This window comes from Nelumbo nucifera, chromosome 2 (genome assembly GCF_055504915.1).
Source record: "Nelumbo nucifera cultivar China Antique chromosome 2, China Antique-T2T, whole genome shotgun sequence".
Taxonomy (NCBI): domain Eukaryota; kingdom Viridiplantae; phylum Streptophyta; class Magnoliopsida; order Proteales; family Nelumbonaceae; genus Nelumbo; species Nelumbo nucifera.
In genome coordinates, this window is record NC_142650.1 from 52,988,717 (window position 1) to 53,060,805 (window position 72,089).

At 39.5% G+C, this 72,089-nt stretch overlaps 2 protein-coding genes, 2 long non-coding RNA genes and 1 other non-coding gene across 6 annotated transcripts in view; 2 read left to right on the forward strand and 3 right to left on the reverse strand.

The window, feature by feature from the left end:
• Positions 1–5,971: 5,971 nt before the first annotated feature.
• Positions 5,972–6,044, reverse strand: TRNAR-CCU (transfer RNA arginine (anticodon CCU)). Its single transcript has one exon. It is a non-coding gene; the product is annotated as a tRNA-Arg (tRNA).
• Positions 6,045–16,799: 10,755 nt separating this feature from the next.
• Positions 16,800–20,013, forward strand: LOC104601206 (transcription factor DIVARICATA-like). The gene is made up of 2 exons (XM_010264470.3): positions 16,800–18,272; positions 18,753–20,013. The coding sequence occupies exons 1-2, from the start codon at positions 17,836–17,838 to the stop codon at positions 19,219–19,221; spliced, it is 906 nt and encodes a 301-aa protein (XP_010262772.1). The 5' UTR covers positions 16,800–17,835; the 3' UTR covers positions 19,222–20,013.
• Positions 20,014–21,736: 1,723 nt separating this feature from the next.
• LOC104601207 (uncharacterized) lies at positions 21,737–53,663 on the reverse strand. Of its 2 annotated transcripts, XR_016082593.1 has the most exons (4): positions 53,268–53,663; positions 25,020–25,209; positions 23,038–24,516; positions 21,737–22,848 (listed from the first exon to the last, which is right to left on the reverse strand). It is a non-coding gene; the product is annotated as an uncharacterized LOC104601207 (long non-coding RNA). The 2 variants fall into 2 exon arrangements; XR_735835.3 differs by lacking the exon at positions 23,038–24,516 and having other exon boundaries at positions 21,764–22,848.
• Positions 53,664–59,351: 5,688 nt separating this feature from the next.
• LOC104601209 (coronatine-insensitive protein 1-like) overlaps positions 59,352–72,089 on the reverse strand; it is a 24,099-nt gene continuing 11,361 nt past the window's right edge. The window contains exons 2-3 of the mRNA XM_010264472.3: positions 60,926–61,397; positions 59,352–60,823 (exon numbers count right to left, since the gene is read on the reverse strand). Of these exons, the coding sequence (XP_010262774.1) occupies positions 60,011–60,823; positions 60,926–61,397 (1,285 nt within the window). The 3' untranslated portion in view covers positions 59,352–60,010. The remainder of the gene's footprint in view (positions 60,824–60,925; positions 61,398–72,089) is intronic.
• LOC148802221 (uncharacterized) lies at positions 61,404–68,370 on the forward strand. The gene is made up of 2 exons (XR_016082364.1): positions 61,404–64,176; positions 65,945–68,370. It is a non-coding gene; the product is annotated as an uncharacterized LOC148802221 (long non-coding RNA).

Below are 72,089 nucleotides of genomic sequence, written 5' to 3' on the forward strand. Positions count from 1 at the left end.
CCAAATTTTAATAATCAATTTTACCATTTAATGACAAACATCCACTAAGAAGAGAAAATTTACTTGAAGCAAAATGCATATAATAATGACAAACAAATAAAGTATGTTGTAGTGATGGACTTATGGTTCTTACAAACTAATTATAGGGGTTATTGAATTATTGTGTGTGTGTAAAATATATAGGAGTTGTTATAAAGAGTGGGAGGGGGGCTATAATATTAAAAATTATAATTTATCAGCTGATACACATATAGTATCGATCCAGGCCTATATTGGCCGATATAGATTCGAGACTACCTGATATGAGCCTTTAATACATACAAAAGGAATGAAACATTGTATTTCTATGCACTCCATGTATTGGATTGGACCCTCATTGAAACATTATGATGAATATTATCTGATACGTTGCAAAATTTTAAACCTTACATAAATAATCAGAAGGGAAAAGGCTTACTTAAACTATACTTGAAAGGCAAGCATAGATATTTGGGAACTTGATGGCAGTTCAAAGTAGGTCAATCTGATGAAGCTTTTATTGGGAAGAGTGGTTGTTGGGTCCCAGGGAACATGTAGCGAACTATATTTCTTTTGGCTGTTCAAACTACCATTGATCATACATGAAGTGAGGTCCAAACAATATTTCCAGCCAAGAACCAACCACTGAAAACCTCCAATGAAACTTCAATTGAGAGAGGGAAACAACATGATGAAAGGCCAAAGGCAGGGAAAAGGGAAGCAAAGATCAGATTTTCCTTTTAGCCTGTAAGGGATTTCGACTTTTCGAGTATTTCTCACGATGGGCCAACAATCCGGTTAATACTATGGACCTACAAATATCTACAAGCCCAAGTTAAAAGAAGTATTTGAGTTTTGAGAGAAGGCCCAATGGAGTTGGGCCTCATCCAGTAACCCAACAACAAATTAGTTTCCAATTCAAGTGTACCACAAATGATAATTTTGATAATTTGGTTCAAGGATCCTTATATCTATTTAGGCTGTGTTTGGTTTGAAGAAAAAAGTAGGAAAACCTTTACAAACCATATAGATTTCCTTACCTTTCCCTTTCTTTCCCTATCTATTCCTTCAAACCAAACATAGCCTTAGTTTCTTTTTCAACTGCACATTCCTAAATTTAGTTTAATGATGAAGAAAATGAAAATATAGCAAATTTAAAAAGATGAAGTGATCATGTAATTGGTGCTGATGTCAAGCACGTTAAAGCGCTTTAGAGAAAACTAGTGGATTTTTTATTCCATAATTCCATTAAGCTTTATTCTTTGTTTCATGAAAAAGTATTTTAATTATTAACTGAATTTTGATTTGCTGGTTCTCTGTTACTAATTCAAGTATAACTTCTATTCCCCCCACTTCTCTTCTTTCTATCTATCTTTTTCTACTATTCTGCCACTAAGCCACTGCAGCTATATAAGTCCCGTTTTCTTTGTTTCTGTTGATTTTTTTGCAATTTTCCAAATTTTGTCCAGTCGGTTACTTGTTACGTTTAAACACATTCATGTATACACACTGAACGGCTAATATTTGTTTGGGGAAATTAGCAATACAACCTGCTGGCCGGGGACACAAGGTTGACATGGACAAGAGGTTGAACACTTAGCCAATCCAAAGGGTTCCCTGGGCAATGAAGAGTTTCAATCTGTTATATCATCCCTATGGGTGTTTATAGGTCGATTTGGTCCGGTTGCAGGTTATTTGATCAACGGAATGACCTGGTCGAGGGTTGGGGAATTAGTCATCTGGAACCAATTAACCATTAGAAAAAAAAAAAAAACTGGCGAATTTGAGCTATATCAGTTTGAGTCAGTTATCAGTTTGGTTGGCCAGTTTAAAAGATTTAAATTTAAATAAAAATCCACAGCAGTTATTAAATTTACAATATAAAATATTTTAAACTAAGAAATATGGAAAATTTTTCACTTTCCCACGTCCAAACAAAAACTGACTCGACCTCTTGGGCTGCATAATGGCTGAATCAAAGTTGACCAAAAATGCTAGAAAATTGACCAACTCAAGTCGAGTTGGGTCAAGTTGGTCAGTTTCATCAGTTTGACGAACTGCCCTAATCACAAGAGTCGGAGTCTGATTCATGTCTAGGAGGCCTAACTTGACAAAATGAATAAACAAAGACTCATAGAATGAATAACCGATGAATTTTGTTTTTTGTTGTTTGCTTTTTAGGCCTCATTCATCTACCGGTAAATAGGGGGGAAGTTGGTCAAACGGTATCTCTTTTCCACTGACCAACTTTAAAATGTTACATTTGCATTAAATACCAGGTCCCATGGTAAAATTAGCTTCACTTATTGGGTAAAACTTACCCATCTCCCAAGTGGGTAGATAACTTTCCCACATAGGGGGAAAATTTATAACACATAATGGAACAAGTTTGCCCATTTTAATATTGATTTTTTATGGGTAAAAAAGTCATTCTATTATTTACCTGAGAATAAAAAAAAAGAAGCATGGGTAAGTGAATGTACCTGGGTAAGTGTTACCGAGGAAACATTTATCTGGGTAAGTGCACTTAACCAGATAAGTTACAAAATTCTAAACAAACAATGCCTTAAAAGAAAACACAATTCAAGAATGTTGTCTTGCTTTTCACTTATGTTTCGAAAACATCTTTTCGTGAAAATAGACCTTTTAAAATTGAATGAACGAAAAGTAAGTAGAGGGTGGATTTGAGCCTAGCTGAGCCAAATACTTGGCTATTCGAGCTCGGCTCGCTAAAACTGTGTCAGGCTCGAGCTCGATTCGAGCTAGAAACTTGAGCTCGAGCTCGACTGCAAGCCAAGTTTTTTTCTAAAAAATAAAAAATATACATATAGAAATATTTTTTTTATTTTAAATACAAAAAATTAAGAATTATAAAAATTATTTATTATTATATATATATAAAATAAAAAATATACATATAAAAATGTTTTTATTTTACATACAAAAAATAAGAATTATAAAAAAAATTATTTACTATTATACATAAAAAGTAAAAATATTATATATAAAACATTGTTATATAAAATAAAAAGTATTTATTATATATATATATATATATATATATATGTGTGTGTATAATGTATGTATGTATGTATGTATGTATGTATGTGTGTGTATATAATAAAAAATTATTTATTTATTATACTAAGCTCACGAGCCTCACGAGCCAAGCTTCACTAGGCTCGAGATCGACTCGATTAGCAAATGAGCCTATATATCATGCTCGAGCTTGACACGAAGCTCAGTTTAAACTGACCCAAGCTAAGCTCAAATAGCTCGTGAGAAGCTCGGCTCATGGCCACCCCTAATGACATTCATGACTGCAATTAGAGTCACATTGATGTTGTATAACACCCCAAAAAGGGGTAGAGAAGCTAATATATTATTATGGATTAGTTTGTCCATTTCTAGGTAAGGATTGTCTGTTTAACTACAAGTGTACTGATGAGAAATTAATTTTGATTTTGTGATAATTAGTATACTTTATTCCCCCACCCTCCATTCTGCAACAAATATTTGGTTAGCTGCATAAGAGATTGTTTATTTGGAGCAATTCGCCAAATTTTAAAACATTTAGGCTATGTTTGGTTTGAAGGAAAATGTAGGAAAAGGAAGGGAAAGGTAGGGAAACCCATACAAGATTTGTAAAGGTTTCCCTACCTTTCCCTTCCTTTCCCTACTTTTTCCTTCAAACCAAACATAGCCTTAAAGATTATAGTTTGAGATCATATGTCTGCATTAGAGATTGAGAGGCCATGCATAAGCTGGTTTATAGGGGTGCAACTTGGCCGGATAGCCCAAACAAGTTGGGCCTTGAGCAACTTGGTTGAAGCCTTGAGAAACTTGATTGGACTTGGAATCCAACATGTTTCCTGTATGTATGTGTAAATGCATCCATGAATATATGCATGATTATATACGCATAATAATTTTAAATTTTTTCAAAGAGTCATTCAATTTAAAAGTTTAAGCTGTTAGGTGAGGTCCCTTAATAGGTTTATATTCTTTAATATGCCCCTCAGGTGAAAAGCCATTGGGCTTGAAGCGTGTAGAAGCACAGACCCACCCATACCTTTTACTGAAATTTAATTAATTAAAATGGGTCAATAACAATCAAACACTAGACGACCACTTAATAAAACAGGCTCTGATACCATTACTAAGAACTTAAACCTAAAACCTAGGCTATGTTTGGTTTGAAGGAAAAGGTAGAGAAAGGAAGGAAAAGATATAAAAATCTATACAAAGTTTGTAAAGATTTCCTGCCTTTCCCTTATTTTCCCTACTTTTTCCTTCAAACCAAACATAGTCTAAGTTATTAGGTGAAGTTGCTCAATAGGTTTTTATTCTCCCACAAGTTTAAAGTTGGAACATTTTTTTTTATATAAAAGAAGCCAACATGAACCCAACCCAATAAAATGCCATCGAATTAGGGTTGATGTCAACCTGCCCTAACCCGACCCGGATTACACCCCTAATGGTGTAGGGCCCCTAATGGTGTAGGGCATCAAAACCGAAAACCAATACCAACGAAATTCGAAACCATTGATGGTCTCTTTGGAAGGAATTCTAAGGTCCCCTTGCCATGGTTGTCCCTTTCTGTTGTATGATTGGATGTTTGATCCCCACTTGGAATGATGGCAAATGTTCCCACTCAGATGCGGACATGCGCACAACTATGGAACAAACCCAACTCTGATGGAACTCATCAGCTGTGGGAACCCCCCCACCCCCACCCCACAGTGAGAGGCATCAGGCATGCGCCTCACCAACTTTCTCAACAGGAGATTGGTGGTCATAGTTGAAATCAAAACCACTGGGTTCTTTCAACAAACAGATTCCGCACCCACAACAACCCTGGACGTCCTGGTGTCCACACATCCTGCAATATCATTGTTAAAAGTAGTACAAACCAAAGTTGGTCACTCTGATGATGATAGTGGTAAAAGAAAAGGGAAGAGCTGTTCAATCATTCAAAAGCAAAGCTAGCTCTTTGCAAGTGCAGCAGGTCCATCAACCTCTCTCTCTCTCTCTGCTCAAGGAAAAGATGATAGCCACCTCGAAATGATTTGGGTTTGAAACTCTTTTCTTGAGGCGCACCCACTTCCATATGGTCAAAGCCCATCTTCTCTCAAGTCAAGGAGAGCTTTTCCCTCTTCCTTATTAAAGAAAACTTCATTGAATCTTGCCCTAGTTTACGTGAACATAACTTGTAAGCATCCCCTATTTCGAGTTCATCTAACTTTTACTCACAAAGGGAATTGATCTTTGCTGGGTTTTGTTGTTATGAATCTTAATTTATTGTTCCAACCACTTTCATTGAGGAGAGCAATCTTTATACGGTGGGAGATGAACGCTGAGAGGCCAAATGGGTGGATAGGGGCCAATGGGCTACATTGCTTGGACTTGGTGGAATGATAATAGAGTCTCTGACTGATTAGACTGAAAACGTGGGTGGGTTTGAATCTGAGAGTGACTCTAATTGGTTCCAAAATTAGGTCATTGTCGGCTTGTTCAGTCCATCAAGCCCAGGAGACGGGACCAGCCTTGGGTAATGGCCCTTTGTTAGGCCAGAGGGGTGGTCCTTGCAGTACGGGTGGACAAGGGCGAATATGGGTGGTTGGTGGAATGATGAAATCTCGGGGTGATTAGCGTTAAATCGTCGGGGTTAAATAATTAGGTCATTGTCTGCTTGTCCAGACCATCCAGCCCAAGAGACGGGACCAGCCTTGTGTGATGGGCCTTTATTAGGCCGAATGGGTGGGCCTGGAAATTTTAGTGGCTCATTGATATGGTTCTGTACGAATGAAGACCAAAGACTGAAAAAGGGTAAAAGATGTGGATGACATTCCTCAATTTCTCATTTCTCAAACCGTGAGAACAAAATAAATTTACCAAAAATAATAGTAAAACGTGGGAATAAGAAATCGTTTCAACTTTGAAGCAATAAAAACGCGCCAGGTAGGGATCGAACCTACGACTTTCTGCTTAGGAAACAGATGCTCTATCCACTGAGCTACAGGCGCCAATGAGAATAAATTCTAAATTTGACTATGATAATAGGAATATATGATATATCTGAAAAATGTCTGACAACTCAACTGGATTCATAAAGATTGGTAACTAATCAAGTGTTATTTATCGGAATTTTGATTGGTCAAAACTCTTTTAATACCATATCTTTGCCGCATCATAAATTTTCCCCTATTATTATGTTGCCGGTTGATTGGTTGTAATTTTTTCAGGCATCAAAATGAAACCCAATTATCTCACTCTGAATCTTTTACTTTTGATTTCCTACATAAATAGTGTTTTTGATTATTGGAACCATTTTGGAGCTACTACCCCTATAACCCTGAGGGCTCCTATAAATTAAAACGGCTCTCTTTTTCAGTTATACAAGGGAATAAATTTATTGGGTCAAGAAGCTCTGTATGTGCTATCTTACTGCAATATTATCTTTAGAGTGAACCCATAAAAAGAAAATTATCTTTATGTACTTTTTACTATTCATTTCTGTTTTTTTCTAATCATCAAACATATGGTGCTAAGTGTTAGATCTGGATCCAGTCTACCCCTCCTAGAGGGGACCGTTATTGGGCAACTAATGGCCCTTTTTAAGCATTCAACATGATTCTAATTTACAGTCATGCGTCCTTAATGCTGCTTTTAATTTGTTTCTTCCTACAATGGATGTAAGGTTTTCAACTATAAAATATTTCAGATATTATTATCTGTGTTTTGAATGTGGAAGGGACATCAAACCAAAAGAGCCAACATAAATAAGTCATTTAAATCTTAGAAGTTGGAAATAAAAATGTGAGAGGTTTCTGATTCAACTGAAAAGTTCACACCTTAGACAAAAAATCCAATAATTTGCAAAAGGTAAATATGAAAAAGCCAAGTTACTGATTTTTCATCCATATTCCCTGTGAATATTCACCCATTCATGTTTTTTCTTGGAAAATTTACAAGGCAGTACCCTATAAATTGGGGGTAGCACACTTAAAGACCTCAGTTTTCACCTTTCACTTGCCACAACTACCTATCTTCTACTTTCTTCAGAAATCAGCACTAACTCCAACAGTTGGCATTTCATCAGTTGTCTTGACCATGTGATGTCACGTGCACCTTGAAAATTTTTAAAATCTCAAAACTATCCTATACATATTTTATGAGATTGTTTTGCCCTCTCCAAAACCCTACTTCTTAACCCTTTCTTCAAAGTTAAACAGCAACACAACGATTATACCACACCAAATACTGCTTAGATCATTTGTATACCCCAGTCACAGCTGATTACTGTACTACTGTACTTATTTGTCTTCTTGGACCACACACACAACACAAGACAAAGATTGGACCATTTGGTGGTCCGGACTCTGGACCATACTAACAGCTCTCCCTCGTATTCTTCCTCCATGTAAATCAACAATCGTTTTCAAGCTCATAGTCAATGTTTTAGAAATTGGACCGATCCAACAAATTCAAACCCATCCCACTACTTCTATTTCTCATATATATATATATATATATATATATATAAAAGATATTAGAATAGCTTTGATCAATTAAAATCCACCGATAAATTTTGATAAATACCATTTGATTAGTTAATAGAGTTACGATATCGGTACAAGTGTTTCAGACTGAGCGGAGAGATTTTTTTTAAATGAAATGTTTTTGAGAAGGATTTGATTTGATTGATATACAAACTGTTATTTTTACTTAAAATATCAAATTTGAGGATTCAGTCATAAATAACAATGATGAAGTAAAACACAAGAGGTGGTATGCTAGCTGATTCATTTCAGCAGTCATGGGAATTTGAATCCCACTACAACCAAATTTGGAGAGTGGTGGTTTAGTTTGAATAGTCCCAGATGAGTTGCGAATTCGAGTCCCACTATCTTGGAGAGTTATTACTTACTAGTGTGTTGTATTTATATACCAAATAATGCCAAAGAAAAATTAAACACATACATTTTAAGTTGAAATTACATTTAAATATGATATGAAAGCGCATTCAACTATGATATAGAAAAGATATAATATCTGAAAAATGTTTAACCAATCAATTAGAATCATAAACGTGATAGTTAATAAGGTTTTATTTATCAAAATTCATGAGTAGATTTTGATTGGCCAAAACTCTTTCAGTACCGTAATACCTTTTTTAAATCATAGATTTTCCCTATGAAAACACATATTTCCTACAAATTTGTATTTATCAACACAAGATGTAACGGCAACCCTAACACCACTACTGCATCAAACGCCCCATGAATCTCAAGGTTTCAGGCAAGGCCGTAAAGATTCTCAATCCAGTGTGCTGAAGTTTGACCAACAGAAAGTGGGCCCTACCTAAAGAAATACAAGAACCGAATTAATTAGGGTTACTGTTCCACTTCTACCACCAGGGCTCGGAACTCGTACGGTGTCTTGGTTTGGACCTTTGAGAGTTCATTCATTGTACATGGTCCATTCACTTGCAATATAAGTGGCCCACTGGGGCACTAAATAGTAAATGCCCTTTCCCTATAAAGCAAGGCCGTGATCCACTGTATACCACATGTACTGCCCCTAGGCCCTAGGCCCTAGGCCCTATCGAATCGGATGATCTTCCGCGTTTGTCAGATCATATCACTGTTTGCTAGTTACGAGACGGGACCCACCCTCAATCAAGGAGATTTTTACATTAACAACTCTACTGTTGTTTTACACCGTAGCAAGATGAGCTTTGTGACTTGTGTTTTTGCAAGTTGCAGGGACGCACATGATGTGATGATGCACACGCACATCGGAGTGCCCTTAAATCTCAATCAAACAGGTCTGACTTTTTGACTTTTGGGATGATAGATCATGGAATAGAATCTTCCCATTTATGGAAAGCAAAAGGACCTTTACTCTCTCTGCCAAGAGCCAGCCCTACATCCCGCATATTTTAAGTTATATTATTCAAGAAGTCACCATCATTTCCAACCATAGGATACTACCTCCTCAATGGGGCCATTCGGTCGTGGTCAGAGTCAGACAAAGGAATCACCAAAAATTATTATAAAAAATTATGTGTCATAAAAAAACTAAAATTAGTTTTATAGCCTTAATCCCATATTAATTGTAATCTGATCTTGGTTAAGAATTTTTTTAATACTAAAAAAGGGTTTTCTTTTCCCTCATCTGTGGACTAATTAAGAGATTTTTTTTTGTGGGCTTCTTTACAAGTGGGCCCAAAGTCCAAACCACTTTTTTGTATATATTTTTTGGGATACAGCACAGGGTTTTAATTTTTAATTCTTTATTTTTTTAATTACTAAAAAACAAATCCTGTTTTAAAGTTAAAAGATAACCTTGTTTTTAGACTAAAAAATAAATAAAAATATGGATTGGGAGTAAGACAAAAAGCAACAACTTCGAAAGCTCTTGTCTTTTGTACAAAAAAGAATAGTAAAATAAATAAGCTACAATGATGTGTATGCACTAATACCTTATTATATGTTTGTGTGGTACCAAACCCAGAAACTCCCGCATTGGATTACACGTGCCGTATTAGTATAGTAGTATTAGTCTCTTAATTATAATCTTATTGTACCTTAGGAACCTTCTCTTTTAATTTTCTAATTAATTACTTCTTTCTTGGGTCAATTTCTTTTTTCACCCGAAATACCCACAAAATTGTTGGCTTCATTTACATTGAAGTAGGAACATGTAGAAGGATCTAAGGGATGATATTGTCATTTTAGCAGAAGAAATGTTGGGCCGAAATCGAGAGGATCCATTGAATTGATGGCCCCCCCCAATGGAGTAACATGTGAAGCAGCGGAATCTTGGTACGAGTAATTGAGTATACTATGGGCCAAGATTCGGATATTGTGGAGGGCTCCGGCCCACGTCCAAAAGGAGTAGCCCCACCCCACCCTGGCACAAAACTAACATGTGGAACGTGTGTGGACGCAGGCTGCTGCAACCGAGAGTTGGGGATTGGTCTTCACGTGTTGCCTTTTGTTTTTCTCTATTTTGTTTCTTTCCTACTCACACACCAAAAGCACAAATGCCAACTTCTCTACTTCAATTATATAGAAAAGAACTGTTAAAGAAGAAAACGGCATTGAAAATGTTGTCCTTAATCTTGTATAACTAGGACAAGCCTCCACTGAGCGTACAACTCTGAATTCTTTCTTTCAATTGTTTATAGCTTTGAAGAACCAATCAAACCCATTACCCAATACAAATATCAAAAAAAAAAAAGCTTTTACAGTGTTAGAAGTAAAAGCTATAAAGAATGCTTGGGAGAAAAGTTCATCAAAGGGCACATAGCCAGACAATTAGACCAATATAGGGCTGTAAACAGATCAGATATAGGTATATAAGCATTTGAATATTCATTTATACTTGAAATGGGATCTTATTCGTCCAATTTGAATTGCAATCGGATATTAAACAAGTATATTAGAGATTGTCAAAATATTATATGTAAAATGAACTAAAAATGACTTCCATATTATATTTCATGAACAAGATGAATTGAAATTTACTTCTATGAAACTAAAACCTATGATAATTTAGTAAAAATACAACATTGAAACCAATTTAGATCAAATTATAAACAGATCAAATTCGAATAACCATTGGCCAGGTTGCATTCGAAGTTAAATTCGGACAATTGGAAAGCATATGAAGCTGTAAAAAGGTCAGAGAGTGCCAAAGTTGACATGAAACCCGGAAATAGCTTCATTGTCAGGGCGGGATGGTCCTATCGAAGGCCTCCCCCACAGTGTTGTGGGGCGTCCTAGATGCGTAGGTGGGACTGGGAGCAGTTGGATCACATGAGACAGGGGACCGCTTTGTTGAATATAGAGAAGGCTCCTCCCACGAATTCAGGAATAAAGGGACTAGTTTCCAATTTCAAATCCAATATGAACTAGAATCTCTTATCTTCTTCCTTAAATATTTACTTACTTTGCTGTACTTTTACCATTACTTTTTGTTCAATCCAACGGTTTGTCAATGATCCTTTGCGGGCTATAGATTCCCTATTAGTTTATACGGGTGGGAGATTCATCAAACAACACGTGTCAACTGATATAGGGTGATTTGGCCCGACCTAATAATAGAGGGACACATGGACACGATTTAGCTGACGGAATGACAGTTTATCCCAAATGTACCAAAGTCTGCGACGGACCAAGCTCGGATATCCGAACCACATCGGGACAGGCCCACCTTGGGGGCGAATCCACCTCGGGACAGGTTCACTTCAGGGCACGGTTGCATTAAGATCACCTCGGTTACTAGGTACCTCAGCGTTTGTAATAGGTCAGACCCGGGGGGCATCAGTTCGGATAATATTGACCGGCCTCCACATGATAACCTCGAAGATCTCATCACCGGATTCCACGTTTCACGGGATCACGCCTCGTAACAGCTGGCCTTATCTCCTTCGACCGATTAGAATGGCAACGATATGCCTTATGAGCTGGCGACGTTATTTCCTATTAATTCGGTATCAGGCCATATCACGACAAGGATCCAGGAACCACTCCAAAAAACCCGCAAGGACTCCAGTATATAAAGACCCCAACCCTTTGGGGGCAGAGGTACGCGCAATTACTGCTTACTAGCTCTCTTGCTTTCTGATCACTTTCAACTCGCACATACTGACTTAAGCATCGGAGCGACCTCGCTGGGTAAGCACCCTCGAGTTCTCTAATTCTCTCTGTGCAGATCTTCCGTATTCGTCGTTTACTGGAAGTCAAATCACCTCCAACTAGGAGCAGCCAAATTGCGCAACATCATCAACCATTGGATTGGAATTAGATGGTCCTACCCACCAATTAATTGTTTCAATATAAGAATGGGCTCCCTTTGTTTTTTATTGGGAGGGGGCTGTTGAGGGGTTATGAAGTTGAAGATACACTAACACAACAACAAAGTGGTGGGAACGATACATCAAAGAATAAGAAGGTGCAAACAAAAATATGTACACAGGAGAGAAGAAGAAGAAGAAGAAGAAGCTATTAGTGCTACATTTTTTTAAGATAAAGTCAAAAATTCCACTTTAGTATTTACCACCCTGAACTTTGGGGATAGTGTCAAGTTAGTATCCGAATTTTTAAACGTGTCACTACAGTAATTAAACTTTCAAAAAGTCTCAAGTTGGTCCCTACTGTTAATCGATCGTCAATTATCTGTTGAAAATGTCAAAACTATCCCTTCACCTACTGGCTTCCGTATTTTAAATTGCTCTTTTTATAATAATGAATTGAATTGAATGCAGTTGTCTTCTTTTGAGAGTTCAGACATGAACCACCATTTGGTCCATTTCATTGATCCTTATCCATTCCGTGTTGTTCTTGAACAAGAGAGAACTGAGGAAGTTGAGATTGACAAGCAATCCAACTGAGGAAGTCCAATTTCAAGGTAGAAGATAACAAACAATGTTTTATTTTGAAGGATAATTTTGACATTTTCAACAAATAATTGATGATCGATTAATGGCAGGGACTAACTTAACACTTTTTGAAAATTTAGATACTGTAGTGACACATTTAAAAGTTTGGATACTAACTTGATACTACCCACAAAGTTGAGGGTACTATGGGTGAAGATTTTTTTCATGTTGAAATGTTTGAGCTATATTTATTTATTTATTTTATGATGAAAGCTAATGTCATCTAATTCTGTTATACTTGGACTGGAAGTGAAAGCCAAAGGCAGATCCTGGGGATTTTCAGGCCCATATACATTGTTTTAGCATCCTTTTATAGTGAGAAAAAACCCTATAAGGACCTATTTGGATGGCTTTTAATTGAGCAGCTGCTTAGCCCAGAATCCACTCAACATTTTGGATATATAAGTACCACTAACATCAGAAAATTAGCTTTCCCTGCATTCAGGAAAGCCAGAAGGCAGTCACAAGAAAGCCCTCCACTACAATTTTGGATCTTCTACAAACAATATGTGCAACATGATGGGCGGTGAAACCCAATCAGAAGTAAACACGTTGGTAATTTATAATTTTGGCAGATGTATCACCAACTAATGACCTTATTTCTGATTGGGTTTCGCAGCACATCTTACATGTCTTGTTTGTGGTTAGATCTGCGTCCCCTCCTCCAATGTAGGTACTGATTTGATTCTATATGTTTTTTTTCACCTACACTAATATCAGAATTTAGATACATCATTATTTACTTTAAGAAAGAATTATGTGTATACTTTTAAAAAAGCAATATCTATGATAGTGACTCCAATGGTTGTCTACTTTTGTTTGGGTATTTGTAGATATTAGGTTTATGTTTGGATTCATAGTTTGTGGTTATGAGAGTGTTAAAATCTAATATAAAATGAATTAAAAATGTTATATAATCATACATTTTAATATTAATTGTGCTGACTCTGTGGGTGGATTCCACTCCCAACCCCATCAATCTGTGCCAAAAAATCTGAATTGGTCCTGGCTAATATTAAAGGACAAGATTGGTCTTGGGAGGGTTGGATCTGATACAGACCGAACTATCTCAGACTTGAGCTTGCATTCTCACTCATGTTTTATTAGCCTAATATTTTACTATTGCATCAAGTAATGACTCCTATTTTGTGGGATATGATACCAGAAACACATGATAATAGTAGAAAGACTCTTAACCAATCAACTGATATTATAAAAGAGATATCCAATCGGGGGGTTTTAATTGGTCAAAGCCCTTCTAATATCATCATGTCTTTCCGGCAGCATAAATTTTTCCAAGCCTCTGCTGAAATGGATGATAAAAACTTTCTAAAAATAGAATAATAGAAAGTAGTGTAGAACCTTTTAGATAACTGCACGCAAAGCCACCCAACCAAACATCAAATCCTAACAAAACCTTGCATTTGTACTATTGAATAAATAATGCAAGGATACACATCAATAGAGAGGAAAGATGTGGAATCATTAGGGTTAAATATCGGATGTCTTGGAGCTTGATGTAATTGCTACCCTTTTGCTTTGTCCTTCTCAAGTGGCCTGCACTATTCGTCCACAATCTTATATATATATATATATAATACCTGGTTGTAGAAGTTGTTCTTTTTATCCTACCAATATAAATAACATAAAGCAGTTACATATTCAAAATTATCCTATAATCTCTTCGGTGGGACCCATCCAGTAATAGGTCCATTCATAGTTCAAAGTATCGGTATTTTCCTTAGTTTCTAATATATAATACTCTTTTTATTTTTTATTTTTTTAGCTTTTTATATTTATAAATAAATATATTACCACAAAAATAGTGTTTTAGTGGGTTGAAAAACTGATACATTACAAAATTTTGAACCTTGAGTGCAATTGCAGTATATGACAAGTTATACTAGCCCTATAATGTTCCTTCACACCATCTAAGACCTGTTTGGATAAGTAGTTGTGCCTTTGTCATTTGCCGTTATAACACAATAGAAAAAATAGCATAAAATTGCATCTTTTAAGACTTTGAAATTAGTGATAACAGGCAAATGAAACAAGTGTCTCTGTTAGAAGTATTTTCCTTTTTGCTTCATTAAAAGTAAAAGTGTTTCTTTTTATATGAACTTTGGCAACCTTTTCCAACGGTTTGAACTTTTGCTTTTGACATAAAAAAGGAGATAAATCTTAAAAAGTAAGTTCCTCCAACTTTCTTTCCTTTCATTTCATTGTCCATGCAAGAACCTATATCAATGGGAAACAATCTCATAAATGCACAACAGGTTAACACTAACATTCCTTTTTTTTTTCGCAAATTTTGAACTTTCTTTAAAGGCTTGAACTTTTGGCAATTAATAAAACTTTTCCCTTTTTGAATGTTTACTAAAGCCTCCATTAGTAATTTTTTTGATAGGTAAAACTTCCACTAGTAAGGCTGCATTTGGTCCTTATTGGACTTATCTCCTTTTTGCAGTTGAAATGCCCCTATGAACACTGAGTTTTTAACTGTATAAAGGAGATAAGTCCTTAAAATAAGGAATGCCAAATGCAGCCTAATTAACATTACATTATTTTAGTGTTTTTTTTTTTTTCTTTCTGTAGGAGAATGATTAGAAATGCAGCTATAAATGGCCCCTCGTCAGTTAAAAGTGGTCATTTTTAAATGAAATTCTTTCCATGTTACTATTGTAATTTTGTCACCTCCTTTCTTTCCATCTTTGTTTTTTAATGAAATTCTTGACATGTTTAATTTATTCACAAAAGAAGAAGATTCTAAGTCCATAATACAGAAATAAAAGGCATGCTGATTCTCTATCTCAACAATGTTAGAGAAATCACATAAATTCTACAATCTCAAGTCATCTTCTAAACAAAGCTCAAAAGCTTGATTGCAAGATGAGAGCTTGGCTGAGCTGACACTCTCTAAACATAAATTAGGGCTGCAATTAGTGCCTAGTTGAGTTAGGGTTGAGGTCTTGGCCAATCTGACTTAACTTCATATTTATATTTATAAATACTATATAAACATTTATTTGTATAGATAGTTAATATATATATATAACATATGTATTTATGTATACATATATTATATATCCATCATTTTAAATTTAAAAGCCAATGTTTTCAAGAACATGATAAATATGTCCTACACATTTAATAAAGTTAAAATTAAATTGATTTCAACCCTTAAATTCAAAAAATAAGAACATTAGACGAAAGAATAGAGAAAGTCAGGCCCACTCAAACCCAAGTATCCAACCCAAGGGGTTGGGTCATGCTTACATGTGTAAATCTGGCCGTGTCGCCCACAGCCCGACACGACCTATATATATATATATATTATACATATTATATATATATTTATATAATATTGTATAAATTATAATTATATAATAATATATAGTATATAGTATATAATATATAATATATTAATAAAATAAATAATTTTTTAAATTTTATTATACTCTTTTATTTAATTATTGTATATAAGTAATTATATACACAAAATTTATATAAAATTAAAATTTTAAATTTTTTTAAATAAATAGCTTTGACTCGATACACGGTCCGATCTAGCCCAAGGTTCGGCATGAGCCCGCACAAGCCTAGACTGACCCCAAAATTTTGGCACAACCCGCGGACCAGCATGACACTACCCGCAATTTGTGCGAGCCGCCCACGGGACACTTTACACCTCTAGCCCTCTAGGACTCGTGCTCAGGGCTGGGGGTTCCACAGCCCGGTTTGGGTAAAGGTTGACCACAACCTGATGACTAACCTTCCGACTTGCACACCTACTAAAATTCTTGTTATAGGTAGGAGTAGTTGGAAAACAAATAAGTTTACAAAACAAGTGAGGGTATTTCGGTCTTTATGGCTATATCGTTTGAGTGAAAGGTGATTTTAATTTTTAAACATTTTGCAAGTCAAATGCTTCATCAAAAATAACATTAATAAAGGGAGGTATTAGTAAAGTCGACATCAAAACTAAGAGGAGATGTTTTAGACTTTTTGTAAATAAATATAATTAAATATTAAAAAAATGAGGGAAGTTTTAGTAATTGTCGGATAATGATGGGAGGTTTAAATAAATCCCATTTCTTTTAAAGAATCTCGTCACTCAAAACCATACAATAATAAAACGTTTCCCAAAAAAAATATTTAACCAATTTTGAAACAGGAGAGCGGTCACGCTGGATGAGCGGTGAGAGCCTTGACGTGGTTATCAGTGATTGGTATAAAGGTTTAAAAACTTAGAAAATTTTTTAAATGCTCGGAAATGATTGACACGCTAGGGATTAACACGGTTTATCCAGCGTGATCGATCCCGCGTGATCATTTCTCGTTTATTTTAATACACGACCGAGAACTTTTTCTTCAGTTGCACTACCATAAACACCATGGCCTCCAATCAGTGCCAACTACTTTTGGCTCCCTCCCTCTAAAATCCTCTCTCCTCTGTAATCTCCTTAGTCTGGGTTTCTCTTCCAACGAGGAGGCTGGAACCTGGAGCTGGCCAATTTATATTCATTCTTCATGCTTGCTTGATTGCTGGTTTCCTTTTCTTCTTCTTCTTCTTCTTCTTCTTCATTCCTTGGTTGCTCGAGACTCAAGGGAAAGGAAGGAAGAGATGACCCCCCCACTTTTTCTGTTTGGGTTCTTCTGATTCCCTCTCTGTTCTTAGTTCTCACAGTTATCTCAAGTTGGGTTGATGCGTATTCGGCTTTCTGGGTTGGCCTTGCGCTCTTGACATCTAGACTTGTTTCGGTAGTATTTCTTTTTTTTCTTGGTTTGGTGAGAGGATTATATTGGAGTTGCCGAGAGAAGTATAAAAAGCTCTGTCTTAAGTTTGTTGTCTTCAATTTTCTTGAGCCTCTGTAATTCACTTTTCAAAATATCTTTCCTTTTATTTGACTCTTTCGGATCTGATAGGTGAGCTTAGGGTTTATGTATGACCAGCAAGATCTGTCCTTTTCTTTTCCAAATATAATTTTCTTTGAGAGCTTCTCGTGGATTTCAGAAAGTGGGTCTTTTCTAGATTCTTCGGGTTATGCTTGTATAAAAAGGTATTCGGATTCCCTGCAAATGCTTATCGATTTAACGCCTGTTTTCTCTTCATGAAACCTCCACCTCTGCATTTCCTCTCTGGGTTATCCGTCCTTTGCTCGGTATTTCTTCTGTTCCATCGAAATTGAAATCCCGAACCTATTCTTCAGAATCGCGTCTTCAAACCGTCTCAAACTCGGGGATTTTTCTATATTTGAGAGGAAGAGGAGAAGGGAGAGAGAGTGGCCCGCGAATTGTAAGATTTTTTTTTTTTTTTTCATTTTTATCAAACTGGTATGACCTGTAATTCTGCTCTGTAATTCGAAATGATGAGATTTGGAATGGAGGTTCTCTCTCCGGCAAACTATCATTTTACCAACTCGAATTGGTTTGTTCAAGAGAGCAAGAGCTCTGGATGGACCCATGAAGAGAACAAAATGTTCGAGAATGCTCTTGCGGTGTTTGATAAGGACACTCCTGATAGATGGTATAAGGTAGCGTCGATGATTCCAGGCAAGACTGTGGAGGACGTGGTGAAGCAGTACAAGGAATTGGTAGCCGATGTTGGCCATATAGAAGCAGGGAGAATTCCGATTCCTGGGTATCGTACCTCCCCCTTCACGCTAGAGTGGGTTAACAATCGTGGGTTCGATGGGTTGAAGCAATCCTTTGTCTCCGGTGGAAGGAGAGGTGGAGGTGCCTCAGGTCGGCCATCTGATCAGGAAAGGAAGAAAGGGGTCCCCTGGACAGAAGAAGAGCACAAGTAAGTTCATCTCCCTTGATTTTACTGTTTCACAGTTATCTTTGGGAAGTATCAAGTGTGCCTTAGAATTCCATTTAGTGCTCCAGTTGAGCCAGTTCTTCACAGTGTCTAGTTTGTTCTTCCATGCATGATTTTTAAGCCTCACATTGTCAAGTGAGTTTGCTTTTTGATAAACCAGAGTTAGAATTTGTTATCCTATATTCTTATGTGAGGTTCAAATTAATAAAAAAAATCAATTTCTGTGGTGTCTTCTCTATTTCCCAGAGGTTACAACATAGAACAATTGGACAAACATTAAGCTTGTTACTGTTCTCATTTGCATCTGCCCTTGTTGACCTGCAACATGAAATCTTGTATATTAGTACTTTAAGTTAAATTTCTATGTTGTCTACCTCAAGTTGTTGTCCTATCTTTTTCCAGATTCCTAGCCTCTGCATTTCACTGACATTGGTTTTACGGGTTTTGAATGATAAACCACAGGTTGTTTCTGTTGGGTCTTAAGAAGTATGGTAAGGGGGACTGGAGAAATATCTCGCGGAATTTTGTAGTCACTAGAACACCAACACAGGTGGCTAGCCATGCTCAGAAATACTTCATCAGGCAACAACTTTCGGGAGGGAAAGATAAGAGAAGATCCAGCATCCATGATATCACTACTGTCAATCTCACAGACATTAGATCTCCTTCACCAGACAATAATAGAGTTCCTTCACCAGATCATTCTGCAGTGCTTCCCCAGCAGCCAAAACCCAAAGTACAGTTTGATTGGAGCCAGCCTAACCATGGAGGACATGACATTTTTTTCAATCAGACAAATGGTAACATGTTCGTGTCACCTCCTTATGGGGTAACTTCTTATGGGCAAAAAATGCATGGATTAAATCAGCAACAAGAAGCTTTTTGTGGATCTCAAATCAGACCTCAGCATATAGCATTTCAGATGCAATAATCACTACATGACCACCGTGGATAGCATGGGCATCTTAATGGTTTGAATTGCCTAAACTTTTCTGTTTGCTGAGGGTGCTCTCTCTATCCATGCTTTGTCATGGCGTTTATGTGAATATGTTGACGGAGACTTTGAGGTAGTTCATGGTATTGGAATTCTAAGAGATAAGATCATATATTTTTCTTTTAGAGTTTCAAATTCTGAACTTCAAAACTGAAATGGAAGGTTCTCAAGCTTTTGTTCCTCTATATCAAATATTTAATGCAAAATCTGAGGTTTCTTCCTTGGATCAGATATTCTAGCATGTGCATGAAGGAAAGCATAAGAATATGGTGACGCATTTACAACCATGCCTGATTATTTTGTAAGAATGAGATTTCAGGGAATGGCCTCCAAGCAGAAGATTTGATTAGATAACCAACCGTCCACTAATCCAGTTATACGGTCCCTCGTGGGATGGTTTGCTCAAGAAGATTTACACACGCAGATCTGCAGCAGCAAGCCAATACGCAGTTGAGTTACACTGAAGAACGAAATGCTGGAATCATTGAGATTAACCTCTTAGGGTTACCTAGTAAAGGTTTCAGATGCTTCAGGGAAGATATATTTAGAGTTGTTGATAGGTAGACAGACTAGAAATTCGATGGCCTTATGTTGAGCTGTTAATATTATTAGTTCTAAAAATATCATTGTTAATATATTTGATTCCAAAGTAGCATCAATCCTTAGCAGATATTTGTACCACTTGTCTACGTTCCTTTATGAAATCTATTTTTTTTTTTTTTTGATAAATAGTTCCTTTATGAAATCTATTACTACTTGCTTGTTTTCTATTCCCTTTGTAATCAAAACCGGTGGGTCTTTTCACATCCATTTTGTAAACACTTAGTTTTGGAGACCGAATCCAAAGCTTGCACATTTTTTGCAGACAGAAATGAAACCAGTAGCAAGTAGTTGGTAGGTTTAGTTTGTGACCCGGTTTCTGCATTTGGGCAAATAGATGGTTCACCATGAACATGTGAAATTATTTTATGCACTTTATGGGCATTTGGTTAGGACCCATGTCACTTAAGTTCAGTTCAATTTGGCCTAGTCACACAGCACTCACTTTGATTTGTGTATTAGCATCCAATTGCTTACTTTAATTGGGGTCATTTGAGCCAATTACTCGAAGATCTATACTTGCATTATGGCCTAGCTGACTGAGTTTTCCCACCAAACCTTAATAGAGACTGAGTCATACATTCCACTAACTTGAGCTTCTTATGCTTCAACACTATCTCCTTGTCTTGTTTGCTACTTTTTCTTCACAAAGTAAGATCATCCTAAGTAGGTATAGTTTCTAATTTTCTAATGAAATAAACCAACAGGTGATAATCTCTGTCCTTTTTTTTTCATCTTATAGACAATTAGACAAGGTTAATCATTTACTAATAACTACTCTCAGAAGGCATCATCATGGGTTTGTGATTCCCAAAGGTACGGTATCAACCAACTAAACAAAAAATGGTCGTACTGTCTTAGTGATCTCCAGATCTTGAACTCATATTATGGCTTTGCTGTTCACCAAGTAGAATTAAGTCTTGGACCGTTTTCTTTAATCAAGGTAATTATCTTGGAGCAGGATTGAAGATTCTCTCTTTGTGTTGGATATATTATGTATCCTTCGAGTTTTCATCAAGTTATTTTTCATAAAAAGAAATATCCTTCCTAATTAAGCATTCAACCAAACTAATAATTTCATGTTCTGACAAGACAAATGTTGGGACGGTGAATGCTTTTTTTTTGTCTAACTACAGTGAATGCTTGTTTTTAACAATTTGTAGTAGAATACTAATATAATATCTAGTTGACTCAGGAATCTTCCACGTGGTAGTCTACTAGCCTAGATGACTGCCCAATAGAGCTTCATATGTTCCCCACCATCTCCATTTATTATTATTTTTTTGTCAATGCCACCATCTCCATTTATGGTAAGTTTCAACCATAAAGCCCTTATAACAAGATTTTTAAATAATCAGCTAGCTTGATTTTTGTTTTTTTTTTTTTTTAAGGTGAAGAATTGAATTACCATAATCTCAAATGAGAGAACAAGAGTCAAAATGATAAACCCCCACCCCCTTTAGAGAGAAAAAAAGCAAACTATATATGGTTTATCTAAACAGGGAATCACTGAATCAAAGTACCAAAAAAAAAAAAGAAAAGGGGTGTTTGGATGAATTCTTTGACTCCTTTCTTATGGCAAACCAAGAGTGGAGCGCCTCTCTAACTCTTCTTAAATGGTGGGGCATAAAGCTGACATAGACAACTTAAACATGGAAACCAAGAGGGTGCCCTCGCTGATGGATAATCTGAATTTACCACATCCTCAAGGTGAAAATAGGAGTCTGAAATTGTAAAACAGCAGCCATAGGGGCAAAACTAGCTATTATTGCCCTGCAAAACACCATGCACCAAAAGTAAATTAGATCTGTTTTGGTTAATCGGTGTTTAGGATGTTGCATACCCATTAATTTAATTACTCTTGTCATTTTTCCTTTAGACAAATTTGATTAAGGAATAAGAATATTACACGTGGCAACTTATGTTGCAGGTGCATGTGGCATTACGTGTTGCCCCCGCATCTCTATACCACCTCTCTTTAAAATTTCAGTCAGTACCAGTAGCTTTTGTTTTCTAGGCAATTTAAAAAGGAAACATGGAAACTAAAATAGGGTACAGAATTGATGCGGTCAGAAATTCAACACAGCCAAATGCATACAAACGGAAGCAAAGAATTTCAATCACCTCTTCAAGCTGATTTTCCCAGTAAATGGTGATCGCCGATCCTCTGACTGCACGAAACAAGGTACAGACAGGGGACCCAGGAAAATTTGCAAATATCATGATCATAGCCCCAACTAAAAAAGATATTTCACAAGCTAGCTTTCCCTTGATTGGATATTTAATTTCACAAATGCCAAATGCAATGAACAAATTACATTGCTTATTGCGTAGTTGGTTGCTTTTGTTCGCTTCTTTTTTTTTTCCTTCTCTTGTTAATTGTTATTGGTTTTGATTTGTATTGCTCTTCTGCTTGCAACTATCATGAATAGCGTAGTACTAGTGCCCACTCATGGCACTTGCATATATTATTTAGACCCCACCAAATGAGCAAAAGAATGAAGGCAACATGAGCTAGCAATACCACCGTTTCAACCAACTTTTTTTTTAAGGTAAATGACAAAACTACCAACTTTCTTTTTGAAAGGAGCCGCCTTTTCCAAGTTGCATAAGAAAGCACTTTGGCCACTTTATTCTAATTTCGATCAACTCCTTGGATTGATTAAGACCACATACATAGCCTCACAACTTTATACTTTTGGTCGTATTGATCTCATCTCTCTCTCTCTCTGTATATATATTTATGACAATATTCTGATTCTTCAAATTTATTTCAATAACCCCATGCACTAGCATTTTATAAACCAAGCCTACCATGTACGGAAGCAAAACCAAAATAATCAAAAGGGAAAGCTTAGTGAGTGGCTCACGTGGATTGAGGTCTTTTTTTTCTTTCTCTGCAGTTCACCTTTGGCCCAAAAAGATCTGAGATCATAACCTCCAATGGAGCTCTTGTATAATGCACTGCACGGAAAGAGGAAGACACATTAAATCTTTATGCAATCTATTAGTATATAACCACAACTTGACAGACAAATTAAGTAATCATACACGTGAAAAGAAGAGACATAGACTGCTAGAAAAACTGTATAAATATACCACAATGGGAGGAGAGAGTACAACAACAAAGCATCAAGTAAGGAGATGTCTAACCGTGCCAAAAATGTAAAGATTCAAATATCTGCTTAGGTAATGTAGTAGGAACACTGAGCTTGAATAGAGGACAAGAAACAATGACATCTCAACGACCTTTGCTCTGTAGAAATGCGGGTACATTCCATTTCATGCCCCGCCAAAGAGATCCAATACACAGAACCCAAATAAGACCACCAAGTCCGCAACCATCACATCATCATTTTGAGCTTTACACAGTGCTTAGGTACATAATATCTCTCTTTGAAGCCGCTTAGTTACATAATCTTGTTATGCCATTCTCCTCCAAGATAATATATTTACAAGAAAGAATGATGTATTTTCGAATCTTCTTCCCCCACTACATCAATCTACAAAACCTTCAACGTCTACTAAACCACTTCTTCCTAGTGATATCATTGGTCTTTGTTGCACATAAACTGACCATATAGTTAGGTCTCCCTTATTTACATCACCTGTTCCGTTACAATTGATTTCCTTTAGAAGCACCACCACTTTGAATTTATCCTAAATGATCTTGCCTTCATCATTTGGGCATTCTTATTCCAACCATGGTCTAATATACTAATATTTCTTGGTTTTCTGGGATCATGCTTCACAAAAATTCCAGTAGATTATATGCCTACCACCCCTTGATTTGTATCACATGTAAAATACGAAGATGGTCTATTCCCATCTTGAGAGCCTAATGATTCCTGATAATGTCACGTTTTCCAAATTTTATACATACTGTGAAGTGTATCTCTGCACACCATTGGTCAACTAAGACACTATGTTAAATTGCCTTTACTAGTTTACTATCAGTCTGAGACAACATGATTACATGAGGCACTTGTGGACATAGATTATGGTTAAAATAAAGTAATGTGAGGTAGCAGCTGCAAATAGATTGACAACAAATGTTCATAAATTTCCTTCTCCAAAATTTTCTTCTTTTCTATTTTCTACTCCTTTTTCCCTCCATGTCAAATTAGCTAAGAAGCTAATAATTATCATTAGAAATCAAATGACAATGTTTACTGCTACTTGGTTCTGAGTCCAAAACCACTAGACTGATCCCCATTATTCATAGGCATCTGATCCACTGCTGAATCACATGATGGGGAGAAGACCCTAAAATTCATAAATCTCAAAAGGTAACATGTACTACTCCCCTTACCTCACTCCCTGTCAACCAAGAATCAACCAAACTCTCCACTTTCTCCAACATTCATGGCTCTCAGGAACTAGGAGCCTTCAAGATAACAGAATCATTGATGTGGAACTCTGTCAGTGACCAAGTTCTATCATGCTGGTGCCATTGAAGGGGATGATGACTTCAGAGTTGTCACCCATGGTCTCCAGACATGGTGCTTGCCATACAACACCAATGGAAAAGGAGATGTTGACGTAAAATGGTGTCTGGTGATGAACACCACTCATAAATGACTTGTGTTTCATCTCCTACTGCTACTTTAATGGCATCCAAGATGGTTGTGCCTACGAGACAAGACAAAGGATTTCAAATGTCATGATGGCAAGCATTCAGTAAAAGTTTCTAAATATGAGCTTCCTATTAGCCTTAACACTGCTTTAAAAAATTCCATATTCCAATTTCTGGATGCTTCACTAATATCCAGAGATCACATACCTGATCAGCATTGTGTTATATGTCTAAAGGTACCAATCAGAATCAAGTAACAGAAATAATTAAGCCTTGCTGCAATTTATAATGAAAGGACTGAATGATATTATTGGGTCTCAAAGTTTATCTAGACCAGTTTCAAACAGATTCCTACAATCTTGTGACCATTAACTAAGCCATTTTTTTTACAGAGACAGTTCAGATAGAGGATATCATTGAACCAAGGAAAACATATTATTCCATCATAATTAGCATGGTCAATTTTTGTTATTACCTGATACTTCAACTAATAACTGTGATTTGTATTTTCTTCATTTAAAGGAATTAACAGAAGTTCCATAAAGCTTGTAGTACATACCAGTTCTAATTCTGCCACTACTCTCCCATGCCATGTGTCTATCCCCCACGCTATAATCCAAGATGATCAGCATGTTTTCCTATGACGAGTCCTTTGGGCATTTCTATCTAGGGGAACAAGTGGTGTTGTAGGATCTTTTCCACTGTTAGAAGAACCAATTAACTTGTGTACTGCTTCCAGTGCCAGTTCTCTATGCATCATTATACAAAAAAGAAAACCAAAATTAGATAGTCCTTCACAAGAAAAAAAGTTTACACTATTAAAAATCACAATCAAGAGAGCAAATTAAAAAGTATTCAAATGAATCAAGAGAGCAAATTAAAAAGTATTCAAATGCAAGTTTTGGTCATTTGGACAAAGTTGGAATGAACTAAGAAAGTCTTATCCCTCAATTATGTAGAAGCTTCTTGTCACAATAATGATACAGATAAAGACGTTGGCTTTTTACCATGAAAGGTCAACTGATGCCATATTTCCTGGGAAAGATACTAACACAGACATATTATAACAACTTCAAAATCACCTTAAAGTAAGCTCGGTCTAAGCTGTGGAAAATGATCTTTGTCATAAATGTCTGAAGATTCTAAAACACAAACTTTTGGAAGTAGTCTCATTACATCTCATTTCAATGTTTTACAGAAGCATGAAGGACACAGTGTGGAAGGAGAAAGTACATGGACAAAATCAATATTTTTCTTTTTTGTGCATGTGCCATCCTGTCAGGGGGAGAGGGGAAACAAACCCAAAATGGAAACATTTTTACAGAGTTTATTACAAGTTCTGATTCTCTTTATGGCAACATTTGGGGTTGGCAACATAAGTTCTGATTCTCCTTATGGCCATATCTGCGATACTAGAATGATTTTGCAAACCCCCTCCCCCACACCAGAAAAAAAGGCACACACACATCATGATCATCCATGCATATACACACAGATATGCATGTATGTATCTCTCATCCCCTAGTCCTCATAGAGTCTTAAACTTACATTTTATAAATAATACATAAGAGTCATAAAAATGGTATATAAATGATTGTTGAAGACAGGAGACATGATAAGCCAGTAGTAGAATGTCAACATTTCTTTGAAGCATAGGTCAAGGGCCAGGAGCCTAAATTCAGAAACCAGACGGTCCTTTGCACACAGACCAATCATAGCAATTTGAAGATCAATATGGATTTTCTGCATAAACATTACAACTTGCAGGCTTACTAGAAAGCAGCAGAAATGTAGAGAGGACTAAGGGGAAGGACTATGTGGAGAGGACTAAGGGCTGCAGTATGTTGGACACTTTGGGAAGAAAGAAACTCCAGGATATTCTCAGAAGCTGAGAGAGGAGCAGCAGATCTGAGGGTTATCATACATATTAGGGCTGTACAGTGGCTGAAATCTTTGGAGCTATTCACAGATTACACTGTGGATGACATGTTGAGAAAGTGGGGTGAAATTGCAAATTGCACACAGACCAAGTCAGTAATGAGTGTGTCTTGGACCCCTCCACCTGATGGATTCTTGAAATTAAACTTTGATGGGTGTAGTAGGGGAAATCCGGGACAATCAGGGATTGGGGGTGTTTTTAGGGATGAGAATGGGGTCATTTCTGCCATGTTCTCGAGCCCAATTGGAGTGGGTGACTCCCTTAGAGCTGAGATCTTTGCAGTTATGGAAGGAGTCTAGAAAGCTAAGGAGTTGAACATCAGGAAACTCATAGTTGAAGGGGATTCAGAGGTGGTGATAGGGTGGCTGATTAAAGATAACAATGGCTTATGAAAGTACAAAAATGAGAGGAGGAAATTCAAGTGGCTGGTGTGAGAGATGGAAGTTAAGATATGTTGGGTTAAAAGATCGGCTAATTCCCTAGCTGACGGTTTAGCTAAACAAGGGGCAGAAAGGGATTCACTGTTTGGGGCTAAGCTGTAACTTTACAATCAGGGATTGGGGGTGTTTTTAGGGATGATAATAGGGTCATTCAAGTGGCTGGTGTGAGAGATGGAAGTTAAGATATGTTGGGTTAAAAGATCGGCTAATTCCCTAGCTGACGGTTTAGCTAAACAAGGGGCAGAAAGGGATTCACTGTTTGGGGCTAAGCTGTAACTTTACAATCAGGGATTGGGGGTGTTTTTAGGGATGAGAATAGGGTCATTTCTGCCATGTTCTCAAGCCCAATTGGAGTGGGTGACTCCCTTAGAGCTGAGATCTTTGCAGTTATGGAAGGAGTCTAAAAAGCTAAGGAGTTGAACATCAGGAAACTCATAATTGAAGGGGATTCAGAGGTGGTGATAGGGTGGCTGATTAAAGATAACAATGGCTTATGGAAGTACAACAATGAGAGGAGGAAATTCAAGTGGCTGGTGTGAGAGATGGAAGTTAAGATATGTTGGGTTAAAAGATCGGCTAATTCCCTAGCTGACGGTTTAGCTAAACAAGGGGCAGAAAGGGATTCACTATTTGGGGCTAAGCTGTAACTTTAGTGTTTTTTCCGTTTTTTTCTTTTTTTTCCTTTTCTTGAGGTTCTTTGTTGCTCTTGGAAGATAAGTGTGTTTGTCTTCCTCTTGTAAATCTTCTATTGATGATTTAATGAAAGTGTTATTGATCAAAAAAAAAAAAAAAGAAAGCAGCAGAAATGGTACAGACAGAAAACATGCATGGATCACAGTATATGGTATTACAAGTCCATATACAACATGCTTCCATGGGCACAACTCTAGAAAAATCCATGTTGATGAGGCACTCGGTGCCCCAAGTCAGTTTTTCTTTTTTTCTTTGGAAATGGTACAGACAAAACATGCATGGATCACAGGATATGGTATTACAAGTTCATATACACCATACTTCCATGGGAAGACTGGAAGAACTCTCCAGAAAAATCCATGTTGAGGAGGCACTGGGTGCCCCAAGCTAGCTTTTTTCTTCTTTTCTTTTTTCTCTTCTATATTATATGAATTTTCTTTATGATAACTTAGGAAAAGAATCTCAGTTATAGCTTCTTTTTCTCCTTCCAGCAACGTAAGGGCAACCCTTCAAGTGCCCTCCAGGAGGCTATCTCTGCAAGTTGACTACAGATGGAAATTGTTTTCGTAACAATTTCAGTGTTCTCATTGAAATTATCCTAGCATCTTCCCCATCTAGGTCATTGTAGACCCATCTCAACCAATGAAGCCTGATGCTAAATGAAAACAACTTCCAACATAATAAAGGAATACAAACATCAAGGTAAAAACATAAAAGAGAGAACTTTCACGTTGTTGAAAGAGAGAACAAAATACACCATCAAATGTTGTGGATGCTTTTACAGCTGCTAACAGCAGTAGTGATGGACAGCAGCAGTAATGGGCGATTAACTCAGTGTTCTCATCTTATCTAATTCAGTGTTCTCATCTTATCTAATTCAGTGTACTCATCTTATCTAGCTAGATACAGTTCTATCTTATCTAGTAGGGAGTCTTATCTGTTCAGTGTTCTTATCTAAATTCAGTAGTATAGATCAGTAAGGAGTCCTCCTAAAAGTGGGATTCTTATCTTCTTGTAATCTCCTATTTAAAGGAGCTAATGATGTTCAATAGAGGCATCGAAATTCTCAGTCAAGACAGAGTAGAGGAGAGTTGGTGATCTCTTGAACAAATCACCATTAAGGCGCCAAGATAGGTTCCTCAAGAAAAGGGAGGAAGAAGGGAAAATGGGAGGTTTTCCCCGTGGACCGACCCGTGACGAGATCCTATTCGCGGGCCTGTAACAATTTGGTATCAGAGCAAGGCGTCATGGGTGACCTTGAGCAGTTGACGACTAGAATTCATGAACTGGAGCACAAGCTCGTGGAAAACAGCACGGAGGTGCACGAGATCAAGGAAGACGTCTGAGAATTAAGGCGCATGATGGAGCTCTATTTTTCTAGCAAGGAGAGGAATCCAGAAGGGGCTGCAACCACAAACAGCCGCCGTCCAGACACGGCAGAATCGTCCGGCAAGCGGCAGGTCGTCGCCCAGGGAGCCGCGATCGTTCCCAAATACAGCAGGCTGGAGTTCCCTTCCTATAACGGTGCGGGAGATCCGTTGGGATGGCTGTACAGATGTGAGCATTTCTTCCGCAACCAACGGACAAAGGACAGAGACAAGGTAAGCTTAGCCGCATTCCACATGATGGAGGAGGCGCAGCTCTGGTTTTATAGATTAGAGTAGGAGGAACCCGGGCTCAGTTGGACCCAATTCAAATCCTAGTGCCTTCTCAGATTTGGGCCCCCATTAACAAGCAACCCATTAGGCGAACTAATCAACCTCAAACAGACGGGAACGGTAGCTGAATATCAGCGTCAGTTTCAGACCCTCCTTGCAAGAGCATCATCGGTACGACCAGACCAGCAAGTCAACATGTTCACCACGGGGTTAGCAGAAACTTTGAGGGTGGATGTGGAGATGCAAAATCCCCCCAATCTGGTTACTGCTATGAATTTGGCTCGCGCTTTTGAATGCAAGCTGCAACTCAACCGCGGAAGTATCAGTATGGGGAGGCCTCAAACAGCATGGGCACCCCCGAAACCACTCGACATGTTCCCATCTTCTGCAGCCAGCCAGGAACAGAAACCATAGCTGAGCCACGATTTCAGATCGGCATCCAGTTTGGGAAGCAGTGTGGTGACACCCCCTATTAAGCACTTATCTAGGGCTGAGATGGCGGAATGCAAAGCGAGGGGACAATGTTTTAATTGTGATGAACTTTATTCAGCAGGGCACAAGTGCAAGAGACTTTTCTGCCTCCTGGTGGAATAAGAGGAAGATGAGGATGAACCCTCTTCATTGGAACCCGATCCAAGAGGGCAAAATCATTCCACCTATCCTGGATTCCTTTGACTGTGTTTCAAGACACCCATCCTGAATTCGAGCTTGAGGACAAGCTCTTAGTCCAGGAGGGGAGTAATGCTGTGGATGCTTTTACAGCCACTAACAGCAGTAGTGATGGACAGCAGCAATAATGGGCGATTAACTCAGTGTTCTCATCTTATCTAATTCAGTGTTCTCATCTTAGTGTTCTCATTTTATCTAATTCAGTGTACTCATCTTATCTAGCTAGATATAGTTCTATCTTATCTAGTAGGCAGTCTTATCTTATCTAGTAGGGAGTCTTATCTGTTCAGTGTTCTTATCTAAATTCAGTAGTATAGATCAGTAGGGAGTCCTCCTAAGTGGGATTCTTATCTTCTTGTAATCTCCTATTTAAAGGAGCTAATGATTTTCAATAGAGGCATCGGAATTCTCAGTCAAGACAGAGTAGAGGAGAGTTGGTGATCTCTTGAACAAATCACCATTAAGGCGCCAAGATAGGTTCCTCAAGAAAAGGGAGGAAGAAGGGAAAACAGGAGGTTTTCCCCGTGGACCGACTCGTGACGAGATCCTATTCGCGGGCCTGTAACATCAAACCTCCTATATAAATGTATACTCAGTTCATCCATAACTAGTTCAAAAAGATATGGACTAAGCACTGCTCATTGATGCAAATCCACCATGACAAGAAACTCACTTACCCCTCCCTTAAGGCATTTTTCACACTGGTTACAGATCCCTCGTAGATGTATCCGGTGAATCTACTTTATTTCCATAAACCCACCAGATGACCCATCTAGGGACCCTATCATCTATGTTATCTGGGTATGGCAAGGATAGGGATGGACAAAGTACCACATATGGAATTTACACTAAAAATTAAAGCATTTGGCATGATATTTGACATTCTTGTATAGGTATTTGGGTATCATACCTTGTATAGCCAGAGGGACTCCTGAATCTGGCAGAGAGAGTATTCAACTTCTTTCTCCACTAAATCTTGCTACAAGATTCTGATTGGAGAGTTTCAAGCTATTCTCTGGAGCTGGATTTGGAGAGTTCAGGTCCCATCCAAGGTTATCTTTTCTGTTTGGGCCGCTGGATGGAATAGGATTCACACCGCGGATTTGTTACTGAGGAAGGGGATGAACATCAATCATGTGCATTGCCTTTGTGGGGCATCACCTGAGTCTGTTGATCACTTGATAATTCATTGCCCTTCTACCCTTTTAGTTTGGAGTCATTTCCTTAAGCTCTTTTGTAGGCAATGGGTTTGTCCTTGATCAGTGGCGGATTTACTATCTTCTTGGGGAGTGGGGGGCTTCTCTATCAAAGGAAGAATCTTTTGGAATCATAGTTTTCAAGGCGTCTAGGAGATTCTGGGCAACACTGGGGCGCCTAGTCGCCTAGGCAGGCGCCCAGGCGATAAAAATTTTATAATATGAAAAACTGACTTTTGGCTAATTTCCTAGTTTTATATATCATTCAGCATGTATGTTAATTGAAAAATAGAAATTCTCTTTATTAAGAACATTAAATTTCCTCTAAAAATGTGGCAAATCATCACATCTAAAAGATAAAAATATTTTACATATATTAATTTCATTATTTTCAAAAATAAAACTACTATAATAAGTATTTAATAGAGCAAATTCATATTAATTAGCAGCTAAAGAAGGTTATTAACTTTATATGATAAATATTCAAGATTGAAAGTAAAATAGAAAAAAAAAACAAGGATGGAGTTTCTGTTTTATTTCCCCTTTCTTTTCTTTTCTTTCTTTCTTTTTTTCTTTCTTTTTCTCTTCTCAAAACCCTTTGAACTTTTAAATTTCAATAGTAAAACATTAAAACAAAATATAATTGATATATATATAGCATATAATAAAATGTATTAACACATACATTGATAAGATACAACAATATAAATGATATTATAAAAGGCGTCCGGCTTGTCAATTTTGTCGCCTAGGCGGGCACCTAGTCACCTAGAAGGGTGCCTAGTTGCTAAAAGTCAAGGCGTTTGGGCGAGGCACCCAACCAAGGGCGCCTAGTCGCCTAGGCGACACCTTGACAACTATGTTTGGAATCTTTTTCCACTTATAGTATGTTGGGGGGTTTGGAAAGAGAGGAATAACAAGGTATTTGAAGGGAAGGTTTCCTCTCTGGAGGTTCTGGTTTCCAAGATTTGAAGGGCAACCTAGTGCATGAGTCTCCCACCAATGTGGGGTCCAGTTTCCAAGAATGAATGGTCTTCAATTTGGTGGGCTTCAGTCCACCAATTTTTTGGGAGTAAAGTTGACTCTTTTAAGGAAGATTGGTTTTCTACCATTTTTTATGTTTTTTGAGGATATATTGTATATGCTACAGTGCTTCATGTATAGCATCTTGTACATCCCATTTTCTAAGGGTGTCCTGCCCTCGTCATAGTAATACAATACAATACTTTTTGCTGCTTTTGAAAAAATCATATCCGGACTTATGCTTTTCTAAATTAATAAATACCATGTGGAGATATCTCTTACAAACTTCTTTATGAATCTCTTAGGTTAAAAGGTAGCCTCAATTGTTGATCTTCCTATTGTAATGCCAAATTGGTTTTACGGTACACTAGCTTAATTTCTGAGTGATTGCTTGGTCACCCTCTCCAAAAGTTTCATAGCATGGATCATAATCTTAATCCCATGATAATTAGTGCAATTTTGTATATCCCCTTTTGTTTTTATAAATAGGGACCATTTTACTTTTTCTCCACTCATAATGCATTTTCTCAACAAATGACCAATCTGGAAGACCAAGATCCCGAGGACTAACAAGGGGAGCAGGAGAAGACTACAGTATCACAATTATGGACAAGATACTTTTTCCCTTCTTCTTCCCTTGTTAGGGGTGTTGGAGAGATTTTCCTTCAAAGTCTGCTTGCACCTCTCATCTCAAACACATGACATAACAACATGATCTACTCTCTTTCAGAAAACCTGCCCATTACACCCTAGTGACATGCCCACATTGACAATGCCTATATTGACACAGAACTATAACAATCAAGGGGCAACTGACCAGGAAACTTCCACGAACATGATTGTAGGCCTTCTCTAAGTCGGCTTTGCAAACCAAGCCTATTTGGAGATCTACAGCTCCATCAAAAGTTAAGTTCTTTGCTTGAGTAGTAACTTGGGAGAAGTGCCTAACCAAAGAATTGCTTTTGAGACTTCAGTTCATTTGTTTCTATAGTGCTGCTTCAGTTCAGTTGTTTGGAACTACTTCTTCAGGAAGTTGGTGCTTTTCAAGCACTGTGGAAGCTCTTTTGGAAGAATGGCAGATTTCAGGAATGGTCTAAGAAAGGGAAACTATGCTGGTCAACCATCTCTTTGGCAATTCTGTGGGTTATTTGGTTCAAGAGAAATAGCAGAATCTTTCAGCAGAAATCATCTTCAGAAGCAGGAGTAATAAATTTGGTAGTTGAGGAACTTAGAAATTGGCTATCTATACACAATGTATTTAAAGAAGATACCCTTTTTGCTTCTTTTTTGAGGGTAGACTTTTTTGAGATCCTAAAAGTTTGCTTGTACAGCATCTCATTGTACAGAGGACCATACACTTTTTTTTTTAATTCTATATACTGTACCTTTCTTCAAAAGAAAAAGAAAGAATATCTAGTAAAGGACGGACCGATAGGCTCTAGACTCCAAATCACATGATTGAACTTAAAATGAAAGCGAACAACATAACTGATATGAAAGAGAAACATATCTGATCGATCTTAAGAAGGATATGACTTCCTCAACATCATCCCCCTTAGGTTCCAGTAAACTATATAACATCCAATAAAAACATTAGGATGCATAAAATGAAACCGGCCACTAGGTTAAAGAGGAACCAGAACTTGATCCTATGACCAATACAAGGTGATAAGAAGTATTCATGGAGTGGCAACAAATGGATGGGATGCTGGAATCAACCCTAGGGCTTCATGCTTTTCCCCGTGGAAAGACATTGCTGGTATATTGCCCGTCTTCTCTCCTTTCATCAGGTATGATGCTTGCTTGGGTAATAAGGTTCTTTTTTGGGAGGATTTGTGGCTTGGGGAATCTCCCCTTAAGGATAGACTCCCAAACTTATATTCCCTTTCTTTGAAAATTTTTCAAGTTATTTCTTCTTTTCGTGTTTCTGGGGATTCTTGGGATCTAGGTCCTAAGGAGAGGTTTGAGGGACTCAAAAGTCGGTTTGGCAAGTGATCTTTTCTCTCTTCTAAGCTCAGTTTTTCTGGACCAGTCTTGTCCCGATAGTAGAATTTGGACTGAATCTTCTTCAGGTTGCTTTTCTTGTTCTTCCTTTTTCAATGCTTTGGTGTTCCTTTCTAACCTGGTTACCTCCTTTCTTGTTAAAGAAGTCTGGAACGCTCCGGTACCTCCAAAGGTAAGAGCTTTTTGTTGGGAAGTGGTTCTCCAAAAAATTAATACTTGCAAGTGCTTCAAAGAAAAAGACCAAATTGGTGCTTGTCCCCACACGTTTTTGAGGAATAGTGAGACGGTGAATCACCTATTATTTTCTTGCCCTTTTAGTACTCTTATATGGGATTGGTTCTCTTCTCTCTTTGGCTGCAGGTAGATTCCCCCCTCAAGTGTAGTGGATTGATCTGACCCTAGGTTTTTTTGACAACCAAAAAAGAAGGGAAGGGTGATGTGGAGAACAACGAGAGCAGCTACCTTGTGGGCAGTGTGGTAAGAGAGAAACAGCAGGATTTTCCAAGGGAAAGAAAAATCAGTGCCTGAACTCATAGAAGGGATCATCGTCAAGACAGTACATTGGTTGAAAACTCTTGATCTGTTCAAGGATGTCTCTATAGACGACTTGATTAGAGGCTGGAGTATTATAGCAAGCTCTTATTCTTCATCACCTAGACACCTACCATACAAACAGTTTGGTCCCCTCCAGTGGTATAAATTAAAGCTAAACTTTGATGGCAGCTCTAGGGGACTCGCTTAGAGCTGAAGTGTTGGCCCTCCTCCAGGGGCTCAGATTGGCTAAGCAATTGCGCTTTCAACAGCTAGAAGTGGAAGGGGACTCAAAATTGGTAGTAGGTTGGCTGCAATCAAACAGCTTGGGAACTTGGTCCCTTGGACAACCTGTAAGGGAATTGTTGAGCCTTAATAGAGAGTTGGATGCTCAAGTTGTTTGATAACCTAGCAAAGCAAGGGGTGAATCGGGAGTTTTTGTTTTGGGCAGTTTTATAATTTGAATTATGTTCAGGGGTCACCTTACACTAGTAGGTGACAGTTGTATTTCTGGTTTTTTAGTTAATGAAAGTTACTGTTTTCTATCAAAGAAAAGGAAAAAAAGAGGAAAAAAAAAGGGCAAAAAACGTTAAGAACTCTCCATGAGCTAGTAATGGACAAATGGTAGAACAATGTAGTTGAATATTTCTGTCCCATCCATTATTCATCAAATATTCAAACACTTGTTTTGAATGACAGTGGCCCAAAAAGAAGAGGCTTTGAGAAGGAACCTCAATGACCACTTTTAATGGGTGGCTGAATTCAAACTTGATGAAAGTAGTAGCATGGACTTAAGAACCCAGTGATGTTCTTCAAATTGGACATTGGAAGTATAATTACTAAATGGGCCCCAATAAACCATATTAACAAATAGAAAATTTTCTAACAATGCCAATCAGTATGAAATAATGCTGTCACCAACTTGTATATGATATTTACAGTTTTATGCCTACATTGAAGTTTCTATTTTTAGTTTTATGCAGTTTTATGCCATTTTGAGTATTTTTAGTTTTATGCCAATCAGTATATGATAAGCAGCCATTTTGAGGCATCTGGAATCATAGTTTCTTAGAAAAAAATAGTAAATAGACTAATTTTAGTTTCCATTGCAGTCCAAGTCTATATTTTCGTTTAATTTGTTAGAATTGTTTTCCAAAAGCATATAATAGAAAAGTTTCTGGTTGAAGTTAACTACTAAAACGTGAACTAGAAGATTTGATGAATTGAATAGGAAAAGAAAATAGATAAGTGCATTCACTTTGTATATTTATGTTAGGTATCTGCCTAACTCAGGGACTTTTCGAGGAAGTCTGCCTCCTGAATGAGAGAGAGAGAGAGAGAGAGAGAGAGGGAGAGACTGAATTCCCAAAATCAATACCTCCTCTTCTGGCTTCCTTTCCTTATTTATAACACTTCCGTTACAATTCTGTTATATCAGCCTCTCCACTTGTCCAGTTTGTTTATTTAGTTTGTTCTAGTGGTTGGCTGTCAGTTACATTACTTAAAGGCTGGCATGGCCTTTTCTTGTACACTTGTCCCTCTATTCCCTTTATTTGTGTCTTAACAGTCCCTCCTCCCTTGAAAGCGACCTTGCCCTCAAGGTCAAGATGTGGAAATCTATTCTGTAAGTCCAAGTAAGGTTCCCAAGTTGCATCTTCAAGTGGGAGACCTGACCATACCACCAATGCCTCTGGTTCGATGTGATTCCCTTTGCGTATCCACCTGAAATCTGTTATCTGGGTGGGCTCAGTTTGAACTTGGCCATCTTCTGAGAATGATGGGAGGGTGGTTGTTGTTATTGCTCCTGTTTTTGGCCATTTCTTTAATAGAGATATGTTGAAGTTCGGCCTGCCCTAGAAGTCTGTTTTGTTTGTTAGCTGAAAAGTAAAGTAAACAGCAAGAAGGAAGAGAGGAAAGAAAAAGGAAGAAAGAGGAAGAAGAAGAGAAAAGGTCTGGTTCGAATTAGGAAAAAGTCAACCCAAGTTTCGGCCAGACCTGTTATTATATTATTAATATAATTGAAAAAGACATAAGTGCCCTTATTTAAGTAAGAAGCACTCGAACTAACATAATAGTACACATCAGCATTCTCAACAGGTACAAAGACCGAAATACCCCTTCACTAACACTCCCCCTCAAGCTGGTGAGTATATATCATATAATCCCAGCTTGTTACATATGTAGTCCACTCTCCCCCGACTCAAACCTTTTGTAAACAAGTATGCCCACTGGTTTCCCGTATTAACATATGTAGTCTCTATCACTCCATTCAGCACCTTCTCTCTCACAAAATGACAGTCAACTTCGATGTGCTTGGTTCTTTCATGAAACACCAGATTGGAAGAGATATGAACTGCTGCCTGATTGTCATAATAGAGCTTCATTGGAGTACTGATGTCATATCCTATCTCCTGTAGAAGGTTCCTTAGCCACACTAATTCACAAGCAGTATGTGCCATGGCCCTATATTCTACTTCTGCACTGCTTCTTGCCACAACTGTTTGCTTCTTACTTTTCCATGTTACCAGGTTACCCCCCAGAAAGGTGCAATAGCCTGTGGTAGACCGTCTATCAAACATAGAACCTGCCCAATCAGCATCGGTGTATCCTTCTACTTCTAGTTTTTCGCCACTTTTGTATAGCAAACCACGGCCAGGAGCTCCTTTCAAGTACCTCACAATCCTTAGCATTGTATTCCAATGTGGGACCAAAGGTTTCTGCATGAACTGACTCACCACACTAACCGCAAATGAAATATCTGGCTGAGTAATGGTTAGGTAGTTTAGTTTGCCTACAAGTCGTCGGTATCTGCCAGGGCCTTCAAATACTTCACCTATATCACTGCTCAGCCTCGTATTTGTTTCCATAGGTGTCTCAGTCGGTTTAGTACCCAACAAACCTGTTTCTTCCAGAAAATCAAGCACATATTTCCTCTGACACAAATTAATGCCATGCTTAGATCTTGCTACCTCTATGCCCAAAAAGTATTTCAATTTACCAAGGTCCTTTGTCTGAAAGTGTTCCTGTAGGAATGCCTTCAATCTGTCAATGCCCATTTTATCATTCCCAGTCACAACGATATCATCTACATACACCACCAGTAGTATTTTGTCTGTCGAAGAGTCATGACTGAAGACAGAGTGATCAACTTGGCACTGTTTCATACCAAACTTCTTAACCACCTCACTAAATCTACCAAACCATGCTCGAGGGGACTATTTAAGTCCATATATAGCCTTCTTAAGTCTGCATACCTTATCATCCTCCCCCTAAGCAACAAACCCTGGTGGTTGCTCCATGTAGACCTCCTCGAGCAAATCACCATGCAAAAAGACATTTTTTATATCTAGCTGATATAGAGGCCAATCATACATAGCTGCAAGGGAGATGACAACACGAACTGACCCTATCTTAGCAACCGGGGGGAACGTCTCTGTGTAGTCAATGCCATAGGTTTGGGAGTACCCTTTTGCAACCAGCTGCGCCTTCAGGCGCTCAACACGACCATCTGGCAAGTACTTAACGGTATACACCCACTTACAACCGACAGCCTGCTTCCTAGGAGGAAGAGCGGTGAGGTCCCAAGTGTGATTATGATGGAGGGCAGAGAGCTCTTCTTCCATAGCACGGCACCACTCTGGAGAGGTAAGGGCTTCCTGGACATCCTTAGGAACAACCACTGAGGATAACAAAGAGATGAACTGGCGATGGGAGGTGGAGAGGTGAGTAAGGGAAACAAAATTGGAAATAGGGTGAAGGGTGCAGGTGTGTTTACCTTTCCGTAAGGCAATAGGAAGATCAAAGTCAGAGGCTGGTGTCGGATTTGGAGCTGGATCTGTCGACGGTGATGAAGCCGGAGGAGTCGCAGCCGGTACATGTGGGCGATGTGTATACACGTGACGGATAGGTGGACGGTCAACGGACGGTGGCACCGGAGGCAAGGAAGTAGGCACGACTGGAACTAGAGGAGGAGGATCAGCCACAGGAAGGGGAAGAGGAGGAGGTGATGTGGAGGAAGCAGCATCACCGGACCCCACGAAGAACGGAGTAGACTCGAAGAAAGTAACATCAGCACATACCAAGGAACGACGAGAACTGGGATGGTAACACTTGTACCCTTTCTGAGTCCGGGAATAGCCAAGGAAGATACACTTAAGGGGTTGTGCATCTAACTTGTCAGTCCCGGGATCCAGATTATGGACGAAGCAGACACACCCAAATACCTGAGGAGGAAGCGAAAACGGAGACATGTTGGGGAACAAGACACTAAAAGGATAACGACCATCAAGAATAGACGTGGGCATCCGATTAATTAAGAAACAAGAGGTGAGCATTGCATCATTCCAAAAGGGTTTGGGAACATTCATGTGGTGCATGAGTGAGCGTGCCGTTTCTACAAGATGTCGGTTCTTTCTCTCAGCAACCCCATTTTGTTGTGGGGTGTAGGTACATGAAGTTTGGTGTATAATGCCATGTTGGTCCAAGTATTCTTGAAAAGATGAAGACAAGTATTCACGACCATTATCAGAACGGGAAATTTTGATGTGGACGCCAAATTGATTGCGGATCTCAGCATAAAATTTCTGGAAGATGGCAAATAATTCACTTCTTTCTTTCATTAAATAGAGCCACGTCATTCTTGAAAAGTCATCAACAAAAATAACAAAATATCTGTATCCATTATATGACATCACTTTATAAGGACCCCAAACATCTGAATGAATTAAAGAAAAAGGACTCGACACACGGTTATCAACCCTAGAACTAAAGGGAACACGATGGTGTTTCCCAAATTGACACGACTCACAATCTAGAATAGAAAGTTGACTCAATGAAGGGACCAAGGACTTCAGCACTTTCAGCGAAGGATGACCAAATCTACAATGCCACTGGAGAGGAGAAATAGATGACTGAAGGGCCGTTGACGTTCTTCCACCACCATCAAGATAATACAGTCCACCGGCTTCATGCCCTCCACCAATCTTCATCCCCGTCTTGAGATCCTAAAAAACACACATAGAGGGGTAAAATGTAATGGAGCAATTAAGGGACTTGTTCAGCTTACTAACAGACATAAGATTAAATGGAAGGTTAGGTACATATAAAATAGAGGATAGGGATACAGGGTTTAGGTCAACATTACCAACACCACGAATAGATGATGTAGAGCCATTAGCAAGGGTAACAGATTGTGATGTTGAGCAATGAGTGAGAGATGAAAACACACCTGGAGTTCTCGTCATGTGATCGGAGGCTCCAAAGTCAATAATCTAGGGGTTGGGTGTGGATGCCAAACAAGCCATACTTGAGTGCGCAAAGGTAGTTGTGTTCTGCTGCGACGTGGAGTGAACAAACCTTTCATACTCATCATGGGGAACACTCACCATCTCCTTGCCTGGACCATCTGAAGAGGTAGAAGGCATCTGGTCAGCTGACCGGTTCTCCTGTCTAAAGTTGGAACTGGTGTCTCTAGTCATGGCATGGTTGGCCCACGTCGAGGGTGGACCATGTAAGTCATAGCAGTAGTTAATAGTATGTCCATCCAAACCACAATGAGTACACCTCCGTGGACCCGAGCCACGTCCTCTACCATGAGCTCCCCCTGAATCTTTGCCTCCAGTATGACCACCACCACGGATATGTGTAGATCCACCACTACCACTCCGGCCATACACTAGACCACTACTACCACCACGGCCAGGCTGGGCTCCTCGAGCCCCACTTCTGCCACCTCGACCTCTCAACACTGCAAATGCTAATTTATCTGAGATATTAGAGTTTTCCATAGATCCAATGGAAGTCCTCCGAAGACGAGCAAACACCTCCTCTAAAGATGGAAGGGCAGATCCTCCTAGTATATGGGCTCGTACTGGTTCATACTCAGACTTCAGCCCCACCAGAAACCGAGTCACATCAAGTTGCTCTCTCTGTTGTTGTTGAACCTTGACATTAGAAGTGAGAGGATGATAGACATTTAACTCATTACGGATATTTTTCATACTGGCATAGTACTCCTCAAGGCTCTGATTTCCCTGTTGCAGATTGAAGTATTCCTGATACAGTTGATATACCCTAGTTGTATTATCCTGACCAGAATACAATTTCTTAGCATGATCCCACACCTCTTTGGCTGTGTCAAGAAACATGAAGTTCACACTGATTCTGGGTTCCATACTGTTCCACAACCATGTGATGATCTATACATCTTCCTGTTCCCAGTCTTCGTACTCCTGAGAATTAGTGGGGGGTTTCTCCTCTCTTATGTGCTTTACCTTCTTCTTCGCCTTCAGAAAAACCTCTACAGACTTGACCCAAGGGACATAATTCTCTCCATTCAGTTTAATGGAGGTCATTTGGACATTCAGGTAGTCAGTAGATATCATCACACTAGGTTTACTATCATTGTTATCTGCCATTTCCGAATTCCCTTATCACTGAATCCTGAGCACTACACACTGCACACTGCACACAGACACTTCACCGAAATCTGCACACTGATTTCAGCAATAATAAAGGCTGAAAGCCGTACTAGTAACACCACAAACCCTACTCTACAGCTACCGGAAGTTTCACCATTAAGTAAACACTACTTCCCTTAGAATCACACACAAACCAGCATAAACCCTAGCATAAACCTTAGCATACTGCAATCTGAAAACCCATCATACGATCTGTACCACACCTCTCATGTGTTCCATAACAGAAATTATGCATAAAAAAAACTCCTTACCTCATCGCATGAAGGCCAACCACACGAAGGAATGAAACACCACTGCACCACACGCACCAGCCCTACATTAATTAGGGGAGGGCTTAGAAACCACAGCAACCAATCACTAACGACACCACTGGAGGCATAGAAACCTCCAAGGGAAGAGGGCGATCACTCTTTTTCAGTCCTTTTCCCAGTCTCCAACCAACGGCTGAGAAATCCAAGAGAAACCCTAGTTCGAATGCACAGAAAACAGAATTCTAGCAAGTCTGATTTGTTTAATGTTGCTCTGATACCATGTTGAAGTTCGGCCTGCCCTAGAAGTCTGTTTTGTTTGTTAGCTGAAAAGTAAAGTAAACAGCAAGAAGGAAGAGAGGAAAGAAGAAGGAAGAAAGAGGAAGAAGAAGAGAAAAGGTCTGGTTTGAATTAGGAAAAAGTCAACCCTAGTTTCGGCCAGACCTGTTATTATATTATTAATATAATTGGAAAAGACATAAGTGCCCTTATTTAAGTAAGAGGCACTCGAACTAACATAATAGTACACATCAGCATTCTCAACAGGTACAAAGACCGAAATACCCCTTCACTAACAAGATACATGAAATACAGGGTGCAATTTTGATGTTGCTGGAAGGTCAAGCCTGTATGCCACAGACCCAATGCGTTCCACAATCCGAAATGGGCTGAAGTACCTTGGGCTCAGTTTGTTCCACCTGTGGCCTGCTACTGAAACTTGCTTGTATGGTTGTAGTTTAAGAAAGACTTGCTCCCCAATCTGGTGTTGGCAGGCCTATGCTTTCTGTTGTAAGAGTCTGCCATCCATTGTTGGGCTCGACGGAGGTGGGATTTGAGATCTTGTAACACCCTATCCTGCTGGAGGAGTTGGTCTTCCACTTCTGCTACTGCTGTAGACCCTTTCTCATATGGGAGTAGGGGAGGTGGGTCCCATCCATATAGAGCCCGGAAGGGAGTCATTCCTGCTGCACTGTGACACATGGTATTGTACCACCATTCCGCCCAATGAAGCCACTTGAGCCACTGACATGGCTTATCCCCTGCATAGCACCTTAGATAGATTTCCAAACTCCGGTTGACCACCTCAGTTTGCCCATCTGTTTGAGGATGGTAGCTAGTAGATTTGAAGAGTTTCACTCCCTGTAGTCGAAAAAGTTCTGCCCAGAAACAACTCATAAAAATTGGGTCATGATCTGAGACAATAGAGTTAGGGGTACCATGTAGTCGTGCCACCTCCTTAATAAAAATCTCAGCCACCATTGAAGCTGTAAAGGGGTGGGAAAGAGGGAGAAAATGGCAGTATTTGGTGAATCTATCAACAACTATGAGAATGACAGACTTGCCATAGGAAAGGGAAGCCCCGTTATGAAGTCCATGGATATATCCGCCCACACTTGTGTAGGAATTGGGAGTGATTGTAGCAGACCTGCTGGAGACTGGGTATCAGCCTTATTTTTCTGGAAAATGACGCATTCGGCTATGAATATTTGGACCGAATTCCGCATGCCTTTCCAGAGGAATTGAGTGGCTAGTCTCTTGTAAGTGTGCAAAATCCCTGAGTGTCCTCCTGCTGATGATGAGTGGAACACTTCAAGAAGCTGCTGAATATGGGCTGAATCCTGTGGTATCACCATTCAATGTTTATACAACAGCAAGTTATTCTCCACTATGTACCCTGGGTGGCTAGTAGGGTCCTCTTGGACCTGTGAATGCAACTTGTTCAGTTGTGGATGTCTTTCAGCTTCTTCCCTTAACTGACTCATGATGGAACACGTTGGGCCCGTGAGAAGTAATGGAAATAGTTGTGGTTGGCGTGACAGCGCATCTTCCACCTTGTTAGTGTGCCCTGCCTTGTATTTAATGACATAATCGTAGCCGAGTAATTTGGCTATCCATCGTTGCTGCTCCGGGGATAATACGGACTGCTCCAACAGAAATTTCAGGCTATGGTGGTCAGTTCGTATGATGAATCTCCTCCCTAGAAGGTAGGGTCGCCACCTCTGAACTACGAGAACAATTGCTATCAGTTCTCGTTCGTATACTGACTTGGCCCATTTTTGTGCTGTCAATGCTTTGCTGAAAAATGCTAGTGGCCTTTCTTCTTGCATGAGAACCGCACCTACTCCTTGGCTTGATGCATCACATTCAATGATGAAGTCCTTTGACAAGTCTGGAAGTGCGAGCATCGGTGGGAACGAGACAGTTGTTTTAAGCGTCTCGAAGGCCTGTTGGGCCTCCCTAGTCCAGCAGAAACCATTCTTCTTAAGTAAACTTGTCAAGGGGGCAGCAATCAGTCCATACCCTCTGATGAATCTCCGGTAGTACCCTGTTAGACCCAAGAAGCCCCGTAACTCCTTAACATTTTGAGGTCAGGGCCAATTTATCATGCTTGAGATCTTTTTCGAATCTGCTGCTACAATGCCGTTTTCGACTACGTGCCCTAAGTAGTGCAATTGAGTCTGTCCAAATGCGCACTTTGACTCTTTTGCAAAGAGTTTATGAGTCTTTAGTAGTTCCAAGGTGATTTGTAGATGTACTAGATGTTTGTCCCATGTAGCGCTATATACAAGTATATCATCAAAAAAAAAAACGAGTATAAATTTGCGCAAATGGGGTCGAAATATGTCATTCATAAGTTCTTGGAACGTAGCCGGCGCATTGGTCAACCCAAACGACATGACCAAAAACTCATAATGCCCCTCGTGTGTACGAAAGGCGGTCTTGTGGATGTCACCCTCATGGACTTGAATTTGATGATATCCCGATCTCAGGTCTAGTTTAGAGAATATTGTGGCCCGGCCGAGTTCATCTAGTAGTTCATCGATTACTGGTATGGGGAATCAATCCTTCACAGTAATGTTGTTCAGGGCCCTATAGTCTATACAAAACCGCCATGTCCCATCCTTCTTTTTCACAAGTAATACCGGCGAGGAGAACGGGCTTTGGCTGGGTTGTAAAATTTTTCTATCAAGCATATCTTGCACTTGTCTCTCAGTCTCTAGTTTATGAAAATAGGGGTAACGATAGGGCCTTACATTTGTGGGTGCCGTTCCGGGCAGCAATGGAATGCAATGATCATGGGCACGTCTCGGTGGTAGTTCCTTAGGCTCTTGGAAGATCACTGAAAACTTCTGAAGTAACTGCTGTAGTTGTATGTGGGCTTCTTCAGATCTGCTGGAGTTACTTCCTTGGGCAAGAATTGGGCCATTCCCGTGGGAGTCTATCTGCATTAAAATGATGTCGAACTTGTCTTCCCAGTCGACAGTACTGTTATTTATATTAAAGTACAGTACAATGTTACATGAAATGACTGGGATGCCCCTGATTAGTGATGGGACACTCAGACAACTTAAAACACTAAACAGACTTAGGCCCATTAACACAGGCCCAATACATAACAACTTAAACTCAAATACAGGCTAATAAGAACTCTTATCAGCCGAACCATCCATACATACAAAACCTTCAACCTAACACTCCCCCTCAAGCTAAGCATGGATGTCAATCATGTTTAGCTTGCCAAGAAGGTCCATGAACTTTGCTGCAGCCAACCCTTTAGTCAATACATCTGCAATTTGCATCTCAGATCGAGTATAAGGCACACAGAGTTCACCCGAGACAATTCTTTCTCTAGCAAAGTGCCGATCAATCTCAATATGTTTTGTCCTGTCATGCTGCACGGAATTGTTGGCAATGTTGATGGCAGCTTTATTGTCACAATATAGCCTGAGAGGACCTTCAGCCTTAATGCCAAGTTCATTAAGAAGAGTTCTGAGCCATAAGAGTTCAGCAACCCCGTGGGCCATAGCCCGATATTCTGCTTCTGCACTTGATCTAGCCACTACATTCTGCTTCTTACTATGCCATGTGACCAGGTTTCCTCCCACAAATGTACAGTAACCCGAGGTTGACTTCCTGTCTCCAACAGACCCAGCCCAATCTGCATCAGTGTAGGCTTCAATTTCAATTCTATTGTTTTTCCTGAAGAGAATTCCCTTCCTTGGACAAGTCTTCAAGTACGTGAGAATCCTTTCAACTGCTTTCATATGAGGGATCTTTGGAGAGTGCATAAATTGACTGACAACATGCACAGCATAAGCAATATCTAGCCGAGTGAGGGATAAATATATCAGCTTTCCTACCAATTTTTGGTATCTCTCTCTATCACAGTAGTCCTCCCCTACTGATTCTTGCAGGCCATGATTCTGTTCTATTGGAGTATCTGCTGGCCTGCACCCCATCATGCATGTTTCCTCTAGGAGGTCAAGAACATACTTCCACTGACATATGTAGATTCCCTCTCTTGACCTGGCAACTTCAATCCCAAGAAAATATCTCAAATGACCCAAGTCTTTGATCTCAAATTCCGAAGCTAGAAACTCCTTCAGTCTTCTTATCTCTTCCAAGTCATTCCCGGTAATTACCATATCATCCACATAAACAATGAGTGCAGTAAATATGCTATCCTATCTCCTTATGAACAAGGTATGGTCTGCACCACTCTGAGTGTACCCCACTTTCTTCATGGCCCCACAAAGCCTCTCAAACCATGCACGGGGAGATTGCTTCAACCCATATAATGCTTTCCTCAGTTTGCACACCTTTCTACCAAAATCATAGCCTGGTGGAGGTTCCATAAATACCTCTTCATGAAGGTCACCATTTAAGAAGGCATTCTTCACATCCAGCTAATGAAGTTCCCATGAAAAATTTGCTGCTAGTGACAAAAGAACCCGAATTGTGTTGAGCTTTGCTACTGGGGCAAAGGTTTCTTTGTAGTCAATCCCTTCTTTTTGAGTAAACCCCTTTGCCACAAGTCTGGCCTTGTACCTTTCAATAGACCCGTCCTCCCTGTGCTTTATAGTAAACACCCACTTGCACCCAACAGTGGTCTTCCCCTCTGGCAGATCCACTAATTCCCAAGTTCTTGCTTTCATTAGGGCTTCCATCTCTTCATTCATAGTTTCTTTCCACCTTGGATTACACACAGCCTCTGAGTACCTAGAAGGAACACGCACAGAGGAAAGAGCAGACACAAAGGAGTGATAGGCAGGAGATAAATGTGAGTAAGAAACAAAATCAGCAATGGGGTGTCGGGTGGTGCAAGAGCGAATAGGCTTATGGAGAGCAATAGGAAGATCCAAATCAGAAGTATGTGAGTTGGAATTACTTGGATTGTAGAGACAGATTGATCCGAGTCCAACTGGTTGCTGTCATGAGATTGAGGGCCCCTTTTTCTTCTGTTGTATGTAAGTATCTCTTTCTGTTGCCTACTGGAGCCTTCAGGAACATCTGCAGCATCAAGAGAGGTAACCGGCACAGTGGGAGCCTCACTGGGTTGACCAAGAATGCCATAACAAGGAGTAGGAGGAGAGGATGGAAGATCCGAGGTAGATAGGGGAACAAAAAAGGAGGGAGAATGAGAATCCTCTTCCATCCCACTAGTCTCCCCCTAAAGAGGATTCTGAGAAGACTGAAAATAAGGTTGAGACTCAAAGAAGACCACATCTCTGGTGACATACTTTCTCTTGGAGACAGGGTCATAACACTTGTAACCCTTTTGTGTAGGAGAGTACCCCAGGAATACTCCCTTTGTAGCCTTAGGATCCAACTTGGTCTTCTTTGGATCCTTCACATGTATGAAACATATACAGCCAAAGACTCGAGGAGGAAGAGAAAAATCTGGAAGAGTGGGACACAAAACAGAGAAAGGGGTTTTCATACCCAACACCTTAGATGGCATCCGATTTATCAGATATGATGCAGTAAGAACCGCTTGAGACCAGTATTGCTTGGGGACTTTGTGTTGGAATAGTAAGGCTCGAGCTGTCTCCAATAGATGTCTATTCTTGCGCTCAGCAACCCCATTCTGCTGAGGGGTATAAGCACAGGATGACTGATGTAGTATGCTAGCATCTTCCATGAATAAGTTCAAGGATTTTTCAAAGTATTCAGCAGCATTGTCTGACCTGAATTGCTTAATCTTCTTATTAAACCGAGTTTCAACCATCTTGCAAAATGCCATAGTTATCCGTGGTACTTCATCCCGTCCTTTTAACAGGTAAATCCAAGTGCATCGAGAGTAGTGGTCAATAAAACTGATAAAGTACCGGAAGCCATCAAAAGAAATAATGGGTGAAGGGCCCCAGACATCAGAATGAACCAAATCAAAAGGAGCACAAATATCATTACTGGAAGTTGGATACACAGTTCTACATTGTTTTGACACTTGACATACTTCACAGGTTAAACTCTGACTTGAAATGCCCTTAAACAGTTTGGGAAACAACATTTCTAATGAGGAGAAAGACACATGACCTAGTCTAGCATGCCAAAGATGCAACTTAGCTTTTGACTCCACACTCTCCGGACTACTACCAGCAGATGCTTGTAAGGCTGAACCGATGTCTGCATCAAGATAGTAGAGTCCTCCATACTCATGACCGCACCCAATCGTTCTCCTTGTCAATCTGTCCTGGAAGACACAATGAGTAGGAAAAAAAGTTATACTACAGTTCAAATTTTTGGTAAGCTTTGAAACAGACAAAAGATTTGAGGTGAGACTGGGAACATGCAAAACTGATTTAAGAGAGAGGTCCTTGCTTAGGTCAACCATTCCCTTTCCAGAGATAGTGGAGAAAGACCCGTCAGCAACTCTCATCTTATCCTGACCAGACAACAAATGATATGAAGAGAATAGGGAAGACATATGTGTCATGTGGTCAGTTGCACCGGAATCAATAACCCAAGAAGTAGAGTCAATAGATCCAGTGGCACTGAAGGGAGAGGTTGTACCTGATCTGGCAAGAGATGTAGAAGCAAAAGAATTATTCCTTAGACGGACCAATGCCCTGCTAAGGTCCTCTACCTCGCTAGCAGTGAAGCCCAAAGTACCAGTTCCAGAGGAATCAGCAACCTGTCCCATAGGAGAAGGAGACACTGTTGGTGTATTTTGTGAGTTGTCACCATTGTTGCTGGTGACAAGATTCCCACTTGCCGCAGGCCTGTTATCTCTAGAAGAAACTTCTCTGGGTATTGAAGACATCTTGACTGCAGCCACTGTGCTGATGACACTGATTAAGACTAGCCAAAGCAGTTCTGAAGGTTCTGAACCAATTCTGGAGCAGATTCTGATTAGCCAAAATGATCACAGCAGGTTCTGACAGCACTCGACACAGTTTCAGACTTGCCGAGACTGTCACAGTTTTGAAACAGTTCAGTTACAGCAGCAAGCAAGGAGTTCTGGACTGGTAACCGACCTGAAGCTAAGGATTCTCAACTATTGTGCTATGCAGACTCCACTTGAACTTCGAGTACTGCAACTGTAAAGAGAGTGCCCCTCCTTGCGGCCAATACTAGGACTGCTGACATCAGTCCTCAACTAGGGTTCACAGTGCTGAACAATCTGGAGCTGGCAGCTCCCTAGGTAATCTCACAGCAGTGGTGAGGGATTTCGGACTGATAACCAACCTGAACTTGGAGCTGTTTACCACTTTGCTATGCTGGTAGAAGTGTTCACAGTGCTGGTAGAACACTAGATAGACTTCACTTGGGCTGAACCGAAACTGCAACAGTTCGGGTACAGTAGCAAGTGAACAATTCGAGGCTGCAACAGTAGCAAGTGAACAGTGGGCTCTGTAGAAGAAGCTAAGTCTGTGCAAGTCTTGCTGGAGCACCGAAGCTGCAACTGTAGAGGAAGCTCTCCCCCTTTCGGCTAGTGCTAGGACTGCTGAAATCAGTCCTCAACTAGGTCTGTCTTATACAGACCTCTCTTAGTAGCCAAATAGCTACTATTTGCTGGAAATAACCTAGTAGGACATCTACTTCTGGGTCTTACTTCCCTTGAGTCCTACAACCAAGAGAAACCCTAGGTTCGAACTTGCTTTACTCTCTTACACCCCTAGGTCTTTACTGCAGCAACCTAGAAAAGGAAGAGAGAAGATGAAAAGACAGCAAGATAAGAGAGTGTGCGCCGGCTGAAACCAGGAAGAAGCTAATGCTCTGATACCATGAAAGCTAAACTACTGTAGCCGAAGTAGCAGAAAAGAGGAGAAGAAGAAGAGATGCTGAAATGTCGAACTTGTCTTCCCAGTCGACAGTACTGTTATTTATATTAAAGTACAGTACAATATTACATGAAATGACTGGGATGCCCCTGATTAGTGATGGGACACCCAGACAACTTAAAACACTAAACAGACTTAGGCCCATTAACACAGGCCCAATACATAACAACTTAAACTCAAATACAGGCTAATAAGAACTCTTATCAGCCGAACCATCCATACATACAAAACCTTCAACCTAACATGGGCTAGGTCTGCTACCTGTTTTCTTAGGGTGGCGAGACTAATGGGTCCTGGATCCTTGGACATCTGTCCTTGAATATGCACCTGTGAGTTGCCCACTTGAAAGTCCATTGTGAGACAGGCCCAATCACATATCACCGGCCCTAGTTGCCTTAACCATTGGACTCCGAGAACTACATTTGCTCCACTGATTTCTAGGGGATGTAGATCTACCTCGAACTCGTGTCCTTGTATCTTCAGTTTTAATCCTGCGCATGTACTGTCGCACACCAGATTGCTCCCATTAGCTACATGCACCCAGAATGTTGTACATGGTTGGACCGGAATCCCTAGTTGTCTGACCAATGTTTGAGTAATGAAATTGAGAGTGCTGCAACTATCTATAAGAACCGACACATGGTGCCCTTGAACCAGTCCGGTTACTCTCATAGTTTGAGAGGAGGCAAGACCGATCAAGGCTTGCAGGGATACTTCTGGATATTCCTTTGTCCATTGCTCCCATTCTTGGTTGTCCACTGGCTCGTCAATGTCTGCTGATTGCTCGACGTTTTCGGTTTCGGGCTGAAGGAAGAATACTTGTGGGATCTTACAGCGATTGCCCGGTCCAAATTTGTCTCCACATGCATAACAAAGACCCTTTTCTTGTCGGGCTTGCATCTCAGCCCAGGTTAACCTCTTGGCTGAGCCGGGGCCTGAACCAAAGTTGGCTTCCTTGCTTGTGATTCCTACTCCTGGTCTAGACTCCGGTTTACCCAAGATACCCAGTTCTGGATTCGGTATACTTGGTCTGACCACAGCACCCAAGGGTCGATTAATCCTTCTTGCCCGGTTCAGTTTGTCTTCATGGAGTCGAGCTAAGGCTGCTGCGTCAAGAACGGTGGTGGGTTGCATGGCTTTAACCTCCAGCCACAATTCTTCCTTGAGTCCACCAACAAAACTGCCGACCAGTGCGTTTTCTGGCCACCCTTGCACGCGCACAGCTAACCTTTCAAACGCCATCTGATAATCTTGGACGGAGCCGGTCTGTCGTAGCTTAGTGAGGCTTTCATCATAGTTTTCAAAAGCCGAGACTCCAAATCTCATGGTTAAGGAATCGGTGAAGTCCCCCCATGTGGCTCTTGGGTGTCGCCGCCAGTACCACTAGTACCAGACAATCGCCTCTCCTTCCAGGTGTGCGGAAGTTAGTGGAACACGATCCGGTCCCGGCGTATCATGGTAATCGAAGTACCTTTCGGTTCGCAGAAGCCAGGACGTGGGATCCCCCCCGCAAAGACGGGAAACTCGATTCTTACCGTTCTTGATCCGCTTCAACGACTGGTGTCACTTCGTTCTTCCTGCCCTTCCCGATTCGGCACTGGTGGTGTCTGTTCCAGTCGCCCAAGCAAGGACGCGAAGCTCTCTTTTATTTCTTTGGCGTTAGCCGATAATCTTTGCATTTCTCCTTCCATGTTGCCGACCCTGTTCTCCACCATGGACAACCTTGTGCTCGGCATCTTGGCTCTGATACCAACTTGTTAGGTATCTGCCTAACTGAGGGACTTTTCAAGGAAGTCTGCCTCCTGAACGAGAGAGAAAGAGAGAGAGAGAGAGAGAGAGAGAGAGATTACAATTATGTTATATCAGCCTCTCCACTTGTCCAGTTTGTTTATTTAGTTTGATCTAGTGGTTGGCTGTCGGTTACATTACTTAAAGGCTGACGTGGCCTTTTCTTGTACACTTGTCCCTCTATTCCCTTTATTTGTGTCTTAACAATTTAATATCATGCTAACACTGAGCGTACATTATCATAATGATGATGCATGTTTAATCAAGATAAACATAATTTATGATATCTTCTAAAACTATTTTCTTTTATGTATTATATGCTTGAATCTTTAGCTTTAATCAGCTTCATTTTACAAGTTCAAAACATATTTTAATCATAACAGATGTCCTTATCTTTTCTCTACATCCTTCTTGTACGTATTTATATTTTTAAAACAAATTGCAAAACACATTACAACTTCTTTTAACAACAATATCTCCTGCCATAACAATGTCATTTTTCTTGACCATACATCCATTGCAAATTAGAATTTATTGCCAGGAATAAGAGTGTAAATAAAAGCATTTACACCAGAACATTGAAAAGTAGGATTACAGAGGAAAATGATAGGGTGTAACAGAAGCAGGTTGAAGCCATGGGAAAGAGTTATGAATTAGCTCAAGACAACTGAGTTTTTCCAGTCCTTATAACACCCATACCCGCTCCATGTTTTACCATGTAGGTCTACCTAATTCCAAATGTTACCTGGCCAGGGTTTGGCTTTGGAAAAAAAATGAAGATTCAATGTTAGCAATCAAATTGCTAAATATGGAATATCCCTATGTGTATCACCTGTTGTAGGCTACAATATCTAGTTATATCTGGTACTTTTCATATTTCAACAATTAAAGTTCTTAGAAGACATCAAATTAGAACCTTCTGAACAAGTTCTGTTGTAACTTACTTCATAATATAAAAATTGCATTTGCAAATGAGGATAGCCATCATGAATTTTAATGGTATCAAGAATAGAGCATCATATTTTGTTTGTTTGAAGAATTATGGACAACAGCAAGGAGACGGGAGGATGCCTCAAAAAAATTCTTCTTTTCTTCTCTTCCGGGTGAACAGAATTATCAAAAGTCAATAGAGAAAATGGATAATCTATTCAACAGGGTAGATGCAGTAGAAAGGAAACCAGTAAAGGAAAAACAACAAATGAATAAAAGGGAAAAAAAAAAAGCGATTGGAGATATAGTTTGACTAAGCTTACAGCTACACATGGAACAGAAGCATACGGTAGGGGTGTTTACAGTCCAATTCGGTTCGGTTTGGAGAAGATATCAGACCAAACCAATAAATTACAGTTTGAGAAATTCCTAGACCAAACCATTCTATTACGGTTTGGTCTGGTTTCTAGTATGATTTGGGCCATTCTATTGGGCTTAACTCAATTAGCCAGTCCAAATAACATGGATACCTACATAAATAACAAATATAATTCAAATATTAAATTGAAATGTTAACAAGTGTCACCTATTACTATCATATAAATATAAACTAGATTGACACTTTCTCAACGTAAACAGCTCTTTGAGAATCAAATTACAAGTTAAAAATTGAAACAGAATATATTATTAATGATTCGGCTTAATACCGTTTGCGGTTTGGTCTAGTTTTTAAAATTTAGAAAACCAGATCAAAACAAAAAAAATTGTGGTTTGAGAAATTCTCAGACCAAATCAAGCCGTTTTTAAGGCCAAATGAGGCCAAACCACTAATTTCGGTTTGGTTTGATACAGTTTGGCGGTCTAGACCATATAATGAACACCAGCATATGGTATGAAGATAGCTCTTTCCAGACTACAGACAAGTTGCAGCTTCAATTCTTCGAACCAAATCTGCATCCCTACAGTTCATCCAGATAATGGTTGCATCGATTATTAAAGAAAACAGAGACTAGATTCAGATCGCTTTCCATAACTACCAGAATTGGTTTTAATTACTTATTTAGTGGAGGCAAAGTTTCTAAAATTCATTGCTTAATGACCATATGTCATAATTCAAATAATTAATTAAAGAAAAAAACTAACCTGGTGACGCCAAAGCCAATGTTGTGAGGAGTAAATATTTCGTTGATTAGATAGGGGACCGAAATCTCACGACGTGAACGAGGGGATGTTGCATTCTGATGCATCCACTATATCAGCCCAACTGGTAGCCGAAGCGCCACTGAATGGTGCAATGCCACCAGCACTGAAATTGCAGAAGTTTCTGAAACGTTCGAAGACAAAGCAGAGAGAGAGAGAGAGAGAGAGAGTAGCGATACAAACGTCTCTAATGGCTCTGCTTTACTAATATCAGCTTTTCCAAAGATTTCCCAAATTCCTGGTTCGTAGATTCATTTTTCCCTCACTCTACGGCGACGGTATCTTAAGTACGGGCATCCAACCGCACATTCAGACCATCTCCCGTTCCCAAATTGCATGCAAACGCAAATATGTATGTTTACAGTAAATCCATTTATTACATTATTCATGTTTGTTTGAAATCAGTGCAAAGCATGGTTAAACCGTTAAATCCCTTAAAATTTTTGGTCAAATAAACCGAGAATATGTATTCAAAAAATGGGTACAGTAATATCCACTGTTTTCAAAACCGGACCGGACCAGAAAAACTGGAAACCGGTCACCTGACCGGTTCCGTTTTCCTCCAAAACTGCTTTTTCCCCAAAACCGTTGATTTTGGTCAGCAAACTGCTGAATCGGCCGGTTAACCGTTTGAATCGTTCAAACGATTTTGACCATTTTCCAATTTTTTAAATTTTTTTTATTTTTTTTTGTCAGAACGGGCCAGTTGTTCAGATCAAACAATCAGACTGTTTGAACCAGTAACCGGACCCCTGACCGGTTCGATCACCGGTTCATTTTTAAAAACCATGGTAATACCCTCTCATGATATAAAAATGTCAAAAAATACATTTTTAACATCTTAATCATTACATTTTTGTATATCAAATAAATATTCACAAATCCGAACTAAGGTATTTAAATACCCCAGTTTAACATTTCTATAGCAAGCAAACGCAGTCCAATGTGCGGCTTGATGCCATCCCAAAGAATCTCATGTTACTGCTCTTCCAATCATGTATACCACCTTGGGAGATAGAATTAACTGAATGCAATAACTCCATTTACCAATAAGAACACCATTCATAACATACATGGGGCCTATAGCCATTCAATTCATTGTAGTCCTATGTAATTTTCATAGGTGTGGAGTGATATCATTGGTTCCATAGTCCATTATACAGTTAATTTGTTCAGCTAATTTGAATTTCCATTTTAGGGCTTATTATACATATAATTTATATGTAAAGTAAAATATATAAATCATTTAAAATAAACAAAAATAAATTATTTTATAATGTTTAGTTCTTATAAAATTTTTGAGAAAAAATAAATCTTAAATCAAAGTTAATTAAGGTCTGATATGCCTCCATATCGGTGAATATCAAACCATATCCATTGATATAGTAGTGTATCATGCCGATACACACAACTGGCAAAATATACAGAGTTATAGTGTATCTTGTGCCCGATGAGCATGGATACGGATAGCCCACATCATTCCCAGCTTTATTTACATGCAGAAAACTTGCATCTAAAAAGTTTGTTAGCTCTATGATATCTCTCCACCAAAACAAAGCATCCTAAGCCAAATCACTCCTTTTATTCAAGATTAGCCTAGGTATGGGGGTACTTAAAAATTTTGGGTTTATTTTTAAGTGTTTATTCCTTTATTTGAAATAAGTGCCTTTTTTTAATGAGCAAATAATCACTCTCAAACTAGGCGTAAGAGTGTGATTCAACAATCACATGTGTCCGAAAATTGTTCTTGAACAGGTCCGAATTCCCAAAAGAAGTAGCCAATACTATGCCGAAACTGTCCTTACCTAAATCACGGTTGACACCTTGCAGTTGCAGCCCTATCATCAACCCTAACTAAAGAAATTCTTAATTAATTATACCGAAAAAAAAGAAGAATCTTTTTTTAATGTTTTTAATTAATTAGGGTTAATTTTAACCCTGACCCAACCCAAAGGGAGGTTTGTTTAAAATCCTAATTTTGGCCCCAGCTCAACCCAACTTTTGTCAGTTAGATTGGGGAGAGAAAAGAGAATTCTTTCGGACATAAAAGAATACAAGATCAGTAGAATCAACCTTAATCAAACTCAACAACATCAACAATAATTGATCACTTGATTTACCACTTGATTAAAACTAACTCAAACCTCACTTGATTTACCACTTAACGCAATTGATCACTTATATCCTTGGCCAAGTTAATGTTGGATTTTAATCTTATTAGAAATTAAATTTGATGGGATTTGATTGATTAATTACATGAAAAATACAATTGTATACATGTCTTGAAAAATATTTTTTTTCTTACTAAAACTAATTTTAGAGATTAAATCCAATGGGGTTTAATTGATCAATTGCATGAAAAACACACTTGTACACGTCTTGAAAAATAGTTTTTTCTTTTACTAAAATCAGTTTTTAACCTGTCCCACATTGAAAAATTACAAGACTTGTTTTGAGTTTCTAAATAATAGCTTATTTACACTCTTTAGAAATAAAGAAGAGAGTATGGAGGCTTGCTATTGTGCAACGTGTGTGCAATGAAGCACTTTAAAAGTGCACTTTCCTCCAGTCTAGACATACAAGTCCGAGACATGAATTTATTAGGTAATTGATTCAAGAATTGGTAAGAATGACAAAAATTGAGTTAAACTCTTAATGAAATTCTGAAATATATTGGACATTTTTATGTAATCTTCGATCTAACTTGAGAGTAATTGGTTTAAGGTCTTGTTACCAATAACTTTGACAAGGCTCTGAAATATCTATATTAATAAAATGTTTAAGTTATAAAACACATTTTGTATGAATAACTGTCATAGTAGTTTGAATCGAGACAGACCTATATAATTGATCAATCAAAGTGGGGGATTGTTGGATTTTAATCTTATTAGAGATTAAATCCAATGAGGTTTGATTGATCAATTACATGAAAAACACACCTGCACACATGCCTTGAAAAATAGTTTGTTGTCTTACTAAAATCAGTTTTTAACTTATCCCACATTAGAAAATTACAAGACTTGTTTTGAGTTTTTAAATAGTAGCTTATTTACATTCCTTAGAAATAAAGATGAGAGTATGGAGACTTGCTACCGTGCAACGCGCGTGCACGTGTGTGCGACACAATGAGGCACTTTAGAGACGCACTTTGCTCTCACTTCGTGCACACCCCGCATAGTTCACGAATGGTGGCTTTGACTTTTGGTGCGAGGCTGACCGTTGATGTTTCAACGGCCACGATTCGATTAGGTGTAATCAAGAGGCACTATTCGAAGTTAACAGTCATTAACTGTTAACTACCTTTTAGCAGTCACAATTCAATTAGCCTTTTCTGAAGTAGCACATTCCCCTTCTCTATGACTTCATAAATTATTTAAGGAGCATGACTCAAGCAATTGCACACACAAGTTTTTGAAATCACTCATGTCTCTCTCAGTTCGATCTACTACTGTCTAACAGAATGTTTCTTTGGAGACTCTTCAACTTTACTAGTTACAGACTCGCTCAAGGCTCTGTTGTATCCTGAGAATGAATTTACCTATAACCCAACAACAAACTCTATGGAACTGAGTGGGGAAAAATAACATTCTAAAGACTCTTCAAATACACCTAAGAGCTTCTCCTCCAAGTTTTAATAACCCCAATTTCTCAATAGTTAATACATACATCACTTGCTTTAAGTACCGGCAAGGCTGTGGTAGGTGAAGGATCCCAAAGGATCTGAACTCTTCATTTCTGGTTTTTGGATCCAGTAAGATCAATTAGACTTCCAACTCCATGGGATCCAAAGATTTCTATTGAGGTCGTTGTCTGTCAAAGACAACTTCCAACTCCATGGGGTCCAATCAAGCTGGTGTTAGCCCTCCTCCGGTATCATAAAAGAGGTGACAAATCCGATGGTATTCATTAAAATTCAAGGGGGCGCTTTGATTGGTTAATATGTCTTCTGGTATCATAGATTTTCCCGAAAGAAGTACTAACCAGTTTTAATAATACATCATTAAGAAATTTGGTGGAGCAAATTTCTACAAGTCTATTTCCTAAGGCGTAAACTTGAGTTGCTTCAACTAAGCTGCTTTGAAGAAGTCACTAAAAGAAGCTTCCATTGATGACCATGTAGATGGTTGAATAACAGTCGAATTGGTTTAATGAGTGTATCCATGCATATTACCAACCATGAATGAACGCACTAGTGTTCCATACACAGAGAGCCCACACAAGATGCATCTTCACTAGTGATTGGTAATTAGATAGCCTAGTTCAGACACTAGCATTCGCAGAAGATCCCATGTTTTTAGTCATGTTTCCAAAGCATATACACATCATTCCATCGTATCCAAGCATTTTTCAAAGCATATCATCAAGGTTTTAAAAATCAGATCAGATACGGAACCGTTCTGGGGATTGGTTCCCGACCATCTGATTCAAACGGACAGCCCATTCTTTACTTAAAAAATAAAAATTAATAAAATAAAAAATGGTCAAACCATTATATGGATTAACATTTAACAGGTCAATGATTCAACTGCCCAAATTAACAAATTACTGATCAAATCAACAATTTTTAATCAAAAACTGATTTTAAGGTGAAACGGAACCAATTACCTGATTTCTCCCTGAATAAACCGGTCCAATTTTCAAAACCATGCATATCACAAGTTTACAACACAAATTTTAGAAATCACCTTTCTATTGCCTTCTGCGATAGAGGTACACAAAGATACTTGGCACATTTGTATAAATGCATGTCACGTATAAGGAAAAAAAAGGTTGTACCGAAGGACCAATACTGCATGGATACACACATTAAAGTAAATACTGCTGTTTTGTTCTCAGTAACCAGTTCTCTTCGTCCACTTAAAAAACCAACTCGCACCTACCGTAATCAAAGCTGCAACTTCTAATAAACAAATCCCTGATAAGAGGCGCTCTTTATGATCTTAAATATTCAGGTACCTCATGGAAACAAGAAAAGCTGATGTATTTGATCACCTATTGTCTTAGAATAGATTGGTTTAATTAATAAACAAATTCCAGCTTTGTTCAATTTATATGTTCCATTTGCCAATCATTTTTTAGAAATGGACTATGTAATAGCAGTTAGCGGATTCGTTTTGAATAATTTCCTCCAAGCGTTAATGAGATCAATAGACAGCCTTAATAGAAACTATGGTTTTCAAAACTGGACTGGACCGGACAGTTAAACCGGAAATTCGTCAGGTGATCGGTTCTGTTTTTCATCAAACCCAGATTTTTGCCAAAAAACATTGATTTGGTCAATAAATCGCTGATCCAGGCAGTTGAACCGTTCAAACCGTTAAACAGTTTTAACCATTTTTTTATTTTTTAAAATTTTTTGTCAGAACAGACTGACTGTTTGGTTCAAATGGTCAGCCGTTCGACCTGGGAACCGGATCCCTAACCGGTTTATTGTCCGGATTGGTTTTAAAAACCTTGATAGAAACTTTAATCCACTTGTGGTAGCTCCATATTCCGTCCACCTCATTCATTAATGATCTTTTTTCATCTCTGTACGTTTTTCTTGCTTACCATGTGCCCATCCATACACCTATGCAAACTGAAAGCCCCATTGGCTTTCACTTACCTGGCAATTGAGTTTACCCAATCAAGTGTTTAAAAGTTGTCATTGTTCTACATATTCACTTATCTGGGTAAAGAAAGAGGCAAAAGGGGATTAACGTTTTCGATAGACAGATAAGCAACTTATAATGGCGTAAGAATGTGAGAAAGTTGGTCAATTATCTAAATTCCCCCCGCCCCCATGAGATACCGAAAAAGGAACGAAGCCCAAGTGTCCCAACAAGGCATTGCAGCCGTACACTAGGAGCATCTCACCATGAAAGGCAATGGAGATGTTCCCAATGTGCGGTTGCAATGGCATATTGGGATGCTCGTTGGTAGGGCTTAGAACCCATTCACACTCCGCTTGTGCCTGTGCACATACAAACAGAATATTTCTAAAATTCGCAAAACCACAACACCCACTCAAATCAAGGGTTCGCCACATTTTGCTGCAGGTAAAGAGTGGCATTTTATTACTAGAAAAAAAAGAGTAACATTTTGTTCATTCAAGAAGTTGACGTCACCAGATACACCAAAGCATAGAGATGAAAACAAGAAAATAACTAGAGACATTGGTCAGCCATCATCTTATAGATGCCATGATGAATTCTCAGATCCAATCCGCTTATTGAACAAACCCTCGATCAGATTGGAAGAACGTGGCTCAGTTTATAGGCTCAGGAGGTACCACCTTGAAGGTACTGCCCACTTTGCCTGATCAAGCTAACTCCATGGCTTTCTTTCACTACCCAATATCAAACATCTGAGATTCAAAGAACAGCGAGTCTTGCTCCTTGGCCATGATAAATGATGGAGGCATGCAATAAAACCAGATCTGGCTAATATATTCAAAGAACGAAAAAATTCAACTCAATCAAAACCAGTATCAGGAAACTGGACCAGAAGATGGCCAAGGGAAGCATCTTGGGACTCTTCACCTGAACAATGTGATTTCAAATTACAAGTAGAACACAAGCTTCATACACAACGGAGATCTCCATGGGGGGCTAGTAAATGATACAAGAAGAGAGACCTGTTGATGGGGCCTGAGCATATCATTGGTACATGAGATGGAAAAAAACAAGAGAAGGATATACAAAGTTCTATGAGTTTATCAAGGAAGGAGCCAATGGAATCACACTATCAGAATAATCTGTTCTCGGCCCAGCAAGGGAGTAGTAAGCAAGTATTTGAGCTGGATGGTCGATTATCTCCTCTCTTTGGCCATCATTAATAACAATCCTTCTTGCAGGAATCAATTCAATGTTCCAGAAAGGACGAGCCATGGCTAAGAGATCATTACCTGTTGCAGATGCTCCATACCCTTGCACCCATAAGTATCTCAAAGAAACTAATCGTAATGCAGCAAGAGCTAGTCCACGTTCACTGAAGCAGCAGTCCCTTACTTCTAGCTTCTGCAGGCTAGGGCACCCTGTAGAGAATGCTAGAAGCCCATCATCTGATTCTCCAACGCATCCCAGAAGCATCCACCTCACATTTGGACTGTACTGCCCTATATAACCAAGACCCACATTAGTCAAGCCTCCGGGTCGCAAATAAAGAGCAAACCTCCTAAGCTTCTCACAACCCCTCAGCAGCACTTGGACCCCATTGTCAAGTGGCAAGTCTGTTATCCTTTCTTCTCGGTCAAGCAAGACTAACCGGAAATCACAGAGGTTTTTGCTATAAGTGCCAATAGCTTCCAATGCAGCATTGGTTATATCAGATACGTAGACAGCCAAGTATTCCAGCTCAATGCAGCCCTGTGCTAAAGCAGATAATCCTCTCTGTGAAACTAGGCCTTGTTCATCCTCCATTTCTTGGTCATCTGCACCCCGTTCAATTCTAAGCCTTTTTAATTTCTTACAACTCTGAGCAAGAACTTCAAGTCCTCTATCTCCAATAACATTCCTTGCCTGTTCATAATACAAAAAACAAAGCTAAGCTTCAAAAACTCAATACTCAAATCAAGGAAAACCACAATGAAGCAATGAAGGAAAATAGTTCTGAACTTATACCTCCAGAATTTCTAAATTGGGGCATCGTTGAATCAGTTGACAATGATCCTCAGTATCTAGCAATACATACAAGAGATCCAGCTTCTTGAGTAGAGAAGCAAATGGAAATACTATAGGCATCTCATTCCTCCCCATGTAGCTAAGGCCCACACTACGTAACCTTGGGGGCAATGTAACAATTGAGTACCTATCAGGTTGCTTATTGAAAGAACCACCGCCAAATTCCTCTAATGTGGTTGCAGCACGGAAGAAACCAACTAAGTCCAATATCTCGCAATCACTAATTTTAATAGAAACCAATGACCGGCAGTTTTCGGCTATCAGTTCAAGGTCTTGGGCACTAATTTTCATGAGCTCAGTCATATAGAAGTTCAACACCTCAAGAACTGTGTTGTTTAGAGCAAGGTCATGAAGCCATTCGCCATCTTTCTCAACTATTGAACTCTCTTCTAAAAACAAGATTCTTATGCATCTGCGGAAGCATAAATAGATAAAGACAAAGGCAAAAATATAAAATGTAGAAGTTCATGTCCAAGAAAAATTTAATCTTTTGCAAAAACATAAACGAAAGCAGCCTTGTCCTAAGCTACTCATACACTTAAAATTTTAGCATAAATTCAGTTTCTAGCATGTTATCCATGCCATCTCTTTTGCTTTTAACTAGGCACCATATGCAAATTGATATATGTGAACTAATTCCTAATGCACCAATTAAGGATCCCAAATCCCCCTAAAGGAGTCTACATCAGATCATGCATACTACCAAACCAGTGTTATTTTACCAATGCAACATATGATCACATACCCAGGATCATGCACTTTTTCTACTTATGCTAAAACACGTTAGAAAATCAACCATAGAAATCATAATCTAAATTTTGCTCAAAAGAATTCATGGATGTATCTTATTAAGGCAATAATAGCATGTAGTTCACCTTTGCAACCCACCATGGATAGTGGGGGCCATGAAAACCATTTTTTTTTGATAAATAGGGGCCATGAAAACAATTGTCCTTTGACACATCTTCTCACAGCCATGCCATGTACATAGGGGTGTCAATTGGACTGGATTTGGTCCAGTCCAATGTGAGTCCATTATAAATGGACCAGGTCCAATCCAATCCAATGAATGTATTGGACCAATTTGAACCAGTCCAGTTCAATGTATGGACCGTCTAATCTGTTCAAATTCATTTTGATTTAGATTGGTTTCAACCCAAACCTGGTCCATTGACACATATATTCTTATCTTATATCAATGGACCAGATATTGACTTAATCCAACCCAATCCAATATAAATTTGTTACGGACGGACCAGGTCCAATCCAATCTAATAAATATTTTGGACCGGATTGATCCAATCCAATATGCCTTGTTGGTCCGTCCAATCCATCCAAATTGATTTTAGACTGGACGGGGTCCAATCCAAAACCGGTCCATTAACACCCTTACATGTACAGCATTGCAAAGGACCTGAGGTACCTACAAGCATTTTTTTCCCATATTGTAACAAGCAATAACAGTCACCCATTTAAAATTTACGGATGATATCATCCTTTTTTGGGAGGATAGAGATGAAGGATCTCCAAATAGTGTTCAACTCTTTGGAATGCATTTTTTTTTCTGACTGAACTCTTTGGAATGTATTTCACATCTGAAAGCCAACCTTGGGAAGAGTTGTACTAGAATAAATATGGATAGGGAACCGATCGAGACGTGCAGAATTCTTTGGATGCTCAGTGAAAGAATACAATCATAAATCATGTGGTTTTTTAGAACTCAATGCTCAAAAGATTTTTACAAGTAATTGTATTGATGAGGATAGATTTGGCCCTCCACTGACATCATGACACATGGCATCTCAGAACAACTGGATGACATCCTAGCATCACCTAGGCGATGACTTGCCCTAAAAATGATGGAGTCCCAGCTGACGACCTACCTGACTCTGCCGCCAACCTGACGACCTACCTCTACTGCCGACCTAGCAACCTGCCTTTGCCACCGACCTGGTGACCTGCCTCTGCCACCGACCTGGCGACCTCATCTACAACTCAGGCACCCTGACGTGCATGGCTAGTAGCACCTCGCCCAGGGCTGACCTGTGGTACCTCGTCAGTACCGATCGAAGTGACCTCGACGTGAGGAGTGACCTCCCTCGAAGGGCTTGCCGACCTGATTGAGGTCCAGGTGGCAACCTACGAGACGTGCTCGCCAACCAACTCTGCATGCATCTCGTCACTCCCGGGTCTCTCTAAAGTCAATTCTCACACCAAATGTTTCGGAGGAAACCGAGTAAGGCACAAAGATTGGCCTACATGCACGACTACCTCCGAGGACTTCGAACCAATTAGGCATGTCTTCCCGGGGATCTCGGATGTGGTGCGTGATGCCCACACCAAACAATGCCTATATAAAGGCCTTACCTCCAACCTCATAAGGGATATGCGCAATTTAGTTCTCGCAGCTCTCCAGCTCTCTCATATTTAACTATCTTAAAAATCTCTGATTCACTGACTTAAGCATCGGAGTGCCCACCCCGAGTAAAGCAACCCAGGCACTCTGACACTGTTTCCTTGCAGGTCGCACCAATAAACTATGCTGCTCACCACCTTCAGCTAGGGACAGTTCAACTAGGCGTCAGAGCCACCTTTAGCTAGGGACAGTTCAGCTAAGCGTCAGAGCCACCTTCATCTAGGGACAGTTCAGCTAAGCGTCAGAGCCACCTTCATCTAGGGACAATTCAGCTAGGCGTCAGAGCCACCTCCAGGTAGGGACAATTCAGCTAGGCATCCGAGCCACATTCCAAGTAGGGATTGTTTAGCTAGGCATCCGAGCCACATTCCAGGTAGGGATTGTTCAACTAAGCATCCGAGCCACATTCCAGGTAGGGATTGTTTAGCTAGCCATCCGAGTTTCGAATTGTTTCGGCAGTTGGGAGCTGCCGAAACATGCATTGTTTTTTTCTTCATATTCGATCCATCTCCATGCATACTCTAATGTTGATTGGGCAGAATGTCCAAATACACATCAGTCTACAACAGGGTGGTGTGTTTTCCTTGATGATTCCCTCATCTCATCAAAGTGTAAGAAGCAAACTAATGTGTCCAAATCCTCTAATGAAGTTGAATATAGGGCCATGTCTACAGCTTGTAGTGAAATCATTTGGTTTAAGAACCTTCTTCAAGAACTTCACTTTCCCCTCATTGATTCCAACCCAATTTTTCATGAGCACACCAATCATATTCAGGTTGACTGTCATTTTATTCGTGATCAATTTGTAACAACAGTAATCACCCCTCCACACATTTCATTTGAGCTTCAACTTGTTGAGATCTTCACTAAAGCTAATGACTTGTGTGCACCATAAGTCCCCTGTGGGCAAGCTGACGTTGTCCCCACATCATTTTGAGGGGGAGTGCAAATAGGGTTGTATTTAGGGGTGGTCACGAGCTATTCGAGCTCAGCTCGTGAAAAGCTCGATTCAGCTTGGTCTAAACCGAGCTTCAAGCTGAGTTCGAGCCCAATATATAGGCTTGTTTGCTAATCGAGCCGAGCTTAAGCCAAATAAAGCTCGGCCCGTGAGGCTCATAAGCCTAATCGAGCTTTTACATGCATACATGTATATATGTATACATACATACATACACATATACTATAGATATAAAAAATAATAAATATAAAAATATTGTAAAATGTTTGCCTCACAGCCGAGCTCAAACCTACGAGCTTTTGACTCGAGACGAATTTGAGCTCAAGTCTCTTGCTTGAATCGAACTTGAAACTCATAGTGTATTGGCGAGCCGAGCTCGAATAGCTAGATATCTAGCTTATCTCGACTCAAATCCACCCCTAGTTGTATTTTATTCTTGTATTGTATTAATGGGTCTCTTTGTATTTCAATAGAATGTATATAGGCTATCTTGTAATCTACCCACATAACACGGGGCATTTATGTAATTATACATAGCTTTTGCCCTATTCAATAAAACATTCTCGTTCGATACACCCCAAGCTCTTCTTCTTCTTCTTTAGTACTTGCATGAAACCCTAGAAGGGTAACAATTAGCTGAACTATGAATCCAAGTAATTGAAACCCTGAGCTCCCTTTCTAGTTTTGTCACTTCTAAGTGGGTTCATATGCTACCATGATCTATGATAATTATGTTGGAGCCATCTGATAATTACCACTAAATCCCCCCCACCACTATATTCCAATAACTGGAATCCCTTTCTAGTTTCTACCACTATATTTTGATACCTTTGTCATTCCTCGAACTTTGACTTAACTGGATTGCCCATGCAAAAGCCGTCGAGGTTTAGCTTTATATTGTTCAATGGTGGGGAAACACTGATTATGTATTACCATACTTATAGACAATGAGGATACTAGACCATTAAATGCTGAATTAATAGTAAATAAAAAGTTAGGACATTTTGGATCCCCTTCATAACATGTAGTAGTCTGGCAGGGGATCCAGAATGTCCTAACAATGAAAAGGATACCAAACCACTCAAAATGGAAGGCCTCTTCACACATTTATAAATAAAATGCAGTCTCCTATAGGCTTTTGCTTAGGTTTGATCAGTTATCAGTCAGCTCCAATAGCAGCAAATAACTCCTTAAGTTCTTCCTTTTAAAAAATGGTTTTTTAGGGAAGTAGCCATAACAAAATGCCAGAGAATTATTGATAAAAACAAAAAAAAAAAACAAAATGCCAGAGAATTAGAAAAGCATTAAGAGCAGTCTAGAAACCTAACATGCCTAGGCATTAGAAAACCATCCATGATCTCTGAAGCCATGACCCCCAAATGCTACATCTCCAACTACCTCCATAGCTATTAAGGCACCTCATTTTTTTATCAATAACAACACTTTTATTAAAAGAGATAAGTAAGATAAACCAGAAAGGAGGGGTAAAATGTCTTAACCCTCCCTTTCAAACCCGAGAAAACATATTACAGAATAGCCCAAAACAAATTAGATCTTCCCACCCCCTATTTAGCCAAGGAGTCAGCCATGGAGTTGGTACTCCTCTTAGCCCATTGAAACCTTATGGTCATCTTCTGAGTTAGTTGCTTGATTTTCTTTCTTTCATTTGAGAACTTCCACATGTTGAACTCTTCCATCTGCAACCATCTAACAGTCAGTTGGGAGTCACCTTCCACCAGCAACTTGCTAATATTCAACTGCTTAGCCCTTTTGACTCCTTCTACAACTGCTAGGATTTCAGCTCTCAGAGAATCCCCCCAGCCTATAGGTCCTGAGAACATAGCAATAATTTGCCTTTCTTCGTTCCTGAAAATACCACCTATGCCTGAAGGGCTTGGATTTCCTTCACTACTACCATCAAAGTTCAATTTGATGAAACCCAAGTCTGGTGGAGTCCAAACAGGTCTGATATCACTAGACATAGGAGCTGACCGAGCCACTTCTTCCCAGTTTCTAATGATGTAGGCTTCAAAAAGCTTCAAAGACTTGACCCAATGAGCCACCCTGACATAAACAAGTTCTATGAGGGCTTCCTTGCTTTTCTCTTTTTCATGAAATAATCTTTGATTTTTTTCTTCCCAGACCGTCCAGCAAACAGAAGCTCTAGCGCATCTCCACAAAATTTTACCTCTCTTCTTTAGACCCCTCACTAGAGTGGAGCTAAACAAGCTTTGCACACTTGAAGGGGAGGGCCACCTGCAACCAAATAAAGAAAAGGACCAACACCAAATATCTGAAACAAAAGGGCAAGAGACAAGCAAGTGATAGCAGCTTTCACCATTCTTCTTACATAAGATGCACCAGTGTGGGAATAAACACCAATTAGGCCTTTTCTTTTGAAGTAGGTTACAAGTGTTACACTTTTCTAGGATTGCTTCCCAGCAAAAAGCACCTACCCTAGGAGGGATGGGGCTACCCCAAACTTCCCAAACTAGAAAATGAGGCCCAGGTACCGAACTAGACTGTGTCAATGCTTTGAAGGAGCAGGAGAAGAAACCCGAGGGAACAAGAGACCACACCCTGGAGTCCACAATGGAAGGTTCAAGGACTACCTCATCCAAGATTTTAAGCAGATTCAAAATGGGTTCCGACTCAGAATCTCTGAGAACCCTTCTGAGACCCAAGTTCCAACCAATAGCGGAATTAGACAAGTTAGCAAATGTTGTTATTTGGTTCATTTTTAAACCTAGACAGAGCAAACAAAGAGGGAAACTACTCTTTCAAGGGAAAATCCCCCACCCAAGTGTGTTCCCAAAAAAGTACAGACAAACCAGAACCAAGATCGTACCTGATAAATGGAAGAAAAGACTACAGGACAGCATGAATTGACTTCCAAGGGGAGGCTCTTGAAGCCCTAGATGATAGCCCTGGATCCCAGCCATCTGCCTCTTGCCCATGAATACTTAGGATTATTTTAGCCACAAATTTTCTTTTTCTTTGGACCATCTCCATAACCATTTCCCTAAAAGAGCTTCATTCTTCTTCCGCAGATTTCCCAGCCCCAGTCCCCCTTCACTTTTAGGTCTTGTAACTAGATCCCACCTAACTCTATGGTACTTTCTCTCCTCCCCAGGTTCCCATAAAAAGTCCCTCATTAATTTTTCCAACTCCCTACAAACTCCTTCTAGGATTTTGAACACCGACAAGAAATATACTGGAAGGTTTGCCAAAGTTGAAGTTGAAAAACAGTTCACTTGATGTATGGAACTGTTTGAGATTAGATGCAAAACAGCAAAACAGCAAACAAGAGAGGAAGAGAAGAGAGAGCTGTTTCAACGAGTGTTAGAGAGTGAGAGGTTCGAACATTACCTCACTCTAACACTCTAAACATTTTATTAAGGTGTTAATCTTTGATAAATTACAGAGAGGCCCTTGAGTGGGCAGAAAAATACAAAAAACTGAACATTATAGAGTATGGGCCCAAAATACGGCCCATAACAAAGAGAAACATAACATAACATGAAATGACAGTCTATGGGCCATTCGGCCCATCTCCTCTACACTCCCCCTCAAGCTGAGCATAGATGTTAATCATGCCCAGCTTGCCAGTGTCATGATGAAGCCTTGCCTTGGAAATGCCCTTGGTGAGAAAATCTGCCAATTGTCCTTCAGAAGCAATGAATGGAAGACACACTTCACCGGAGGAGACTCTTTCTCGAATAAAGTGTCGATCAACTTCAATATGTTTGGTTTGATCATGTTGTACCGGGTTGTGAGCAATGTTGATGGCAGCCTGATTATCACAATACAACATCATGGGTTTGTCATGATCAATCCCAAGTTCTTCCATTAAGGACCTTAGCCACAACAATTCCGAGACTCCATGTGCCATGGCTCTATACTCTGCTTCTGCGGAGGATCGGGCCACAACAGATTGTTTCTTACTCTTCCAAGAGACAACATTACCAACCACCAGACTGCAATACCCTGAAGTAGATCTTCTATCATCAATATTTCCAGCCCAATCAGCATCAGTATAGGCTTCAAGTTTCAGATGACCATGCTTGGTAAATAGAACTCCTTTTCCTGGCGAGCCTTTCAGATAGCACAAAATCCGTTATGCTGCTGCCATATGAGTATCTCTAGGAGCATGCATGAACTGGCTAATGCAACTGACAGCATACGCAATATCTGGCCTAGTCATGCACAAGTACAGAAGCTTCCCAAGAAGTCTCTGAAAGACCCCTTGGTCTTCCAACAAAGTTCCATTCGAAGCTGAAAGTTTGTGACTCATATCAATGGGAGTTGCAACTGGTCTTGCACCCAGTTTTCCAGTTTCAGACAACAAATCAAAGACATATTTCCTTTGGGAAATAAGAATCCCATCCTTGGATCTGGCAACTTCTATGCCAAGGAAGTATCTCAACTCCCCCAGATCCTTAATCTCAAATTCTGTATGGAGGAAAGACTTAAGGGCCAGAATGCCTGAGGCATCATCACCAATCACTATAATGTCATCAACATACACAATGAGATACACTGCTAGAGATCCATTTTTCTTCACAAACAGAGTATGATCTGACTGTGTCTGAACATAGCCGAATTTAACAAGTGCAGCTCTAAATCTCTCAAACCAGGCTCTAGGAGATTGTTTGAGACCATAAAGTGATTTCTTCAATTTACATACATTTCCTTGCATATCTTTCCCATACATCCCTAGAGGAAGACACATGTAGACCTACTCATGTAAGTCACCATTCAGAAATGCATTCTTTACATCTAACTGATAGAGAGGCCAATCAAAGTGAACTGTCAGAGATAAAAGAACCCTCACAGATGTCATCTTGGCAACAGGGGCAAAAGTCTCCAGGTAGTCAATCCCATATGTCTGTGTGTAGCCTTTTGCAACAAGTCTGGCCTTGTACCTCTCAATAGTTCCATCAGCCCCGTATTTAATGGTAAAAACCCACTTGCACCCAACTGGATCCTTCCCTTCAGGCAAATCCACCACCTCCCAAGTACCATTTGCATGTAGAGCATCCATTTCAGTCTCCATGGCATCTCTCCATTCTGGAATCCCAAGGGCTTCTGAGACAGACCTAGGAATGGGGTTAGAAGCAACAGAAGATAGGCAAAGTATGAAGGAGAAAGTAGGTCATAAGAAAGGTGTTTGGAAATGCAGTGTGCAGTACACTTCCGCTTCCCTTTCCTAACAGCAATGGGGACATCAAGGTCTGGGAAGGATGATTCCAAAGGAGCTGAAGCAGTACTTGTTATCTCATCTGTGATTGGGAATGTATGAGCCTCATCTGTTGTAAGGGAAACTACTTGTTCATTCCTGGATCTCTGCCTTTGATACACTTTGGATTATGGGTAGGACGAGGAGGTAAAGAAATAGGGGCACTAGGACAAGAAGTATGAAGTGATTGATCCTCCTTTGATTCATTTGGTGAGGATACAGGTTTGTCAAGAGACTCAACTGGGACAGGAAGAGGAAGAGCAAAAACTTGTGACAGACTCTCCCCCTGTGGACAATGTCCTTCCTGAGAGGAACCATAAAAAGGAGAAAGTTCATCAAAGGTAACATCTATAGAGACATGTCGGGTGCCAGTCTTTGGATTAAAACAACAATAACCCTTTTGTGTGGGGGAGTAACCAAGGAAGATGCATTTGTGGGCTTTCGGTTCAAACTTATGTCTCTGCACACTTGGAATGTGAACATAGCAGGTACAGCCAAACACACGAAGAGGAATTGGGAAGAGATCATTATCTGGATAAAGAAGACAGAAGGGGGATTTAAACCCTAAAACCCTGGATGGCATACGGTTTATGAGATAGGTAGCAGTAAGTATAGCATCACCCCAAAATCTTGTGGGAACATGTGAGACAAACAAAAGGCTCCTTGCAACTTCAACAATATGTCTATTTTTTCTCTTAGCAACTCCATTTTGTTCAGGGGTTCTAACACAGGAGCTTTGATGAATAACCCCCATGTCAGAGAGATACAAGGATAAACTCTTCTCAAAATACTCTTTTGCATTGTCAGATCTGAAAACCTTAATTCTGGTATCAAATTGAATTAAAACAAGCTCATGAAATTGCCTCACAAGTCTTGGGACTTCATCCCGGGATTTCATTAAGTATATCCAAGTGAATCTAGAAAAGTCATCAATAAACAGGATAAAATATCTGTAACCCCCCATAGAGGATAAGTGGTAAGGCCCCCCCACACATCAGAGTGCACAATATGAAAAGAAAAAGAGGATCTTTTATTACTCACAGGGTAATTTTTTCTACAATGCTTTGACAACTGACAGGACTCACAATTGAGACTAAACACACTGACTCCCTTAAACAGTTTTGGAAACAAATGACTTAAAGCAGAAAAAGGTAAATGACCCAACCGACAATGACTCAACATAATTTGACTGACAGACTCTGGAAAAGTAGAACCAAAAGCAACATTCTTGGGATGATCAAAGCATTGGCCAGGGGTGTCGAGTAAGTATATTCCATTTGCTTCATGGCCACTCCCAATCACCTTCTGAGACTTCAGGTCCTGAAACACACAGTGAGAAGGGAAAAAGGTTACACAACAATTCAAAGACTTGGTCAGGCTACTTACAGATAATAAGTTGGTATTTAATTTAGGTACATGAAGAGTGGAAGATAAGAGTAAGGAGTCTATAGCCTTGACAGTTCCCTTGCCAAAAATAGGGGCAAGAGAACCATCAGCTAAGGTGATTTTGTCACGACCAGGAAGTAAATCATATGAAACAAACAAAGTGGAAAAGTTGGTCATGTGATCAGAAGCACCTGAGTCTATGATCCAAGGGGTTTTGTGATTACTTGAGGTGGATGCATGGTTAGCAGAAGCCCTTATACCTAAGTGAGCAAATGCAGTGGTGGCTGGACTTCCAGAAGGGTTGGATGATGAAATTACACCTTCAAGTTGGCTGATCATCTTTCCAAACTTCTCATATTCAGCTTTCATGGCTGCCAACTGTGCACTGGTAGACCCAACCTCTGTATCTATGCTTGTGGCTGCATGTGCACTTCCTGTCTTTCTACTATCATTCTTCTTCTGGAATCTGATAAGTACATGATTGGGATGCAATTTCCAACACTTGTCCTTTGTGTGTTTCGGCTTCTTACAATATTCACACATCACCTCCTTCCTTCCTGTGCCACTATGAGCTCCTGTAACCCCTTTGGGTTTAATTCCCATATTTGCAAAATGATCATTGATACCGACTCCTTGAACCTGCACTTGCCTCCTACTTTCTTCACTGCTGACCAAAGTATATGCTTGTGACAATGAAGCATCTTCCTTGGACAAGATGTTTTGCTTTGTAATGTCATATTCAGAGTTTAGAACTGTCAAGAACTCAAAGACCCTATTCCTTTCAACCAATTTCTTGTATGTTTCAGCATCCTTGGGGGCATCCCATGTCACAGCCTCTATCAAATCAATCTCTTGCCATAGAGATTTTAGGGTTGAGAAGTATGCTGCAAGTGATTTCTCCCCCTGCCTTAGATTCTTCACATCACTTCTCAGTTTGTAGGCTCTGGCAACATTCAACTTCTAGGAGTAAGTTTTTGCAACACTATCCCAGATTTCTTTAGCCGAGTTCATCTACAGGTAATGTTGGCTAATCTGTGGCTGCATTGAGTTCACAAGCCACCCAATCACTGTGTAATTCTCCTGCACCCATTTCTCATAAGAGGGA

Coding starts and splice junctions, on each gene's coding strand:
- LOC104601206 (XM_010264470.3), top strand. CDS start 17,836: ATGATGAGATTTGGAATGGAGGTTCTCTCTCCGGCAAACTATCATTTT. Junction 18,273..18,752: donor TGGACAGAAGAAGAGCACAA/GTAAGTTCATCT, acceptor GATAAACCACAG/GTTGTTTCTGTTGGGTCTTA.